Source organism: Ricinus communis, chromosome 2, assembly GCF_019578655.1.
Source record: "Ricinus communis isolate WT05 ecotype wild-type chromosome 2, ASM1957865v1, whole genome shotgun sequence".
Taxonomy (NCBI): Eukaryota; Viridiplantae; Streptophyta; class Magnoliopsida; order Malpighiales; family Euphorbiaceae; genus Ricinus; species Ricinus communis.
This window is the reverse complement of record NC_063257.1, coordinates 29,290,560-29,362,648: the sequence shown is the minus strand read 5'-3', so window position 1 is coordinate 29,362,648 and position 72,089 is coordinate 29,290,560. Positions and strand designations below refer to the sequence as shown.

The 72,089-nt window shown below is 34.5% G+C and overlaps 3 protein-coding genes across 4 annotated transcripts; 1 reads left to right on the top strand and 2 right to left on the bottom strand.

The window, feature by feature from the left end:
* Positions 1-17,100: 17,100 nt before the first annotated feature.
* On the bottom strand, positions 17,101-17,776 carry LOC125369315. Its single transcript, XM_048371335.1, has one exon. It carries the CDS (start codon positions 17,774-17,776, stop codon positions 17,117-17,119), a length of 660 nt encoding a protein of 219 aa, XP_048227292.1. The 3' UTR covers positions 17,101-17,116.
* An 11,571-nt stretch (positions 17,777-29,347) lies between these two features.
* Positions 29,348-38,626, top strand: LOC8277915 (methyl-CpG-binding domain-containing protein 2). Of its 2 annotated transcripts, none has more exons than XM_015723611.3 (6): positions 29,348-29,480; positions 30,107-30,168; positions 30,847-31,461; positions 33,294-33,347; positions 33,474-33,631; positions 38,143-38,626. In XM_015723611.3, the coding sequence occupies exons 2-6, from the start codon at positions 30,152-30,154 to the stop codon at positions 38,286-38,288; spliced, it is 990 nt and encodes a 329-aa protein (XP_015579097.1). In that variant the 5' UTR covers positions 29,348-29,480; positions 30,107-30,151; the 3' UTR covers positions 38,289-38,626. The 2 variants fall into 2 exon arrangements, with proteins under 2 accessions (XP_015579097.1, XP_002526239.2); XM_002526193.4 differs by having other exon boundaries at positions 29,449-29,582.
* A 239-nt stretch (positions 38,627-38,865) lies between these two features.
* Positions 38,866-41,897, bottom strand: LOC8277914 (arginine decarboxylase). Its single transcript, XM_015723609.3, has 4 exons — positions 41,719-41,897; positions 41,551-41,625; positions 40,459-41,016; positions 38,866-40,196 (listed from the first exon to the last, which is right to left on the bottom strand). Exons 1-4 carry the CDS (start codon positions 41,752-41,754, stop codon positions 39,174-39,176), a joined length of 1,692 nt encoding a protein of 563 aa, XP_015579095.2. The 5' UTR covers positions 41,755-41,897; the 3' UTR covers positions 38,866-39,173.
* Between the last annotated feature and the right edge of the window lie 30,192 nt (positions 41,898-72,089).

Here is a 72,089-nt window from a genome sequence, read left to right as displayed (position 1 = left end):
GGATGACGACGAACTCAGCAGTAGCAGCGACAATGGTAGACAACGACTGTAGACGACGAACAGAGAAGGTAAATTTTTGGTCACCAAAATTTTGAATCGTTGAATCTCCCTTCTTCGGCGATGTCAGCGACTGGAACCGATGGCAAATGATCCGTCTCAACATGGGCTTCAAACCTACAGTGGAGATGTTAAAAAAAGGTGATCAGAATTTATGTTTCTTAGTGGAGAGAGAAAATGTGCACCATTCGGATATGCAATTTTCCCACCACCTCTGACGATGTTGGGTTGATCAGAACACATGGATGAGTTCTACTCATCACAAGCTTTCAAATGACCAACTTCACAATGGTCAGACTTCCGTAAAAATTGAACAATCGAGATTGTTTGGATGCTTTATGAGTGATCAGCGACTTAAATGAAGAATCAGACATCAGATATGTGATCTACGTGTTTATACAAGTCTGTTGATGTTCTCTGATGGTTGATTAGACTCCGACCATCGAAGGCGAGTTGAGCGGCGCTATACGCATCTAGGTAGTATATTTAATCTTTTTAGTTTTCGAGATTGAATTCCTACAAACTTAGTTATGAATAAAAACTAGAAAATTGGTATTTGTTGCAGATATGATGGTTAGACTATTTGTTACGAAATTAAGATATTATTAATATTGTTAAATTAAGTAGATTCAGACTAGTAATTAGTTAAAGATATATAAGAAATAATGAGTTAAATGATTATAGCAGTTGACAATTAATTATTGCTCATGGAAAAATAAATTATTAAGAGTTATTATTATTAATATTAGTTATTAAATTGATTGAAAAACACGTGCTTATAAATAAATTACCTTGCTGGAGATTAAACTCGGAACCGGAATACAAACTATAGTTAGATTTTTGGATAGTGATTAAATTGAATTGAATTTTTTTTGGAGGCTCTATATTGCCAATATGTGCTGGGAGTCTTATTCGTAGGATTTGAACCCACTTTTATAAGGAGAATTAGTTTGATTTATAGAAGAGATGCTATTGAAAAAATTAATTAATTGGAATAGAAAGAGAATTAATAAGATTATATAAAAAGAAGTTTAGAAATTAGATAATAGATATTAAATATTAGACATTAGATAAGGATTATTAAAAAATAAGATTAAAATTGTTTCTAAATTATATTTGTTAACTTAAGTTATTCCATGAACTTAATAATCCTCAATTTTGATCTTAACAATCAAATTGAGTAGGCCTAATCATGTATTTCAAGTGTCTATTTTGTAGGTTTTTACTTAATGATCAAAAGCCTTGATTTCATCTCTGTTCTCTAAATAGCGACAACTACACAAGGATCGCGATCGCAAAACTCAAATATCTCATAGCCATTGCAGCAAAGGTCCAATTATGAATGCCATCATAGGATTGCAACTCCAATATGATTAAATTTCATTATAGAGAGTTTCACAATCTTAAGCGCAATTGCAACCTTAAAAGCAACAAAACTCTTTAGAAATCACTATTTTGTAGGTTTTTTTTACTTAATGATCAAAAGCCTTGATTTCATCTTTGTCCTCTAAATAGCGACAACTACACAACGATCGCGATCGTGAAACTCAAATATCTCATAGCCATTGCAGCAGAGGTCCAATTGCGAATGCCATCACAGGATTGTGATTGCAATATGATTAAATTTCATTCTAAAGAGTTTCACAACCCTAAGCACAATTGTAACCTTAAAAGCAATAAAGCTCTTTAGAAATCACTAAGATCATGACCGCTATATGGAATTCGTGACCGCGACACTCATAATCGTTAGGAAGCATCAACCGGTCATATTCATGAAGACCAATGAAGGAGTGCCATGTGAAAAAGAGTTGTTATAGATTTAAGAATCACGACCTCGATTCAGCAAGAGCGGCCGCGATAGAGCAAGTGAAACTATTATTCCTAGTTGCGACTGCAACAGCTCTACCAGTACATTTAATGCACTACGTAGAGATAAGAAAAAAGGGGATAGTGAGAGTTATGTGAGTAATGGTTTCTTGGTAATTTGGAACTATACCTCATCCAAGGACCATTTAATGATAATGAACAACCTCACATAATACAATTTATTGATCTTTCAATTCTCACCTTTGTGTATCACTTTTATCTTTGTAAAAAAGTTATTGTAAAGGTTAAGTGTAAGCCTTAAAAACTTGGTTGGGTATGAGAATTAGCCTAGTAAGATAAGATTCTTGTTAGGGTTTGAGTATAAGCCATAAAACACTTGGGAAAAAGGCTTGAGAGTTAGTCTATAAAGAATTAGCCTATGGAGAATAACTCTTGTGAGGTTTGATATGAACCTAAACACTAAGCTTGGGAGTGAGGTTAGGAAAACTCGTAGTGCATAAGTTTAAGTGTGAGCTTGTAAAACATTTAGTTTAATCTTGCACCTGTAAAATAATCATTGATAGTGAAATACACAATTGGATATTGGGGAGTGGATGTAGGGTTGGTTAATACTTGAACTATTATAACTCATTGTGTTGATTTCCTTCCTTCTCTATATGATCACTTGATCAAATTTTTAGTTTTTCATTAAACTTCCAAACACCAATTCACCCACCTCTCCTTCTTAGTGCATCTAGGTCTAACAATATTGAGTGCATGAATGACTGTCAAAGAAAAAAGTTAGCAATTAACTTAAAAGTATATTTTTGATTTAGATCCTGCATATTAGGCGAGTGGATAAACTTATAATATTGTATTTCTTTAATTATATTATTTATGTACTTACAGTTTCTTGAACTACTTTCTTAATAATTATTTATTTTTAAGGCAATTTAGAATGTTATTTTTTTATATAGAAATTGCTAACAAAGAATGATATTCTTATTTTTTTATATATAAATATGATTTTCTATAAGAGGATGAATGAGTATACACTCATTTATGTAACCTATGAGATTATACCTTAAAAGTTAGGTGATATATTAAATAATATTAATTTTTAATTTATTAGCTATGTAATTTTGATTTGATTTCAAGGGCATTGATTTTATTGATTTAAACATAAAAATGGAATGCGATCTTAGATATATAGAGAGATGATTAATTATTTAGTTTTATTTTATTTATCCATGTAAATTTATGATTAAGTATTTGTGTTTATAATTATAATAGTACAAGTTTTGCTTATTTACGTGCATAAATTATTATTATAAAATGTGTAATTTAAAAAATTAGTATATAATATAATATTTATAAAACATATTTAACTATTTATGAGCAGTTTCATTTGTCGTGCAGTAGAAACTCATATATTATTATATACTTTACAAATTTATAAATAAATTTTTAAACTGCAAATAATTTCATATAAAATAATTTAATATATTATTTTTAAATATATTTAATAAAAATATTAAAATAAAATCTTCATGTTGATGAAAGGAGAAAATATAAAAAAAAAGCTCAATATTTTAGTTTTAATAAGTTTTCTTAAAATTTTTAATTTTATAATATAATACTATTAATAGTAATATAATTATAATTAAATAAAAATAGAATTTTTACTCTTCAAAGAAAAAGTAGCAAGAGAAAAAATAAGAAGATATAAATTTTAAATTTCATGATAAAAGGAGCAATAAGGACTAACATAAAATATTAAATAATAAATAAAAATTATAAATATTAAATGATATTTTCTTTTACATTATTGAAATGTTGATGAATTCTTTAAATTTAAAATATCTCAAAGTTTTTAATTATATCATATACAATTTAAATTTACTATAAGATATAACAATTAAACTCAATTTCATATATATATATTGACTACTTAAAGTAATTCACTTGCAATAATCCTACCGATGAATTATTATAATAATAATAAACACATGAATTAATATATCAATAAAATAAAATTAATTAAAAGTATTTGACCTTTTCATTTCCTAACTTCTTATCTTTCATTTTTTGTGAAATTTTATTTTGAGTTATTTGAATGTAGAAATATATAGTGTGATAAAGTAATTCTCAATTTCTTATAAGATTATGAATGTATATAAAATTATGATAGAATTAGGATTGAATTAGATTAACCATTAATTAATTCTATTATAATTAGGAATATATTAAATTAAATTAATTACATATAGAATTAGGATAAGATTAGTAATTACTGATTAATTCTAAGATTTAATCAGTTTAAAAATTATTCTTCTCTATTTGGTTTATAATTATTTTATCTAATTATTTAATTAATTAATTTAAGTAATAATTAAAGGAAATGGTTAAAGGATTTAGCACATGGAAAAAAGGTAGAAGAAGTTATGCAGTGGTTATGTCCAAACTCACCAGGATTCTTATACTTCAACTCCCCAAGTAAATGAGATAATGGGGGTTTACATGTATAAAATACAAAAGTATATCTCCACGTAAAGTGGAACTTGGGGCTCCCTATAAAAAGTAAAAGTAGACATCAAGCAAGTGATCTCGAAATCAACAACCAACAACAAAAACTATAGTGCAATATTCAAAGACACAAGCACAACTTCTCTGTAAATATTTTAGTTTCCAGCAAACTATTTGTTTCATTTATTTCTTTGTATTTATTTTAAAATACTCAGTTGTTTATGCAAATCTCCACTTCCATCAATTTAAATATAAGTCTTTTAGTTGACTTATTTGCAATCTTTGACTGCTATTCAACTATAATTCTTGTGGTGTTTTTTGAGGATCTAAGCAAACTGTCAAGGAAGCTTAGAAATTTACATAAATCTGATTAAGAAGTCAATTTCAAGACGCATTAATTACAACAGTTCGTGTACCTACACAATTAGCACGCTCAATAAATTTCCACCAAACATTCTTTTTCGTGCTTTTATGTATATTATAGATATCTAACATTGTATATTTTCCCCTTTGTTGTATGTTTATCTTCTCATTAAGTTCATACTCATTCTTTTCCACTCCCATAATTATACAAGATACTTAAGAGTTAGATGGCGATAGAAGTCAGAGCAGATAAAGCTTTGGGCTGCTAGACACCATAATCCGAAAAAGAGATAAATAGATTAGGTAGATAGATCCAGTTGTGGAGGGCCGTTACGCAACCCCACTTTTTGTTGTTGGTCAATAATTCATACCAGCTCAGACTTACGGATGGTATCAGTGCAGCCTATTACTTTGAGTATTAAACTAAGTATTATGCATAATTAAATGCTACATCATGAAAGTCGATAAGAGCCACCTCTAGAATCTTTACAAGCCACACATGGTGAGCTATGGTTCTAGGCTATTAGGTATGATATGACTTTGAGGAGGATGTCAAAGCTTTGAGTGATGGAGTTTGTAACACTCCATCCCACATTGGAAAGTTTTGATGTGATATAAGAACCTAAATAAGTTACTACTAACAGTTAGGGTTGACTTTTGGGTCATATGGACAATGCCAACTCTGCCTCTAATTGTTGGGTCAATAATTCATGCAGGCTCGAGCTTTACAATGATATTTCCCTATTTATCAGTTTTTTCATGAAGTTCATCCAAAAAGATAGTTGTATTACTACCATGAATTGTGTTTATAATGGATTCGTAGCCATCATCTAAGCCACTAAGAATCTTCTCAATTAGGTCTTCATTAGTCATAGGTTTGCCAAATAATGCTAGTCAGTCTCTCGAGTTTTTATGTATAATATATATCAAAGATAGTTTGAGTTCCTTCTATTACATGTTTGAGTTTATCTTTGATTTGTTTAATGTGTCCATGATATGGTCATTGTCATAGGTGAAATTTTCTTCCTAAAAATCTCACAGGCCAACTAGGCACATTTCTTGCGAGGAGGGGCCGAATAGGCGTGGAGGCCAAGTTCCTCAGTGTTATAGGGTGGTCCGGTGAGAATTCAAGCTCGAGGTAGTTTGTGTCGAAAATAACCTATAGCAGCACGCAAGAGACCAGCAGGCTAGTTGGGGTGTCTCACAGGCAAGCATTAACGAGACTCATAGGTCAATGCACGAGCTAGCACGCAGGGGGGGCCGATGTAGGAGGGCCAAACAAGCTAGTAAGGGGTTGGACGCGTGAAGATTTTGGAGGTAGCTATAGAGCTCACTAGGCAAGTCTAATAGGCATGGGAAGCTTTTGGAGAGGGCTAAAGACTTCAGCAAGTTGGTGGGCATATGAGCCAATTTTGCCCAGCGCTTAGGCAGTAGTGGGAAGCTATGGGTCAAGTAACTAGAGTTACGCAGAAGGGTCTAAAAGGCTCCACATGAGGCTACACTTGGTAAGGTCGGTTAAAACATTATGGTGGCCTAATTTCCACTATTGGATTAAGTAAATCTCAACTGTAACGACCCAGAACCATATCACATGAGATATTGTCTACTTTGGCCCCCACTAGCCTCACGATTTTGTTCCTTTAGCGAATTCAAGAACTTCCTAAGAGGTCACCCATTCTGGAATTTCTCTAAACCAAGTATGTTTAACTTTAGAGTTCCTATAACTCCACAACCAAACAACCAAAAGATGCCTCATGTGATTAATTCTAACTCTTTACATATATGTTATCAACCATTCCCCACCCCGTTTCAATGTGCAATTTGATTCATTCATGTACTCCCGTACCTTAGAGTGCTGCAATCCTAGAAACCTGCAAGAAGCTGCTCCTTGTCCAGGCATCCTATCCTTGCTCTGACATCCACTTCTCGCCCTCATTGGTAACTTCTCTAAGCTAGGTTGTCATATGCCCACCAGCTTCCGCCTGGTTCATCCTCGAACCACACATCTACTAAAGAGGTCCTGCTCTGATACCATTTATAACAATCCGAAATTAAATCATATGAGATATTGTTTGCTTTGGCCCTCATTGGCATCACGGTTTTATCCCCTTGACGGAATCGAGAACTTCCTAGGAGGTCACCCATCTTGGAACTTCTTTGAACTAAGGAGTTCCTATAACTCCATAGCCAAACAACTAAAAGGTGCCTCATATGATTAGTTCCAACTCTTTACATATATATTATCAACCATTCCCCACCCCGTTTTGATGTGCAATTTGATTCATTAATGCACCTTATATCTTAGAGTCCTGTCATCCTAGAAGCCTGCTAGAAACTGCTTATTTTCCAGGCATCATATCCTTGCTCGGCATCCACTTCCTGCCCTCATCGGTCGCTTCTTTAGGCCAGACTGTCAGATCAACCATTGGTTAGGTTGGCTTATAGATTATATATAGGTCCTTTGAGGTATTGTATCATACACGTAGAGTGCTAGAAAGTGAGAAAATACTTATAGCTTGTATAGAGTGGGTTCTATCTAAGGTTGTCTAAGTCTTGTACACTTTGTAAAAGTGATCTTTGAGTAGTAAAAGGATTATTCTACTAAAATCCTTCTTTTGTGTTCCCTCTTTTCCTCATTGGTTCTTTTATATTTCACTTTCACTAACGCGTTACGCAAATTTGCATATGGAAAACTTAGTTATGTAGGAGTTAGCTAAGTGTCGCGCGGGTAGGGATAACAAAAGTCTACGCACATGACATCATGTATATGTATTTAACAAAATAATCCAAACTTATTAATAAGTTTTGATGAGTTGGAGAAGAGGAATAACAAAAGTATATAGGTATCATATAATGGTACTAAAGATAGAGAATAGCCCGTTAAACAATAAAATTAAGGACAAATATACATAAATAGGGAATTTGGCTTCCGGATCCATCTCTGGATTTGTGATGTAAGCTTCCTTATGGAATCGAGAAACATCACTCATTAGTAAAAGTATACTAGTTACCCGGGTGGCGACTCCCATTTTTGCGCTATTCTTTATCACTAGTTAGCATGTTCCTGATTAAGTTGAAAAACCTTACACTGCCGTAGTTGCTAAAAACACTTGTTTTGCAAGCCCGAAACCGCTGTCCAAAGTGACGACTCCGTAGGGCACAAGAGAAGTTGGTTCAAGTGTATGTTTGTCTTTAATTTTATTATTTAACGAGTGATTCTTGCATCGCTATACTTTCAAACATTATGCACATTGGTCCTTATAGCCCAAATGGTGTCGGTTAGTGGTTCTTTGATTCCACTTGAGCCATAGAATTACAACACTGGCTAACCGTCACTAACAAATAATGAGTGAATTTCCTTCATCACATGGACTCTTGAGTGGGGAGACGAGCCAAGAAAAATACTTTTATTTGTGGGAACCTTTTATCCTTACCCAAGACTCTACTAATGGTAATGACAGTAGCAATCTCTCTGAGGAACCCTATTGCTTGCTATTTGAAATGTTTTTCCTTATAAGTATTTAAAGCCCACATATTAAAAAGCCTTGGCTCAAGAATGTATGGAATCAAGCCCCAGGCCCAAAATATGCAGGCTTTATACTTATATTGGGAAACATCACCTTGCTTGTTTTATCTGCTTTGAGAGCTTATGGCATGCGCATCGGACCTACTATTCCCTGCTAATAGAAAACCTAGGCCCAAAATCCTAGGGAAGAAAGACTCACCATAAATCGTGTGCAGGAGTAATAGGGTTGGAAGGATAATTTGTATAGTAATGTGTGCACTAACCCTTTTCTTTTCTATTCTTGAGTATTGCACGTTGATATGCATTGTGTTACAAATGTTTTTATGCCTAATTACTTGCGTTTTTGTGCATATTTATCTTGTTTTATGCCAGAATCACCTGTGGTTTGGTTCCTTTCATGTTTCAGGTGATCATTGATGAACATTATCAGTATTTGAGGGTGATACGTGCAAAAACAGACTGGAATTCATCAAAATTGGACAAAGGCTCGCATTTTAAGGTTAAGCACGGCCTAAGTCAAGGCAGTGCTGATCAGCACGGCCTAGACTCTAGCCGTGTTGGACCATTAAACTTTGATCTTCAAATTTGGCTTTTTGGCACGGTTTCTGAGGCCATCACGACCTCTAACACGGCCCGTGGTGGCTCAGCACCAGCGAGGGCACATCCAGGGAGCAAGAGGTTGATTTTTGACTCGGAGGCTCAGCACGGCCTAGACTCTGCCCGTGCTGACTAGCACGAGCTTGACCACGGCCGTGCTGAATTAATTATATAGGTTTTTTCGCTTTGTTTTAAGGAGTTTCGCATTTCTTGACCTTGGAACTCATATACGCATGCGAGCCATCTCTTTCCAGACTTCGACGCTTGACTTTGGGAGACTATTTCACGCATTGAACGAACGGATTTCAGTGGTTCAAGCATCACATTGAAGATCAATAGTGGATTTTGAGGCATTCAAGAGGCAATTCGTGGTTCATTATTCAGACTTAGAGATTGAAGACTGTTCATCTGATTTGAAGAAGAAGGGTGTACATGTTTCCAATTTTTTCTTCTACATCTATTCTTTATTTTGTTTTATTCATTAGCATGAGTAGCTAGAGCTGTTGAACCCATTAGGGTTCCTTTGTTGGTTGGATTGTACTTCATGTTTATGAGATTTTGATTATCTATTCTTGTATTTCTTGCTTTCAGTATTAATAAGATATCGCATTATTCATGAGACATTGTGAATTGTGTTCTTTAGATTGCTTTCTGTAATTGAGAAATTCATTAAGTAATTAGAATTTTGAATAGTAAGAACCAGTTAATAATCACTTAGAGATAAGGGTAATTAACTAGTCGGATTAAGAATTAACAATTCTTAACAGCAATGGATTAATCTTAAGGCTAACCTAAAATCAATCATTAGGAAGAGATTTTGTTGTTTAGATTATTAGGCTTAGGAATTCGGTGTTCTTGAGAGGGAACTCAAGTTCAATTTAGAATCCGCTCACAGGTAATCATAATTGATAATCAATCTAATTTCTACCTTTGTTAAAATTCAACTAGCTTAGGTCCCTTTGGGTTTGCTTTCTTTCCTTGATTGTTTCATTAAACCTTTGTAGATTGCTTGGCATTTAGTTAATCATTTAGCTTGCACCTAATCATAGATTAGTAACTTCGTCACTATTAGTTAAGGTTAGATAACATAAGACATTGGAGTAGTTCTAGGCTCACCCTTTCCCAAGAATACGACCTTGATACTCGCCATTAGTGCTAATCTGCATCGATAGTTTCAACTGCCTTACCCAAGACTCTACTAATGGTAATGACAGTAGCAATCTCCCTTAGGAACCCTATTGCTTGCTATTTGAAATGTTTTTCCTTATAAGTATTTAAAGCCCACATATTAAAAAGCCCTGGCTCAAGAATGTATGGAATCAGGCCCCAGGCCCAAAATATGCAGGCTTTGTACTTATATTGGGAAACATCAACTTGCTTGTTTTATCTTCTTTGAGAGCTTATGGCATGCGCAGCGGACCTATTATTCCCTGCTAATAGAAAACCTAGGCCCAAAATCCTAGGAAAGAAAGACTCACCATGAACTATGTGAGGGAATAATAAGGTTGGAAGGATAATTTGTATATTAATATGTGTGCTAACCCTTTTCTTTTATATCCTTGTGTATAGCACGTGCATCATGCAACTCATGCATTAGACACATCATACTATCCTTTTTATTTTTAGCTATATAGACACTCTTTTGGATTTGAGGAGACAAGATAGTGGAAAGCTGGAGAGGATACCAATCTCACTGAGAATCCGGACTGTGTTAGAGCTCCTTGAAAAGCCAAGACATCAAGCTTCCATAAGTGAGGCTAAAGTTACATTTGAAATGGCCAACGAAAGAGCTAATGAGCAAGATGTTGCGATCCTTAAGAGTATAGTTATCAACGATCTAAGGGGAGTGATTCAGGAGGAACTCCAACAACTTTTATATTAGAGAACCTACAAGAATAGACCTTGAGAACCCTTTTTCAATTGTGGACCCTCAAAATACTAACTTGAAAACCCAAAAGACAATCCGGTTTCCAACCCTAAGAAAGCTAAAATCAAGTATCTTAAAATTAACGAGAGAATTAGAATCCTAAGAAAACTAAGTTCTTAAAACCCCAATCCTTCGAAACACTCCACAATGAAGTTGTTCAACCTTCTTTGAATGTTCGTTAAGCATATATTCTTTCAAGAACACAAAAATAAAGCATAGCAGGCTTTAAAGGTAAAATATCAATTATCATTTAAATTCAACTTAATTCACATCAAAATTCGTACTAGTCTTTTATAGGCCTTATGGGGCTGGCGTGCGAGGATTCTCGCCAACGGGCCCGACAAGAGGGGTGGCTCACCAGCGATGGCTAGCTAGCATGCAAGGATTCTCACCACTAGGCCCGACAAGCCCGTCGGCTCGCGGGAGCAGCTTGAGCAGTCTGTCGACAACCGACAAGTTTGGGACTGGGACTCCTAGGCCCGTCTTTGGCCTCAACACAAGCACGAGCCCATGCAAGAAATGTATCATCAACCAGATCCAAACTCCTCGCAATAACTAATAAGGATTTACATCTCATCTAGGGTAAAAATAACCTTCCTCATAAAAAGAGATAAGTAAAACAAAATCCTAACTAGGATAAATAACATGTGTAGCCACTCAACTTAAGTAAAGAAATCCTAATTTACTTAAGTCATGCATATGGTCCTTAAAACATAACCTAAGTTAGGCCCAAAGTCTCTATATGCTCCAAATTAGCAACTTTGGTCTTTTTGAGCTCAAATAAAAGATTAAGTAGGCCCAATAAATACTTGGACTTGTAATACATTAAGTTGAGTTGGACTTTCACTTGAACTAAAGCCTTGAACTCCTTATAATTCCTCTTAGGCCGAATACACAAGGCCTTGCATATGTCGAATTAAAGCTTGTTGATACTTCTTGGATCTTGATCTAGTTATTGGACCTTGAGGAAATTTTATTGGATCTTTGGCCTCAATAGCTTGACTTTGATCTTGGTCTTGAAGTTTTGGCCAAACTCCTCCATGCTCTTGCTCATCTTCATAAGGTCCATATTCATGAAATCCATGTGATGGTGGTTAGTCTATGTCGTTTTAGCTGGGATGGCTGCAGTCAAGCCCCATATGCGGCTCCGAATGCATCGGCTAATCTCCCTGCTGCTATTAACCCTGTGGCAGTCGTAATTGAAACTACTGCTGCAACCACTACCGCCATTGCTAATGCCGAAGACCTTACTAGAAGGGGAGTGCCTTAAAATTTATAGGATTTTGACGAGTATGTGTTGGACCAAGCCAAAAGGAGATAACCTTTGCCACTAATAAGTTGTAAGTGGCTTAAGCGTCAGGCTTGACAAGACGCAAGGCATGCTAGAAATCAAAGGGTTGGACCCGACTTAAGATTTTAAGGAATTAGTGTTGACGGGTGAGGACAAGCTACTTGCAAAATTCAGAATGCCTGAGATGAACAAGTTCAACGGGACTAGTGATCTGAAGTTTCATCTAAAGTAATATGTCACCATCATGGAAATTGCACAGTTGAGTAGGACCCAACTTGTCAAGCTATTCATATTGTCACTAGAAGGACTTGCTGGAAACTAGTATCATGGTCTGGAAAAATCTGCCAAAGTTGAACGGCGTGATCTATATAATTAATTTGTTAAGCATTATTACTATAACACTCAGTTGAAAGTCTCAAATAGAGATCTTGAGTCCACTAAACAAAAGCCAAATGAGTCCTTTTCTGACTTTTTGACCAGGTGGAGAAACAAGGCTAGATTGATGCATAATAAGCCTTCTAAAATGGACCAAGTCCGTATAGTTGTCCGAAATGTTCTTCTTAGTTGGGTCGAAAGGCTTCAGATGATGAATTCGAAGACTTTCATGAACTTATATGATCACAGGCTTCAGGTCGAGGAAATTGAGAATGACAAGAGGAAAACTGTGCGAATTGGTAGAAGGCCAAATTATCATGTTGGAGGGAGTAGAACTCTAGATGTGAATGCTATCCAACAACCGAGGAAGTTCTCCAACTTCATACAACATCTTTCAGAGATTTTTGAAAGGTTAGTGCAGAATGGCATGCTCTAACCAACCACCCTAAAAAACCCACATAACCCAAATGCACCTGGTTACAAGCCGAACACCTACTGCAAGTTCCACCAAGCACTCGGCCACCATAAAGATAACTGCATCCGGCTGAAATATGAAATTCAAGACCTTATTGATGCCGAAAAACTGATCGACCCAGACCAGCCTAGTACTGAAAGAAACCCTCTGCCAAACAACAACAACACACCACTAAACCAAGTATCCATGATCACCCCTAACTTCAGTGAAAATGAGGTCATGAATTCTTTCGAGGACATATCCCAACTTGAGCCAGAATCAGAAACCAAGCCAGATAGCCCATAAAGAACCTTCACCGAGCTGGGAACACCACTACTCATGGTGTTCAGTCACCTAAAATGGAGCGGAAAACTCAAGCTCGGTTGCCCAAGAATAATCTTAAACTCATGATGGTCAACATTGTGAGTATCACCGTGCTTTTGAACATCCGATGGACCAATGCAACTGTCTTAGGTACGAGATCCAAAACTTGATTGACTATAGAGAATTTAAAGTTGAGCAACTTCTCGGTATGAATGTGAAGATTTATTAGGACAGTCTTTGGGTAAATTTGATTTCAAGGTTTGCTGTAAAAGTAGAAAATAAATCTGAAATTGTTGTATTGTCTATTGATCATGGAAGTGTATATATATATATATATACAATTGGAGAAGTTTTTATTCTAGAATATTCTAATCTCTAGAATTATCTCTAATTAATTATACTCTATCTTCTATTAATTACTCCATATTCTATAATATTCTAGATTATTCTACAACACTCCCCCTCAAGCTTGAGCATAGATATCAATCATGCCCAACTTGTTACAGAAGTATTCCACTCTAACTCCATTCAAAGCTTTCGTAAATATATCCCCTATCTATTCTCCTGTCTTCACATAACTAGTAGTGATTAGACCCTGTTGTAGTTTTTCACGAATAAAGTGACAATCAATCTCGATGTGTTTTGTTCGTTCATGAAACACTAGATTAGCAGCATGTGAAGTGCAGCTTTATTATCACACTAAAGTCTTGCCGGCAAAGACATTTTTATACCAATTTCCATCAGAAGTTGGTATATCCATATAATTTCACATGTTGCTTTTGCCATAGCTTTGTATTCTGACTCTGCGCTTGATCGGGATACAACATTTTGCTTCTTGCTTTTCCATGAGACTAGATTCCCTCTAAGAAAAACACAATAGCCTGTAGTGGATCTTCTGTCCATTTCAGAACCTGCTCAATCTGCATTTGAGAAGCATTCGATTTGAGTGTGCCCATGATTTTGATAGAGAATTCCTCGTCCTGGAGCTCCTTTTAAATAACACAATATTTGTTCTAAGCCTGCCCAATGATGAACTGTTGGAGCTGCCATAAATTGACTAACAACACTAACTGAATAGGCAATATCAAGTCGAGTTATTGTAAGGTAATTTAACTTCCCAACTAGCCGTCTATATCTCTCAGGATGCTCAAATAATTCACCATCTTCTGTGAATTTCATATTAGGATGCATTGGTGCATTGCACAGTTTTGCCCCCAATTTTCTCGTTTCTTGCAGTAAATCAAGGGCATATTTTCGCTGGGATAGAAAAATACCTTTCTTGCTTCTCATTACCTCAACACCCAAAAAATATTTCAGATTTCCCATATCCTTCGTGTGAAACTGGGAATGAAAGAAGGACTTAAGTGATGAAATGCCTGTAGAATCACTCCCAGTGATTACAATATCATCCACATATACCACTAACAGAATGATGCCAGATTCCGAGTGTTTATAGAAAACTGAATGATCAGATTTGCATTTTCTCATCCCAAATGTCTCAACAGCTTCATTGAATTTTCCAAACCAAGCTCGCGGGCTTTGTTTCAACCTATATAATGATTTGTGAAGATGACATACTTTCCCAGACTCCCCCTGAGCAACAAATCCAGGTGGTTGCTCCATGTAAACTTCTTCCTTAAGATCATCATGAAGAAAGGCATTTTTGATGTCCAGTTGATGTAATGGCCAGTCATGTGTAGCAGCCAAAAAGATGAAAATCCAAACAGATGCCATTTTAGCAACAGGAGAGAAAGTATTAGAATAATCCACTCCATAAGTTTGAGCATAGCCTTTTGCTACTAAGCGGGCCTTGAGGCGAGCCACTGACCCATCTGAATTAACTTTGATGGTAAATACCCATTTACATCCGATCGCCTTTTTGCTTGTAGGTAAATCAACCAATTGCTAAGTACCATTTGCATCTAATGCATTCATCTCTTCTATCATGGCGTGGCACCAACCAGAGTGAGATAAAGCTTCATGCACTGTTTTGGGAATAGTGATGGAATCGATAGAGGCAATAAAAGAATAGGAAGAAGGTGACAAATGATCATAAGATACAAAGGAAGAAATGGGGTAAGTGCACTGACGCTTACCTTTCCGAATGGCAATAGGAAGGTCCAAGTCGGGAGAAGGATCTGATGATGAAGAAGCCATAGGTATAGGACATAAATCGCTAGAAACCAGCCTTCTGGAATAGACATGGTGAATAGGTGGTTGCTGAATTTATAGTGGATTGGAGTCCGCAGCTACTATGCTGGTAGTCGTATAAATCAACCAATCATCATCCTCAGCTTGTTCTAAAGAAGGAGATATAGAGAAAAATCGGGTGCTTTTGAAAAAAGTAACATCAGTATATACCAAGTATCGATTAAGATTAGGACAATAACAACGATATCCCTTCTGAAGACGAGAATAACCAAGAAAGACACACTTAAGAGACTTAGGATCTAATTTTGTAATATAAGGACAGACATCTCTGACAAAACATGTACACCCAAAGATTCTTGGTTCGATAGGAAATAAAGGTTTATTAGGAAACATAATACTATAAAGAGGCTTACCATGAAGGACAAAAGATGGCATACGATTGATTAAGAAACAAGCGGTTGAAACTGCATCAGCCTAGAATGACTTAGGAACTTGCATCTGAAATAGAAGAGCTCTAGCTATTTCAAGGAGGTGCCTATTTTTCCTTTCAACTACACCATTATGAGAAAGTGTATCAACACAAGAAATTTGATGAAGAATACCATTTTGAGTCATGTAAGTTTGAAAAGAGTGGGATAAGTATTCTTTTGCATTGTCACTTCTTAAGTTAAGCACAGAAAGATTAAATTATGTTTTAATTTCAGCACAAAAATTAGAAAAATGTGAAAATAACTCAGAATGATTTTTCATTAAATAAAGCCAAGTAACACGGGAATAATCATCTACAAAAGTGATAAAATAACGAAATCCAGTTTTAGACACTACAGAACAAGGACCCCAAATGTCAGAATGAACTAACTCAAAAGGACTACTAGCCCGTTTATTGACTCTTGGACCTGAAAACACACGATGATATTTGGCAAACTGATAAGACTCACAATTTAAAGTAGATATACTAGAAAACTGAGGATATAACTGTTTAAGTAGCGGAAGTGATGGATGACCCAATCGACAGTGAATATCGAATAGACTGAGGGCACTGGAACATGCAATGGGTTTAGGCACCTGAGTATCCAATATGTATAGTCCTCCTGACTCATGTCCTCTACCAATAGTCTTCTTCATCATAAGATCCTGAAAAAGACAGTAGTCAGGAAAAAATGAGATACAACAATTTAATGCTCAAGTAAGTTTGCTAACAGAGATTAAGTTGAAGGAAAATTGTGGAAGATGTAAGACAGATGATAAAGAAAGGGATGAAGTTGCATTAATAGTGCCTAAACCAATAACACGTGAAGGCGATCCATCTACTAAACTAACAGTGCTAGAAGAGGAATGTGGTTGAAAAGAGGAAAATAGATTGGGGTTACCTGTCATATGATCTGTAGCACCAGAATCAATGACCCATTTTGATGAAGAGGAAAGAAGACATTGACTTGGATTACCTGAGTCGGCAATAACAGTGATAGGCTGCGAGGGAGACCTTAATTTCTCTTGATATTGAGAGAATTTAGCATATTTATCTGCAGAAACCATGATTGTCTTATCAGTTGGTTGAGGAGGAGGAGTTGTAGTAGCTGCAATATGCGCAGACGGATTCCTTTGAAGCCTATCTTGCAATTTCTTGTAAGTTCGTTTTGTGTATCCGGGCTCATGACAATAGTAGCAGACAACTCCCCCTTTATTAATGTTCTTGTTGAATCGCCCAGAATCAGTATTTCAACTGATGAGGGCATTAGTCAGCTGAGATGGAGCAACTAATGGGGTTGATTCATTGCGGACAACCCTACTAAAAGTCTCCTGCAACATTGGAATTTGGGGACTGGAAAGATTTTGAGATTTTACCGACTCAAATTCAGGACGAAGACCAGCAAGAAAACTCATTACAGCTATTTGTTCTCGTTGAGCCTGTTGGACTGTCACGTCAGGACTAAAGGGCAATAAAACATTAAGCTCCTCATAAGTACGCTTAAAGTTCATAAAATAAGCAATGAGAGATTGATCTTGTTGTTCAATACAATGAAAGCTCTGGCACACATCATAAATACGAGAGATATTGCCTTTACCCGAATACATAAAATCCAGATAATCCATTAATTCCTTAACATACTCACAGTGATCAATGAGAGGAAGTATTTCACCGTCAATTGAGTTTCTCAGCTGTAAGAATATGCGGGCATCATTTGTTAACCAAGCTTCCTTGGTATTGTCATCCGGAGGATTATTTGTTAGGTGATAAGCCTTGTTGATGCTTCGTAAATACACACGTACAGTTTTGCTCCATCCATGAAAATTGGACCAATTTAATTTTTTACCCTTAATTTTCGTCATTGCCGGAATGATATCAGTAGTGACAGAAACTGATTTGGTACCACTCATGATTATAATAGTAGGCAGCAGAGAACAAAATGGATAATAGCAGTGTCCAAATAACAAAGACACAGGCAACAAAGAAAGAAACACCACAAGAATCTCACAAAGGTCGCCACTGTAAGGTGAAATTATTTTTAACAAATGATTGCTCACTTGGGCAATCTGAAGCAAAGGAGGATCAGATAATCAGATTAGGCTCTGATACCATGTAAAAGTATAAAATAAATATGAAATTGTTGTATTGTCTATTGATCATGGAAGTATATATATATATACAATTGGAGAAGTTTTTATTCTAGAATATTCTAATCTCTAGAATTATCTCTAATTAATTATACTCTATCTTCTATTAATTACTCCATATTCTAGATTATTCTACAACTATTCGAAGCCTCCTTCGGCTGACATCCCAGTAACTTTTGCACTGTCATTGGAGAGACCATGGTTCCATACCTTAGGAGGAGTTCCTTTCACTATGCATTAGAAGGTCAAGTTTCCTCATGAAGGCAAAATAGTGACCATTAATGTTGAATGTGGTAGGTTGTTTCGGCTATACAAAAAGCTGTGAAGGAGCTGGAAGGCCTACTGGATCCCAAGTTATTATTCTTTACGAAGACTACATGGATCCTAAAGTAGCCAGCATGTTCAAGACGATGGACTTCATGCCTGGAATAAGGTTAGAAAAGAACCAATAGGATATTGCAAAGCTGCTAGACTTCAAAGGTTAGAAGACTCGATATAGCTAGGTTACTATAAGAATAAATATAAGGGCAAACCAAAGGGTAAGATACTAAAAGACATATTTGACTAGGAGTATAAGACTTACTCTAGGGAGCCTGAACCTGTTATAATAGTTGGGACTGAGGTGCCAAGATTTGAAATATTCAAGAGTTTAATTATCAACAAGATGGCCGAGTTGAGCATTAAAGAAGTCTTTGAGAAGATCACCGACAAGGTTGAGGACCTGAAGCTAGAAGAATTTGTCGCTACACTTGAGAAGCTAAATCAACAAGAGCTAGTTGCCTTAATAGAGGCACAAATCTTTGATGTATTCTTTTGATGATGTAATAACATTCAATCTTTATAAGGACGATGTTTCTTTTATTTCAAAGATCAATGATATGAACAATAATTTTACTTACTCTTGTGATATTTTTCCTGATGGTAGTGTGCATTCTGGTAATCATGATATGTGCATGTTTGACATTAATTCCATATAAATTGATTCATTTAATTTAGACACAAATGAAAATCCAAGGAACATTGTGATAGCTCATGATATAACTCTTGAGGAAATGAGAGAATTAGAGAAAATAATAGAAAAAAAGAAAGAGGTATTTGTTTGGTCCTACGACTACATGCCAGGGTTAGATAGGAAGATAGTGGTGCACCATATCCCAACCTATCCGCACATCAAGCCAATCAAGCAGAAAATGAGAAGGCTAAGGCCGAAATGGGTAGAGAAGATTTGGGAAGAAGTTGCTAAGCAGGTGAAAGTTAATTTTCTCAATGTAGTCGACTATCCCGAATGGTTGGCAAATATTGTCTCAGTTTCGAAGAAAGAGAGTAAAGTAAGAATGTGTATGGATTATCGGAATCTAAATAAGGCATGCCCTAATAATGACTTTCCTCTTCCTGACATAGACATCATAGTTGACAATACAGTTTCAAGTGCCATGTACTCTTTCAATGATGGTTCCTTTGAATACAACCAGATCATGATGGCAGTAATAGACAAGTTGAAGACGTTATTCATCACTGAATGGGGGACATACTACTATAAAGTTATGCCTTTTGGACTAAAGAATGCAGGGCCAACTTAAAAGAGAGTAGCCACCACTTTGTTTCATGACATGATGCACAAGGAGGTAGAGATATATGTAGATGACATGAAGGTAAAGTCTGAGACAAGGGAAGGACATTTTCAAGCTCTTGATAAGTTCTTAGGATGAGTGGAAATGTATAACCTAAGGCTTAATCCAAGGAATAGTGTATATAAAGTAACATTAAGAAAGTTGATGGGGCATATAGTGAGTCAACGAGGAATAAAGATTGATTCGGACAAGGTAAAGGCTATTCAAGATGCTAGCACCGAAGATAAAAAAAGAATTCAAAGGATTTTTAAGACATCTACAATATGTCAGCAGGTTCATTTCCAAGCTTACAATAGTTTGTGATCCTATATTCAACTCTTGAGCAAACATCAACCCGTTGTATGGGATGAACACTGTCAGAAAGCATCAAAGAGTATCTAATGAAGCTGCCAGTAGTAAAGCTGTCGAAAGATGGAAAACCGTTGATTCTATACTTAGCTTTGAAAGAGGAAGTCATAGGAGCGATGGTGGCATAATGTGGGCCTAATGAAGTGGAGCATGCAGTCTATTATCTCAGTAATAAGTTGTTGCCTTATGAGCCAAACCTCGTAGTGAAGACGTGTCTAGCTATAATATAGGCTATAAGGAAGTTGAGGCATTATTTCCAATTTTATAGGGTGCAAGCAATCTCAAAAATAGACCTGCTAAAATACTTATTTGAAGTTCCATCTCTTATAGGAAAGTTAGCTAGATGGTTAGTACTCCTAACAGAATTCGATATCGAGTACGTGTAGTCAAGGGTAGGGCTGTAGCGGGGTTTTTAGATCAGAATGTGATTAAAGGAGATGACCCTTGGGATCTAGAGTTCCTTGGTGAGAATCTAGTGGCAATTAAAATTCGAGAGTGGAAGATGTACTTCGATGGAGCTGTAAACACAAGAGGTGCAAGGTTAAGGGTAGTTCTGATTATGCTAGAAGGAGAAATGCTACCGTTGGCTAAGAGATGAGATTTAAAGTAACTAATAACATAGCGGAGTACGAAGCATGTTTATTTGGATTAAAAGTGGTAGCGGTAGCAGGAGCAAAGTAGTTGATGGTCTTTGGGGATTCCATGCTAGTGATTTAATAAGCCATTAAGGAATGAGATATGAAAGAGGAAAAATTGAAACCATGTGTCAATTACCTCAGGACTTTGGTCTGTAATTTTTCTAAATGTTTATTCATACACTTGCCACGAGATGAGGATCAGATGGTGGATGCACTAGCTACCTTATCATCAATGTAGGATAACCCCTTGCAACTTCTAATGAAACCGTTAGTGATCGTGAAGTTGGTTGCACCTTGTTTTCGAGGAAATCGGGTAATGCAAATTCAAATGGGACTAGAAGAGAAGCCATGGTTCTATGATTTAAAGAGGTTTATAGAAGATAGGTTGTATCCAAAGGAAGTAACTACAAAGGAAAGGTACGCGCTGCGGATACAAGCTAGAAATTACCTCAGCCATGAAGGAGTGTTGTATAGAAGAATGACTTCAGGTGTCCAGCTCTAATGTGTTACTAAATTAAAAGCGCTGGAAGTGATGGAAGAGATGCACAAAGGAGTGTGTGAGCCTCATATGAACAATGTAGTATTAACTAGAAAGATTATGTGTCAAGGTTATTGCTAGTTAACAATGGAAAAAGATTATATAGCTCTAGTAAGAAAATGTCGTGAGTGCTAGCTTTACAATGACCTGAGTTATGTACCTCCGACTGAGTTATATAACCTAACATCTCCATGGCCACTTGCAACTTGGGAAATCAATATCATCGAAGAAATAAAACATCTTTCGAATGGTCACAAGTACATTGTAGTGGCGATCGACTATTTCTCTATATAGGTTGAAGCTAAGACATTCACTACTGTGGGGGCAAGATAAATGGCTAGGTTTATATAAAGGAATATGATATACAGATATAGAGTCCCATATCATGTAACTAATAATGGCGTGCAGTTTATGGGCGAAACATCAGATTTACTAGCAGAATACAAGATCGAGCATCATAGGTCTTCTCCGTACAAACCTCAGGCAAATGGAATGGTGGAAGCAGCCAATAAGAATTTAAAGAAAATTCTCTCGAAGATGGTATGGAATCATAAAGATTGGTCATTTCAATTACCCTTTGCATTTTGGGGGTATTGAAAAACTGAACGAACGTCGATTGGACAAACTCCATACTCTTTGGTTTATGGGGCTAAAGCAGTCTTATCAGTTGAGTTAGAACTGAAATCTTTAAGAGTAATATTGGAGGGAGAAATACCAGAATACCAATAGGCTTAGTAGAGGTACCAATAGTTGGCTTTGGTTAATGAAAAGATGATGAAAGCCTTATACCACATGCAGTTGTACTAGAAACGGATAGCTAGAGAATTCAATAAGAAAGTAAAGCCAGAGAAGATCAGAGTTGGAAATTTAGTGTTGAAATACACAAGACCTACTGTGTTTGACCCAAGAAGGAAATTTAAGCCTAATTAGGAAGGCCCGTACTTGGTAAAGAAGATCATGCCTAAAGGTGTCGTTAAGTTCTCGGATCTATAAGGAAACGAGTTCTTCGAGCTAATCAATATAGACTGTCTTAAGAAATACCATGTATAGAAAAAATAGCCTACTGATAGAAAAATCCAAAGGGCTGGTCAGACAAAAATCAAGGCAATGAGAGAAAATAATCAGTTAGAAAATCTGAAAAGCCTAGCTGATGACAAGAGTTGTATCATGAGAAATCAAAATGTACCAATTTGGGCCTCTATTAAATGAATAAATTGTTTAGAATTCTTATCAAACGTACATATGTCTGTTTATTACTTTACGCACTCACTGAAAAGAAAAACTAAGCTAAAGTACTAAGCAAAATGAATTAGATCTAAAAAAAAATATATTTTTCATTTTCTTCTCTTTGTGTTTATGTCTGCATCTTTAGAATCAACAGCTAGCTTTCGAGTCCTCTTGAACCTTGCAAATCCATGAGAAGTGGTAATCTGAAGCTCAATCTAAGCTTTGTACTTATCGTCTATGATTGAATCACCTTCGAACTCAAGGTTGCGCTCTATGTCCTAGCGAGGCTAAAGTCTCTCCATCTTGTCTAGGAAACCTTGTTTGAGTGGGAAGCCTTTAAATTTAGGAGGCAATTCCAAAATTTGTTGCTTCTGGCTATACTGGCGGTAAAGTCTTGAAGGTGTGTAGAAAGTGAATGCCTGCAATCTAGGTAAAGGCACACAATCGTCATATATCTTAAGTGTGACATGCCTGATTCTCCATCAGGGATAAGACCATCAAATAAGTATATCTGGGATACCCTTCATCCAAGAAATCTAACCATCATGGTCCCGCAGAGTAACAACTCATTGAACTTGCACGTGTTTCAGCTTGTATTTATCAATGTTCCTTAAGATGGTCAGTATTTAGAGCTTTTCGTACAATTAAATTTGCGAAAGGAAATGAAAAAGAAAAGAAAAAAGAAAAAAAATGCTAAGTTGAAAACCCGAAAGAGCAACTTAGGCAAAAATTAAGACGATAGCCTGCTAAGTTGAAAACCTGAATAGCGTCTTAGACAAAAGTTAAGGCAAAAATAATAAAGAAAAGAAGAGATTTGGTTGTATACTTGTAAGAGAATGAGGCTGCCTCCAAACCATTGGTAGGTTTTGTACATGTCTAACCCAGTGATGGTTTCAGCAAGGATGATGGGTATAGAATCTACTCCATGCTCTACTTGATTAATGATACCAGTGATCATGATATCTCCCCTTCCATATGGAGAAATTAGCAGAAATTGGGCATAAAGGCAAAAGCCAAGTATCTGAATCCAAGTAGGTGTTCTTCTTTCTTTCTTCTCACAATAAGAGATTAGAGAAGTAAGGGTAATGTGCTCATCAACAAAATGGGGAAGTACTTTAGTTGGGGGCATGTCAAACAATTCCACCATTTTCCTAAGAAAAAAATCATCAAGCCTTGGCAAAGCAATCAGATGAGAAAAATCCATAAGGCCTCCAAGAATGGGAGAGAATTTTGCAATCATGGGACACAGTTCTTGCCTATTGAATCTAAGAACATGGTCTCTTAGACACCAAAAGTTGACAGCAGAATGAAGAAACCCACAATCAAGATTGTTATGTTGCATGGCTTTGAAAGATGAAAGATGAAATTTTCTAAGTTTGATCCAATCATCGCTAGTTAGAGTTTTGTAGGCTTTTAACTTTTTTGGGACATGTTTTTTGACTTTAGAAGAAGGAAATTGCGTATGGGGAAGTGTGAGGGGTGCTGTATATTTAAAGGCCTAAAATCATAGTTAAATTTAGACTTTGCAACTGCATAACCGAATCGGGTGAAACACAGCCGATCGGTTGTGTGATATCATCATGTATTTTTTGGTTTTTTAAGGGCTTTTCAGGCATGTTCTCAGACCTCGGTCGTGTGTAAGTCCAAAATGTGGAGTATAGAGGAGAAATTAAGAGCAAAAAATGGATTTTAACACTAAAAGCCCGAAATATTTATGCATCTTTTGAAGATTCAAAGTTTACATAAGGAAAAACAACGAAAAGAAAAGTACAAGAAATGATAAGAAAAAATCAAAGGCTGGGGTTCTCTCCCAAATCTCCCATCCCATCGTCAGAATCGGTGTCCATCCCTTGAGTCCACAAGATAGACAACTGAAGCGTCAGATTGTTGATCCTCCGTCGTTAAGCATCAATCCGATGCTGCCGGTCGTCCACCTACTGATGCAAGCTCTCATGATCTCTTTGAGGAAAATCCAAAAAGGAGATTAGTCAATATGTCTTATACATGCATACAAGCATACATATTGCATTTCATAAAATATTTTTGTTCTTACCCGCTAGTCCTCGCCCAGGACAAAGAATTGCCTCCTCGTAGCACTTACCGATCAGTGTACATGCTCAAATTGGTCTATTTAAACCTGTGTGATTACTTTTTATGTGTTACTAACCTTTTAGGAAAAAGAGACGTGAAAATGCAAAGGAGAGTATTACTCACATGTGTATAGGTACTCGAAGTAAACTTCGGCGAGAGGTAGTGCTCCATCGCAAGTCGGTGCTCTATCGCATCATTGGGACTTCTGTATGAGACCATCGAGTCAGGGAGGAATAGGATGCTCCCTAGAATCACATATGATGTGGCTATAGGACCGAGATATGGGAGGGCCTGGAGCGTCGGGCAGATCGCCCCTCGGTCAGCTCTGGAGCAATAGGGTACGACGAATGAACTGCAGACAAAATGGTTGGATAAATAAGCAGAATAAAGAAAAATAAAAGATTCAACAAAGTAAGTCAGAATAGGTACTTTGAGCCATAGTGTCATCGTCGAACGGCGCAACCCTTAGCAGCTAAGGGATGAAGGAAGCATAGTTCGTCCTCCGGGATCGGATAGTTAGATCCTCGGGCTCATCATATCCTGCTAAACATGTCGCTAGCTCCTTCCCGGCGAGATCCGCTGTATAGAACATAGAGAGATGTGAAGGCAAGGGGACCCGATATTTGTTAAGGCTTCGCTCCTATCCATAAATCCTCTCACCCAAATACTACGCCGGACAGGCATGTCTAGCTAACAGAATCCTCCTATGCTCGAAGTCAGCGAATAGTGATATCCATCTGATGATACGATACAGGTAAGCAAGAGCTGCAGAGCCCAATTATAGGAGGAGACCTAGTCTAGGTCTCGCGGAGGGGCCATATAATTAAAATTCAGTGAATTTTCTGAGTCACTAAACAAGGTGGTCCCAAAAAGATATATCAGGAAGGCCCGAGCTATCTGATCCACCTCTCGAGCATTCTAAGGCAGAAAACCTTATAATAAAGAGGAATGCTCTAGTAAGAAATACAATGGGTGTTTTTGCACGTCAGCAAGAACCCAAGCAAGTTCATGATATAGCGCTCTCGAACATCGGAACGCTAATTTAGACCATATAGGCCTTGTATATAATTGATTAGAAAATTAGGTTAATAACTTTGAGCATGAGCTGGGCTAATTCAATAAAATAGGCTAGATTTAGGTGGATCTGACATGCTGTAGTGCTTGATGTGTAGAAATATTTATGTTGCATTTATAGGGAATAACCCATTAAATAATAAAATTAAAGACAAATATACACAAATAGGGAAGTTGGCTTCCAGATCCATATCTGGATTTGTGACGTAAGCTTCCTTATGGAATCGAGAAATGTCACTCATTACCAGTTACTCAAGTGGCGACTCTTATCTTTAAGCTAGTCTTTATGATTAGTTGGCGTGTTCCCGATTAGGTTGAAAAGCCTTGCACTGCCGTACTCACTAAAGACACTTGGATGTGTGCCCAAAACTGCCACCCACACCAACCATCTCACTCGCCTAATCCTACCTGACAGTTCCCAGCTCACCCACTGAAGCAACAACGATAGTAATAGCAACAGCAACAACAACGCCTACTACTCACACACCAGCCTTCTTCCTTGTTGCAATAGCTTATTATCCCTTTCTTCACACATAGAAGAACAATTTTGATTCAACAATCATAATAATTATTACCCATTATGATTCAACACCTATTTCTTAAAATCAAAGGCAATTTTACAGGTTATTACCCTCTTTGGCTCAAAACTCACTATATAAAAAAAATCAAAAATGTTTTTAAGAGGTTTTTGACACATTTCTCTTGCTTTTGTTGATAAATCAAAATTTCTTATTGTCTATCAAAGAAGGAGAAGGAAAAAGGGTACCCACTTTACCTCCTCAAATTACTTTTTTTTTTATATACATTTTATGGATTTGTTGCACTATTGAAATTAAATACGTATAAATCTTTATTTCTGGAGCAATGAAAGATTGGCCTTTATTAATCTTAGAATTTTCAACACTGATGTGTCTTTGAGATTGCAAACACTTGAACCATATGTATTGGTGACTTATGAAGTGAATTTAAGCCCCTAAAAAGACTTAAATGTGTTGTTATCTTTAAAATCTTGCTAAGTGAGAACCTTAATTTTGTGATAATTTTAAAGTTATGCCCATATAGAGAATCAAATACTTATGAATCTAAGGCTCTGAAGCATCAAATTTTGATAAATTCGAGGCCTTAGAGCCTCAAATTTTGTTGAATTCGAGGCGCTAGATCCTCAAATTTCAAAGAATTTAAGGCTCTAAAGCCTCGAATTTTTATTGAATTTGAGGCTATAAATTCTATTGAATTCGAGGCGTTGGAGCCTCAAATTTTGTTGAGTCTAAGGTTCTAGAGCCTCAAATTTTGATGAATTTCGAGGCTCCAGAGTCTAAAATTGGAAATAATTTTAAGGATCTGTTCGCCTCAAAATTTGCAACCTCAATCTAAAACTATTATTTTATAGCTCCATATGTTAAAGGCCTATTCCAATTAATGAAAACACATGTAAATATATTTTTTATGCACCATTTCATAAATTTACATGCATGTATTAATTATGCTAAATTGAAATAAAATATCAATGGACTTATTTTGCCATATTTGTATTTTATCCTTGATCTATTATTCTTTTTTTATTTTTATGCATAAAATTTATAAAAATAGAAATGAACATGTGCATATTTTAACTTGCTTGATTTGGATGTAGATATTTTTATAACTTTACAAGGATTTCTCTCGAGCCAACTTGCCATTAATGTAGTTGCTACACATGTATCTTTTACTGAAGTCCTCTAATTATATCTCATGGTTGTTTTTGTTGTAACTTCACTAAGAGCTACACTAGACACCAACTTTATTCTAGATATGATGTGGCTTTGATATACTATGTTTGGCTATTACTTTGACTTTATAATATGACCATGCTTTCTGTGTAGTTAGATTTGATATGGTCAACTTCGAATGATTAAATGAGATGTGGCTATAAAGCCTACATGCACCATACCACTTTACAATATCACACTCATGCACCACAACCATATTATAACTCATGCAACCATGCATTACAACCACTCCACTCAATACTTTGCACACTACTCACTCTAGCCATTTTACATCGTGCAATCATATATCTATTTGCACTTATCTGCATTTTACTTTAAGAATTTATGCTTTTGTCCATATGGTATTTGCTAGAAATAAGAAACAAAAACAATACAGATTACCCAAGCTTCAAAAGTGGTCGTGAGGTCTACTTTTATTAAAACCAAACTTTCTTTTCAAAATAAAAGAAAAACATAGTACTAACCATATATTTATCTTTACATAAAATAAAACAATATCCTAACAAACACATATAACATAAAAATACAAAAAACAATACATAAAACACATAAATCCTACCAACTATTAGTGGCCACTTCATTAGCCCTAAACTTTTATTTCTTGTTTCTTAATCATTTTCCCACATGGTGGGATAATATTTCTCAAGTATTTATCATTAATCTTTTTTAGCCCAGCCTTAAATAATTTAGTATGGATCTGCCTCTTTGTCTCCTGCCATGTGCATATGGAATTTCTTGACAAAATAGCTACTATGCAAAAGTTGATCCTATTAAATGACTAGGAAAAAGCCTCAACTTAAAATTAATGAGATTTTCTAAATTGGCCAATTCATTATATTGAATAGTAAATTTAGCAGTATGCTCTAGAACGGAATGACCATCAAAGAAAATGGTGAAATCAGTAACTCTATATTCTCTAGGGTAAGGATTATCAACATCAACAATAATATGATATGGTTTATAAAACTTTAGTTAGCCTATCTATCTTATCTCAGGCCAGGACTATACAATATTATATCTATTATAATCTTTATATCTACTAGTAGTTGCCGTTGGTATTGGTTCAATGGATTTCTATACTGGTTAACTACTGGAAGATTGCCCCCGAGGCCTCCTTCCACATCATACACAGTAATAGGTTAGTTAACATTCAAATAAATCTAATGAGGCAAATATGGCATTGCTAGTATTGTAGCCATTTGCATTTGCACCCTAACATCCCCCTTTTTATATGAAGGCATATATATGTCCTCAGCCTGGAAGGCCTGAGGTTCAACCACACTAGTAATTTTCACCTCTTTCTTAGGAGTTTTATAAATGTTAGCAGAAGATTACCCCCGAGTCCCCCTGGGTTTCTTTCTCCCTAGCATTAATATTTAAATAATCACTTCTACGATTAGTAGGATGATTACGAGTTAACGTTTCACTTATTTTTTATAGAATATTAAGATGCATATTCTGGATTTCTTCATAATGTATTAAAATTTTTAATAAAGGATTATAAAAAAGATCAGACACATTAATACCTAAACCTTTAAGTACATTGGCAGTAGGTAGTCCGCCAATAACTCTTTTAATAGGTGGTAGCACCACTCAATGCTAAGATATGCCTTAAAGCACCGTGTTCTTTTCTAGTTGCTCCACCATGTGAGGAACAAAAACTTCAATTTCATGTTTCACTTTATCAACAACAATCCTAATGTCTTGAGACTCCATTGGTTCTTTTTCATTATTATTGCTTATTCAAAGAGCCACTGTAGAATAAATGTTCCACTAGGCATGTCAAATTATATTAGTCTGAATTAGATTTGTGGACATGTCACAAGTGTGCGGTACGCGAACAGTGATTGAATGCACTGCTTGATTTCTAATCAATACAATTGTGGATTTTCAACGCCGTACAAACTTCTAATGTATGGTAAAAAAATACTCAGAAAATAGTTAAATATATTTAATAAATAATATATAATTTATTAAATATATTAATATTATGATTTTTGTTGTAGTTCACGCGTGTAGTATATAGACACGATGATTGACTCGCGGTTCGCTTGTGTTGTCAAACATCTCATTCTCAAACCAAACCAACCAGACCGAACCTCTTTAACAACTCTCTGGCCGTTAGTTACCATCCAACGCCTATTTCCTCAAGTATCCTCTCTCTCTCTCTCTGTACTTCTCTTTTAACATCTCCCCTCTAATTTCTGTTCTAATTTCTGTTCTTTTTAATAAAAGGATTTTCTTCCGGATCAGGTTGCGTATTTGTTTCTGATGACCCTCTCGTTGAATCGCTTCCAAAAATTGAAAAATATGAGCTGATTATTTTGATGTATCAGTGATCAGATAGTATTGTAATGCGTGCATTGTTTTATTTATCTTTTTTTTTCTCATTTTCATTCATTTTTCAATTTTTAAGTTTAATCATAATAAATGTCAATTTAAGTTTTCCAAGTTGTTAATATTTTTTTTTTGAAACGTTATTGATTTAATGATTTGTATTTTTTTTTTCTGATAATTCATGCACTTCTTAGATCTTAAATGTATAACCTTTATTAACTTTCTTCTCTAGATTCTAGCGTCTGATAATCAAACTAACTATGGCGTTTTGTGTTTAGTAAAGAGAAGCAAAAGGTTTTAATTAATCAAAATGCAATTAATCTTTTGAGTATACAGCTGATGGGGTGTTGTTTGATTCTATCATTGATGTGAATTCATAATTTATATTTTAATTATTAGTTTCTTTGGCTGAGTATTGAATTTCATTCGTCTTTTTTCAGATTGTGAGGCCACTTATGGGAATGTAGATTAACTCTCAAGTGGTGATGGATTCAAGTGAAGGGTTAGCTTTTATTCCTTGTGGAAACACATTTAGAAACGTTTTCTTGTTACTTTTTCTTTTTCTATTGTATCATGTTGGTTTCTAAGTTTTGCTTGCTTTAAGCTGAAACTGACATGTCTTGCTTTCATATGTTAATATTATGTAGTTCTCGTAGCTAACAACATATGTCCATCTTTCCTCGGTTGTATAAGATAAGCAACTTGTACTTGTTGATTATCCAAAATTCTGTTATATTTTAAGCTTTTGATTGATTGAGAAAATGTCAATTACCTACATTAGCACACCCCTTTGTGTCTTATGAGAAAATGAATTTATTTATAGTAGTGTGGAACTAACCTTGGTTGGTTAAGGAGAATGCTTACTTCTGAATTTTGAGTGCTATCCTCCTGGTTAAAGTATCAAAAATTTGTATATATAAATATTACTTTTTCTTTGTCATATTGGACGGCTTTATTCCATAGCTCATTAAAAGCTAGTGAGAATTTGTTAATTGTAAAAGTTTCGCAACGTTTGCAATTTGCTTTTCTTTTTTAATGTAAGGCATATTTAGTTTCTAAATATTGCATTCTTTTAAATTTTTTTTTCCTTTTAATTTCTTAATAATCATTTCTTGAAGGTTACATGTTTTATGATTTGTTTTGATGTGTGCTTGCTCAGTGACTTTTGCTATGTTATTAGGCAGTCAAGATCTATCCAGATGCAGTCACCTCCTGGAGAGGCTTCCCTTAGTATCAAAAAGGAAGCAATTGACTATAGTAGTTCAAGTTTTGCTGCTCATAGCAATCTTCAGAGCCCTGTAGAAGTTTCCTCTTCATCTGAGGAAGACAACTCACATGAAACAGAGGATGCAAATGAACAGTCCACTGAAAATGCCTCGAAGCAGATAGTACTGTATGACCCTGTAGCTAATGGCTCTGGTCAAATTGAAATAGTTCCTCAACCACTCCAGTGCCGGCCTCATCCATCTGCTAGGCGCCCAGGTTTTCTTATGCATTCTAGAGTTTTGCCGTCTGTAGGGGCTTTCACAGTCCAGTGCGCCAAGTGTTTTAAATGGAGGCTTATTCCAACAAAGGAAAAGTATGAAGAAATACGTGAGCATATTCTAGAGCAGCCATTTTATTGTGAAACAGCCCGTGAATGGCGGCCTGATATATCATGTAATGATCCAGCAGACATTTCTCAAGATGGCAGCAGGCTTTGGGCAATTGATAAGCCTAACATTGCACAGCCCCCTCGTGGGTGGCAACGACTGTTACGAATTAGAGGTGAAGGAAGTAGCAAATTTGCAGACGTGTATGTTGTCTATTCCATAAACTCTTCCATTTCTGTTATTGAGAATTCTTTTTGTTTCTTTTTTTTTTTCTCAGATAATTAATAGCTTTTTTACCTCCTGTAGCCTGATATTTGACACTTTTATTTTCTAGCATTTTTTATAAGTTAAACAAGGACAAATCCTTACGCTAATTTATAAGATCTTTTCAGCTCTTTTACTAGACAAGGACCGTCAAAGCTTTCCCAAGGACAAGCCTTGTATGTTGGTTTTTAACATGTTGGAGAATATAGTATAGGAGAACTGCCCTCCTTTTTGGGTCTATACCAGAATCTTTTCAATAACCATCATTATGGTTCTTATTCTGCTTCTGATGCATAAATTCTTTCTGCTTCACATGTACTTGTGATTAAAATCAGGTTAAAAGCTTGAGCTTTCAATCTTTACAAAACTGTAACTTGAACTTTAAATGTTCTTTTTGTTGTTGTTGTTGTTGGTGTTCTTACTCGATTACCTGCTTGTTCTGGTTTTCTTTGCTGGGGTTCTGGGTGAGGTGCTGGGAATTGTGGAAAGACATGGATGCCACTTGGAAAAATCATCTGGAATATCTTCCCATGTATTTTGTTCAATGAAGTAATGATGGGAAAAGTAATCCATGGAAGATCTTGTATTATCTGTGTGCTCTTGACTGTTCTAATCTCGCAATGCTCATCTAATAGATGAGTGAATTCTTTGCTGTAAAAATGACCTACCATTTTTCAGTTGATAATGCTCTGTGTTCTTTTCCCCTTTAGCCTAATTTTATAAATTTATACATCTTTATTTTTCTGTTTTACCCTCTTATCAGTTGATACCTTATTTCCAAAACTCTGCTTTCCTACTAAATTTATATACATTCATAATTATCAATGATAAAAGGAAGAGGCCAAATATAGAATCATCTCTACTATTACTTTCCAATACGGTTTCTATCTTTAGTAGGAGCTCATAAAGTTATGGTCAAGTTAGGATCAATAGTTCACTGCTCAGCTAATTCTTCTTGATGCAACTTTCTTGGTACAAATGTAAACATGCCAAACCTCCAAGCAAGCATGTCTGGACTTTTTTGGGTCTGTAGTTACTTTTCCATTTTTAATTTTTTTTACATTTTCTCTTTCCTTTCTAATTTATTACCTATTTTTAATCAGTTCATTGAAAATTGTGAATTCTTCTTCTGACTACTTTTGACTGCTAATTCTTAATTCTTTTCTTAAAAGTGTATCAACTTTTACAACTTCTTTCCTTCTTTTTTTTCCTGACATGTCTTCATCTTTAGTTCATCTCATTAACGTTGATGTCACAATTTTAAGATTTTGAATGCTGTTCAGACATTCTCTTCCTTAGTGTAACTGGTGATTGTATGCTTTAATTTTTTATAAGTTAAACTTAATTTAATTACTAGACACTGACCAATTTAGTGCTCCAGATTATGTGGAAAAAGGAGCTAGAACTTTCTCATTTTACACATACATTAAAAAGCAACTGCAAAAGAAAATAATACAAAGAGGAGCTAATGTCTGAATCTAACTAACATGACCATTCCATATGAAGTTTTCTTCATTTTCTTTTTCCTGTTTAGCATGTTTTAGTTTTAGTTCCTTTGTAGTGTTCTTACTCTTTCAATTTCAAGTCATTAATCAAGGACGTTCTAAATGGCTTCGGTTGGAGCTTATGTGATCTACTTTATGATACGTTCTCGTGTGAGGCTGTATCACGTTCTAGACTTCTTTCTGCTTGACCTTCTACCTACTAGTCCATAATAAAGATATTACGTCACACCATCATCAATTTCCTTGCATGTTCTAAATTTGTTCAGGTACTATCAAGCACCATCAGGCAAGAGACTTCGCTCAATGGTAGAGATTGAAAGGTGTGCTATGCTATTCGTATTTCATGACACTTTTCATGAGTTTAATTCACCACAGTTCGTCTTCTTGCTACATGTTTCAGATATTATGTGGGTGATCTTTTTAGGTGTCAAATTCTGATTTTATAGGTACTTAATGGCAAATCCGGAGTATGTGCAAAATGGGGTAAAACTCTCACAATTTTCTTTCCAAATCCCAAGGCCTTTGCAAGAAAACTATGTAAGAAAGCGTCCTGCTCGTCTAACAGCTTCCTGTGATAATATTAGACCTCTTGAGCCTAGTGAAGGTATGTAGAAAAATCTTATTGACTTATTGGCATAATTTAAAGAGTTATCTGCTGATCTGATATGAGTTTAGATGACGTAATGTTCAACCAATTCTTACATTACCCTTTTCTAGGCTGGAGTGCTTTGGTATCAGTGAACACTTGTTATGTTGCTTTCATTGTAGGTCCATTATATATTTCATTCATAAGGCCCAAAAAGGTCAAACTCAATGACCCACTAAACACATGTTTGATTAGTAGGATCATAATTGATTATGATTTAAAATTTTTCTGTTAAGAGGCTTTAGAAGGGGCAATTTGATTTCTCTTGTTACAGTTTCTGAGATTTAGAAATAAGCAACAAGATTTCGTTTTCCTTTGAATTTAAAAACGAAGCATTGTCTTTTGAAATTTTATAGTTTTACAAGATTTTTGAAACCTCTTAAAATTTTTTTCCTCTGTTGTTTTTTTTACACAAGAAATAATTAAATCTTTTTCTCATTTTTAGTTCTAAATTTTATCAAAAGTAAAGTCTTGAGATAGGTTTATTTGTGCAATCTTCCCACAATTTTCTTGCACAAATATTGGAATTATGTTTATGCTAGACTGTAATTCCTTTCTTTAGTCTGAAATCACGTTAGATTATATGGATACGATGTAATCTTAACAAGTTTGTTGTACTATAATTGGGCTAAGAGCTGTGAAATTTTTATAATTATTTCATTGTTTAGTATTAAGGACTCAAATTTTAGTAGTACCTTTCTAAATAAATTAATCCCCAACATGTGGAGCACTGTGATTTAGTAAGGGAAAATGAATATAAAACGTTTGTAAAATGGTTTATTTTTGTAATGTTCCCAAATCCCCATCCATATCCTCATCTCTACCAAAAAAATAGGAGAGAGACAGAAAGGCAGGTATACAAAGTGCTAGGGTTGATTAGAAACATTTTTAATTAACAAATGTTCCATTTAAAGTCGTATTGTCTTGTAGGCTTTCTGTTAAAGCTTTTATTTGTTTTCAGTTACTAGTATGGCAAAGGAACCCCTAGAGGGGTCAGAATTTGGTAAGCAATACAAGAAACTCTAGTCCTAACCTGGCTCAGCAACATCGGCTAGTATTTTGTTCAGCCTGGGCCACTTATATTAAATAAAAGGGTAAATTTCAAAAAACTATCTTGTGGTTTGACGCTTTTTCACTTAAGGGATAAAGGTATATTTTGTATCAAATAAGTACTATGTGTTTTATTTTCTTAGCAATTTTTAGGTACAAAATTATTTTTTTATTATTTTTTACATAGTTTTACATGTATTTAACTTGAACCATCACTAAATTATGATTTTATAAGTAATATTGTATCTATCAGTGCATCATAGAATTCATAAATATATTAAAATTTTATTTAGAAAATTATTTTTTAAATTTGATTAAAATAAAAAAAATATCTCAACAATTTGTTATGATCACAAAATATCTATTCCGATGCTAAATTATTTAAAAATACTTATTTTATCAAAAAATTATGTTTTTGTTAATATTTGTAATTTAAAAAATGAGAAAAACATTGAATGTATCTAAAAAATGCTAAAAAAGTTAAAACACATGTTACTCATTTGATACAAAAAATACCTCTGTCACTTAAGTGCAAAAGCATCAAACCACATGGTAGTTTTTTGAACTTTACCCTAAATAAAATCCAGGCCATAGCTTGATTAACCATATTATGGCAACCATTCAAATATTGTAATATGAGTGCTTCTTGCATATAAAGTTATTTTTACCGCTGTCGGTTTTCTCTACTGTTATTTCATCTAACATAAAGTTTTAATTGGGGTGAGCAGGAATCGGTTGAAACTGAAAAACCGAACAGAACTTGAACTGATGTGCCTTTTTGGTTCAGTTTTTGAAATTTTTTAGTTCAGTTTCTGTTTCAATTTTACATAACTTAGGTTCTTTTGGTTCAATTTGTTTTCATGATCAAAAAAGCAAACTGACCAAATAATTTATATGTATGATATTTAGTGAAAAATATATCATATTCCATTGTAGTCTGGTGAAGCCATGTTGATATCCTTGCAAATGTCCCAGGTTAATTTCATGCCACCTGCATATTTTTCTTTTTACTTTTCCTTTGTTAGAAATAAGAAAAAATAAAAGCATAACAAAGGGGAGAGAGGTTGGAAATTGGACCAAGGTTGCCTGGTCAAAGTGACAAGATCGCATCCACCAAACCACAACTGCAGTTTTGATTTTAAACAGAATTAAGGCTACAGTAAATATAGCCAAATTACCAAAATTTTTGGTTGGGTTCAGTTGGCTTTCTTAGACATTTTGGTTTGGTTCAGTACAGTTTGTAATTTTAGGAATAGTTCACTTCGGCGAATGCTCACCCCAAGTTATAACAGCTCTAATAAACTGATTTCAGAGAAGATGATCTAGTGGCTCTACATCTTTATGAAGATGTAGCTCAATATCATTTGGAGTAAATATAGAAAATCCTATATAGTGACCCAAACTAACTTGAGATTGAGGCTTAGTTGAGTTGAGTAGTGATTTCACACCTCTCCTATTTTTTTGGTATAATGGAAAGTATGTCATGCTTGATTAGTTCTGACATTTGTTCTGCTATTAGTAGAAATAGTCATTAGACAAAACTTTCGTGAATCCACAGGCCTAGCTTGATAATAGTTGCATAGACCAACTTGAGCAAAGAAAAAGTTTGAGCCTCCCTCTCTCCTAAAAGATCAATAATAAGTAAAATAATATAAAATAAATAGGGAAATGGCTCTTTTTCATTTCTTGCCTTGTTTCCTTGAAGTCAACAGAATGTGCAGTAAGACAAATGGTTTTCTCAGTGCACTATATGGGGTTGCCCATGCTATTCTTACTATCCTCTTCTTGTCTCTCAAAAAGATACCTAGGGTTTTGGCTTCTTGCCTGTAAAATATGTCTTCAAGTTAATGAGATATTTATATAAATTTCCCCTTCCCATGTAAGCTGAAAACTGAGCTAGTTTGTCCACTATAAATATTTGTCCAATTGTTCTATATTACTTCAAGACAACATTGTTTTGTTACTAGCTGTACAGAGTGAAGCTGGGATGGATATCTCCTCTCCGTCTGACTAAAATGGATTGAGACTTCGAACCTAGAATTGTTATTGCAGATTGAGATGACAGAACCCATTTCAAATCTTTATTACTTTAGTATTAAGGATCATTTCTTGTTGTTTTGATTGTTACATAATCATAAATTAAAATTTATTGATTGATACCCCATTATGTGCATGAATTTTAGTTGTAAGAGTTATTATAGGAACTCTGTCAAAGTTTTTCAATTTGTCGTTCTTGTATTGTGATCCAAATGTAGTGATTGTTAAGTTTTGCTCCCAAACTTGGAAAATGTGCTTAGTCTTTGAAACTCTATTTCCTATGCAGTTAAGTCCTTGAAGCAGTATCTTTTATCCATTTAAGTTCCTTCCAGTAGGATTTTCATCTAATTAGACTGATTGAACTAAGTGGTGTCATCTTGCTGCGATATGGGCCCCACATTTTTTCCATGATATGGTAATTACAAACACATGCGGATTTAGACTAAACCCTACTTGGGTTTATTTCATAGGAGAAATAAGGCATTTGTGCAGCCCTGATGCTTTTCCCATACAAGTCTTTTGATGGATTTACATGCATACAATTGCTATCATGTGCAAATGAGCCACGAGCTCAATGCGATTGAATTCAGACTAATATTGAAGGAGTAATTTGATTGCAGAGTAATGCAGCTACAAGTACTTGTTGATTATTGATATTCTTTTTTTGCGTTAAATTAAGTTGGACTTAAGGTGATTTTGTTTCGGAGAAAATAAATAAAAAAAAGCAAAATTCATTACTGAGCTCCTGAATTTTTCAGTTTTATTCTTGAACTCTTGAATTTTTATTTTGTGTTATTGAGTCCTTGTACTTCTATTTTTGGTTTTGTTGAGACTTGTTACACATTTGATGAGATTTGTTTTTGTAATATTGAGCCCTTTTACTTTTTTTTTTTTGCTTTGATTAAGGACTATTAGATCCTCAATAAAAGCAAAAATAAAACAAAAATTAAAGAGCTCAATAAAATAAAACTGAAATGTTTAAGGGCTTGAAAATGTTTTTTCCACAAATAAATAAAAACAAGTTACTATGATAAATAAACAAAACTCACCCAAGTTCTTCATGGGATTTGTTAGTTATAGTGATTTATGGATTGGTTTTGAATTAGAATTTAAGAACTGGCTGTACTCAACGTGGTTTAGTTTGAGACCTAGGCAAACCAATCCTGTCTGACTTGCATCTTTACATTTTAGCCCTTAATTTAGCGAAAGGGAATGGGATTAGATAATTTCTTGCACTTTTTTATTTTAGTTTTTGGTTGATTTTTTTTTTTTTTTTCCTGCATAGACGAACTGAATTGTTATGCTGCTGATTGGCTTGTTTTTCTGCATGATGAAAAGCATGCAACAAAATACTAACTAACAATCTGGTTGTTTGGCTGCAGCAAATCCCATTGCATGGGTTCCTGGTGATGATTTTACAGATCTGAAGCTTGGTAGGCCAGCATTCCCACCTCCAACATCCTTTCAAACCCCTATCTCTGATCCATTTGATCGGCCAGTAAAGCAGGCTAGGAGAACACCTTTGTAACATATGTACAGAAGGTTATTTTGGAATACAACCAGTGAAAATAGCAGTTCAGACTCTGAGGTTTAACAGAGATATATTTTGGTGACAGTTTGCATTTGCCCTCATATTTTGCTTTATGATGCTAAATTATGTATATACTTTTCTTCTTTTTTTTTTTTCCTTTTTGAACAAAGGCCTTGGATGAGCCTTTGTTGCATAGTAGGGGAGGAAAGCTGTTGGAGGGAATGCAGATGTGTTTGTTTGAGCATATGGAATGTGGAAAAAATCAAACTGTGTACAAGAAGATTGTGATATATTTGCTAATATCAGATCCTTGAACAGGCAACCTTACCAACCAACATGGCACACAAGGAAATCATTCCTTATCCTTGGTCTCATGTCTAGCATTTTTGAACCTAAATGAGTTCATCTGTTATCATCCTAGTGCCTTAATTTTCTTTTTTCTTTTTTTTCTTTTTTTAATACCTATCAAATTTACCTATTAATGATATTCTGCATATTCCTGTATTCTTTTGGTATATGTCATTTTTGCTACAAATATTGAAACATATGGCACTGTTTTCTTTTCAGTTATACATTAGTCGAATTTAAGATTTTATTCAAGTATATCGCAAGGCTAAGCCCTGTGGGTGTTAATATCACAAGTAACTGTTGTGAAACTGCAACTGTGCTTTTTTGGTATGTGGGTGTGATGCAAGTGTGGTTTTAACGATACTATCAGAAAATTGACTAACACATCCTAATCTATTGGCCTTTGCCATGTAATAAAATCCTCCAATTGCCTATTTCACAGTCTTCAATGCATTTGCCTTTACCATTCCATTTTATAGCACTCTTGGAACTGCATGAAGCCAAAACAAGAAGTGCATATATCTCTGCATTTTGTCACATATCACAGATGACAATGGAAGAGAGTAGAGGATCGGAAGCCCCGCTGACCACCGCGCCCTTCCGTTTAACATCAAGCAAATAATCCAAAGCTCCTTCTGTAATAATCTCACCAGGAATCATCACAGGGATCCCTGGTGGATATGGACAAATAAGCTCGCCGCAGACCTCCCCAAGGCTCTCTCTGATATCCACTCTCCTTTTATTTGCAAAAAATGCATCTCTTGGGTTCAATCTCATGCTAACATCAGCAAATGATAGATATCCTCCTTCCTTCAGCCTTTCTTCTGTGGTACCACTCTGTAAGGAGCATGCTGCTAATTCCTTCAGTCCTGACACTAGCCTCTGAACATGTTCTTTACAAGTTCCAAGATTAAATGCAAATGTAATAGACTGGGTTCCAACAAGCTCAGCTACCACTTGATGATTCCTATATAAATAATCATCTGCTTCATAACCAGATAAACCAAGCTGCCAAAAACCAATGGTAAGGCGCAAGGGATCAATGGCTGAAAATTCAGCAAGGCTTGGTCGCTCTAGCAAAGTAATACCTGGAATCCTTTTAATGAGATCTTTCGCTTCAATGGCCAGCTCCATTGCTTTGTTAAAAATAGTTTCTGGGTTCTCATCAATTTGAGCTCTAGCTGCATCTAATGATGCTAAAAGTAGATAACTAGGACTTGTGCTTTGAAGGGTCTGAAGGCACCGGCAAATTCTGTCCCTATTCACAATTTTTCCTGACATGTGTAACATTGATGACTGAGTGAGAGAGCATAGAACTTTGTGAGTAGATTGGACCACCAAATCAGCTTCCTGCTTGAGAGCTGAACGAGGCATCTGGGGATGAAATCCTAAGTGCGCTCCATGAGCCTCATCAACAATTAGAGGAACTCCACGAGAATGACAGACCTGTGAAATTTCACTCAAGTTGCTGCATATACCATGGTAAGTAGGGGAAGTGACAAAAACTGCAGCTGGTTTCTGACCTTCCATCTCTAATTCTTTCATAGCTTTGTTCACCTGAAACAACATCCTATTAAAATGAATAAAAGATTTTTGCAATTAAAAGTGGAAAGAAATTCTGACAGTCTTTCCCTTGGCTTTTCAAAATTCTGAATCAATCAAAAAGCTTATTGCTTTGACTCATCCCACTTCATTTAGGGGAGAGGGAGGCTGTTAGTCACCTGGGCTATGGATTTCTCGAAATGTTGAAAGATTCTAATATATGTTTGATTGACAACCAATTCTATAACCAAAACTATAAAGAAATTAACAGACTCACCTGTGAGGGAGTGACTGCACCTGCAATGTCCCAATTATAATCATACTCAGGTATGATGTACTTAGGTATAGCTCCAGATAATACTAAAGCTGATATGGCTGATAAGTGGGAATTGCGAGGGAGAATAATATGTTCTCCAGGGGAACAAGTTGTCATTATTGCTGCTTGTATCCCACATGTAGTACCTCCAACAAGGAACCATGTTTCCTGCGACCCAAACAATTTAGAAGCTAGCATTTGCGCCTCTAATATGGATCCCTCAGGTGAGAAAAGGTTGTCGAGCTCCGGAAGCTCAGGTAAGTCGTGAATAAATGGTTTCAATCCAATAAGCTGCGTTAACGAAGTTGGTGCAGCATACCCTCTATTATGTCCAGGGAAGTGAAAACTGGCTGCATTTTGTGCAGCTGATGCCTTCAATGCACTAACCAATGGTGGTGGCTTATCCAGCTGAGTTGCATGAGATCTGGAAATGAAGGATTCTTCTCTTGTATCCAATCCGGCTTCTCGTAAATTGCTGCTTCTCTGCTGTTTCTTTCCTGTTTCTAAGGTGCTCCTCTCCTGGAAGACACTTCAAGAATAATAAAAGCATACTTGAGGAAATTTGAATTCCCTAAACAGAATTTACACAATACAGCAACTTATTTGAAAAAGAAACTGATGAACTTTTTTATCTGATTATAAAATAAAGCGCTCTATAGTGGCTGAACCTAACTGTGATATGATTAAAAAGAAAAGCTGTCAAACACACACTTTATGGCCAATATACTAGAGCATTCATAAAACTTTAAGCCATAGAAGCCCAAGTTTGTTTTTCATTGGAGCATTACTCTGATAGTGTGATATAATTATTGAAAGAACTATCTCTATTCCAATTCACTGAATCTTGTAAACTGCCCAAGACTTTCTCACCAGAAAATCAAAGGTCAATTATATATTAAAAAAACAACTTTAAAAAAAAATCATGCTTTCTTATTATACTTGTTTAAATTTCACTTTGATGGACCCAAAGAGAAACAAAAACAAAATATTTTCCAACTTTAAAAATTCTAAAACTTCATATAATGTGAATGGGTTTTGTTATGCTTATCTCACCTGAGAAATAGAAATGCAAAACCCACTTCTTGTTCTTCTCATATTGCAGTTGTTGGCAAAACCCAAATGAAGATTCTGCAAAAGCATGAAGAGGAAATCAATAATAATAATAATTCAAAGTAAACCCACTATTTATCATTTATAAGGAAGAGAGAGAGAGAGAGTTACAATAAGGTGAAGAGAGGGTGAAGAGACACAACTCATTGCTATTTTGTTATCCACTTCTTATTCAAAACTTCCATTCTGCAACATATTATATATATATATATTGTATTATATATTGCAATCCCATTTTCAGGCACAATCCAATTAACCTTCACTTTTAAGCTTTTATTTCTACTGAGCGAATCATAAGTTTAAAGTACCTATTTTAATTCGGATTTTTCTTCTTCATGTTTCAGTTTTTTCTTTTTTTCAAAATTTTCTATTTCAGTTCAAGACTCACATTTTTAAATATAAATAAATAATTACTATATATCATTTCTACTATCTCATGATATTTAACTATTATCTTTTCTTTTATTATTTTATATGTCTATTCCTCACGGTCATTAAATGGTAAAATGAGAATAATATTTTTAAATGTTATAAGTCAAATTTTTTTATTTTATTTTTGCTAAAGTATTATTATTAAAGTATATATTAATGAGAAAATAAATATTAATTAAAATAAAAAAAATTAATATTTATTGTTATATATAAATTTTAAAAAAATTTATGATTAGTGTTATTAAGATTCGTCAATATTATTATTACTAATTAAAATATAATTTAATAAAAAAATAACAAATAAGATATAATTTGTATAAAAATAAAATTCTAAAATATTATAAACAAAAAATTACAATAAATAGAACTCTGATAAAATTAAAATTTTAAATTAACAACAATTTTATTACAATAAATAGTAATTATATTTTAATACTATATTAATAGAATTAAAATTTTAAATAATTATCATCTTATTCTAAAAGATAGTAATTATATTTTAATATTATAATAATTAATAATATTATATTAACTGATAAATTATTTTTTTAATTAATTTATAATATATTTATTTTAAAAAATTAACGTTTTAACTATATTATAATAACTGTGACATATAGGATATAGTATATAAGATCTCCTGCACCGGCTATGATAAGATTAAAATCTCATTTTCCTATACTTTTATTTGTATATAACTAGCTGTCAGATAGTATGATTATACATAGTTAGATACTATCATATATTTAATCTTCATATTTGTGAGATGGAAATTTATTATCATTTTATTTTGATATAAGTAAAAATTATTATTTAGATACATGTATATATTAAAATTCAAAATCTATTTACTTTTGTTATTTATGAATCTAACTTTAAAAAATATAGTAATAATATTTAATAATTTTTTAAGAAATTATAAAAAAAACTAGTAGAAAGATATTTTTATATCTACTTAGGAGAAAATAATAATCATAAAAAATTAGTTATTTTTATTAATTATTATTTTAATTTTAAAATATTTTATCATGTGAGTAGATAAATAATTATTACTATATAATAAAAAAGTATTCAGTGGAAATTAAAATTGAATTTAAATAGTAAATGCATGAATCTATTTTATAAAAAATAATTAAGATTTAAATAAATATTTTATTTGTTAAAATATTTTATCAATTTGTCACACTATAAATATTTATTTTTATTTTACATTAGTAGTTGTTTTTAATTTTTAATTTTTTATTTTATATGATAATACATAGATAACACGCATACTAATATAATACTAAGGGAGGCTCACCCTCTTTTCAGCTGTGGTTGCACTAAAAATTAGTAAAAGTATAACACCTATAGGGAGAAGTTAGAATTTAAAATACAGAATTTATATAAAATATATCAGTATAATATAGAGCTCAAGCAACTGAAAAAGACAGGCCAGACATCAACTAAAAAAGACATCAAAAAACTGATTCATGAATCATAAATCTCTCTTTTTTAATTCTATAAAAATTAGATGGAGAGGCATACCATCTTACACGTCCTAGGCCGACTATCTTAACGGGCGACTCGGTATACCCTCTTGCATAGCCTGACACAACTTCAGTTCACCTGATGCCATCAGATGGAAGGTTTCGCTGGACTCACATTATATATCATAGAAATATAATAAATAAATAAACAAACCAACCAACCATTGAAATGAAATAATCATATTAGAAATCATCAACCAAAGCACGACATCAAAGGCTGCAAATCTCCATACCTGAATTTAGAGGCCAGGAAGCTGATTCTAGCCTTAGATTGATTGGAAAACACTAACAAGTGTTCTGGCTATGACAGTGAGAGAAAAAAAAAGTTCTCCTCGCTTTGCCATTACTCAGCCGTTTGTGGTGAAACATAGGAGTAAGCAAAATCGAACCCAAACTAAAAACAAAAATTTCGGTGTGATTTAGTGGTTAACTTTAAAATTCGATTAAAGGATTAGCGTGTACTCAAGTGTCTCTAGCGATTACGATATTGCATAGCTTTTCAACTTAATTAGAAACATATTAACTAGTCGTGGAAACTAGTGCAAAAAAAGAGTCGCCACCTAAGTAATTCTCTAGAATACTTTTACTAATTGAGTGGCGTACTAGATTCCATAAGGAAGTTTTGCTACATTTAGATATGGATCCGGAAGTCAACTTTCTTATTTGTGTATCCTTATTTCTATTTAATAGCCCATTCTCTATAAATACAACATGAATATTTTTACACACCAAGCACTAAAACATGTGAGGTCCACTTAAGTCCAATCCATTTTAATTAGGCCCAATTCCCATTTACATTGTTAGCGTAGATTAATTACTCAATTATGTACAAAGAAACCCACCCAGCCTAGCCCAATTACAAGTGATGCTTTGATTATCAAGTTCTTACCCTAATGGACTACCATTTGCATGCCAATGCCCAATTCAGTTATCCTATTCTAAGTGAGTTGATTAATTAACTTAACATGGCAAAGTCTACTAAATCTAAATGGATTTTAACTTAAGCCCAATTGTTGTCCCTTGGAACTAAGAATGAGGGTTGAATTGATGAACTTAAATCGCAATAAATATTTGAAGTATGAAAAACACAAAAATCTTAGAAGAAAGATTGAGAGGTTTGGAAGAGAGTTAGGGTTAGAGAGATTGACACAAAGGTTTATAATGGTTCAAAAATAATCCCCCATGTATCCGCTCCTCAAGATCACACTTGAATATTCCACTGTAATCAACTTGATTACAATCTTTGGGTTCTAGTAAGCTCACCCAATAACTTGGTGTTTTCAAAAGGCTAACATTAAACCTCTTCCTTTAGTGAACTAATTCCTCACTAAATCCCTTTATTCTTAAGTATTAGTGGTTACTCAACTATCAATTTCTTGTGTTTTTAATACCTAGGCTCACATGTTAATCCTTTGTTTTAGTTGAATAAAGAGATTCAACTCAACATTAAACAAAGAAAGAATTTAAGTGGAGAAAGTTGAGAAATAAATTTGCAAGAGTTTGGGCACTAATAAATGTGGGGGGGGGGGGAGGGGAGATGGTGTATTTATACTCATACCAACCCTCAAAAAGTCGTTACAAATAGCTCATAGCTCATTTAATACAAACTTTGATGATTTGACAAAAGTTATTTTTTGGCTGAAAAGTGCCCTCACATTTTCTTAAAAGAGTCATTGAGACTCTAACGGCTCCAGACACGTGGCTCTGCAGAAGCGGTTGTCTGTGTAACGGTCATTAACTAAATATTAAATGTAAAAACTGCCCCCACGCTATAGGGGTGTCTCGCGCATGCCTTAGGAGCGCTCAGAAGTGCCCTCATGCTTCTCGTCACGTAATCTACTGGACCTCCGTGTTCCACATATGTTGACTTCTTCCAAGCCATGCCCTAGCTGGTACTGAGCCACCACGAGCCGTGGTGGCTTCGGAAACCGTGTAAAAATGGCACTCTTGAAAGGCAACTATTTGATGGTTCAGCATGGCCGAAGTCCAGGCCGTGCTCAATCTTGGATTGCTAGTCCTTGCTTAATTTGATTGATTCTGGTCCGTAATTGTTCGTATTTCTCTTGATTATTGATAATGTCCCTCGATAATGACCTGAAACATGAAAGGAACTAAAAGACAGGTGAATCTGGCATAAAACGAGATAACTATGCACAAAAATGTAAACAATTGGGCATGTAAATATGTATAATATGATGCATATCAATATTCACATAGCATCTATTGGAATCAAAAGTGACTTTTTACCTTTATCACATGATCAACTTATACTTAATAAATTATACCTTAACTTATCAACTAAAAAAACATCATCAATAAAATATTGATTATCCTTATCGATAGAACCGATGTCAATTACCTTACCTTTGTCATCATTACCAAATGTGACTTTGCCTCCATTATAACTTTTGAAATTCACAAAGAGGCTCTTATCTCTGGTTATGTGCCTTGAACATCCACTATCAACATGCCAAAGATTTGTTTTTATGGACTTAAGACACACCTACAAGAGATAATCAATTCACTTGGTTTTATATACCTAAACAAGGTTGGGTCCTTTTGAGTTAGCCTTATAAGTGCCATCCATGAAGAGACACATCTTTCTTATTTTGCATTTAACATTATGTGTTTTTCTCTCATGCAATAGTGGCAAGTGACCCTTGAAGGAGAAGAATAAGAGTTGGTCTTCTTTGCCACTTTTGCTTGAGGTTTGGACCTCACATAATTCACATCATTATACATGCATGAGCAAAACTTATTGGCCTTTGATTTCTTATATAAGAATGCATGTTTTGTTCCTTTAGGCTTATCCTTTGGAACTTCTGATAGCATCCTTTTTTTCTTTTGAGTGGGAGGCTTACTGTGTGATTTGCCCTTTGAAACTTCTTTAGAGTTTATTTTAACACTTGGAGGTTAAATGACCTTAACAAAGATTGTAGAATGAGATGTTAGAGATGTGGATGAGGAAGCACTATTAAATCCAAGTCCATGTCTTACAAGTGGAGGTCTTTGAGATACTAGTATATCAAGAGACTCATTCCCTTTATGAAATTTAAAAATTGAATTCCTAAGCTCTTCAACTTCATTTTTCAAAACAATATTTTTTTAAGAAGCTTTTCATTTGAAATCTCATCCAATAATTTCCTTAAGTTCTCATTCGAAATTTTTAAAGAAGTAGTTTCTTCCTTTAAAGCCTTAAATTCTTTTTAAAGTTGGAACATTCATTTTTATAAAAGTTTAATTTTGAAAGCATGTTTTATAAAAGTTCATCCTTATTGTCTAACAATTCATCACCAAAAGAATGAAAAGATGAACAAGAAGAAGATGAATTGCATGAATGACAAGTAGAGCATACCTTATGAGAGTCCTCTAAGTTCCATGAAACAAAGATTGGCCTCTTCATCTCTTTCAATCTTATTGTTAGAGGATGAGGATGCATCAATCCAAGTAGTCTTCAAGTCCTTTTTCTCTTTTTTGTCTCCCTTCTTCCTCTTCAAGTATTTGGGATAATCCAGCTTGATGTGTCCTTGCTTTCCACATTCATAGCAAGTAACATCATCCTTCTTATCCTTTCTAGGTCTTAATTTGGAGGACTTTTTATTTGTGAAGGGCTTATTACTTCTTCTTCTTTTGACCTATAGAATCCTCTTGACATGTTTGCTTATGAGGACCACATCACTCTCACTTTGAGCTTTCACTTGGTCTTCATCATCACTTGGGTGCTAGCCTTGAGTGCTAGTGCCTTCTTCTTCCTATAATCTTTATCAAATACATCATTGACAAGAGACATCTTATAAGTTAGAAGCTTACCTATAAGAACATCTGTTGGAATTTTCCCAAGGTCTATATTTAGCACTATACTTATCTAAAGGAAGACTTCTAAGGATTTTGTTGTTGATATCTATAAGCTCATAATGCTTCATAAGCTTTCTCATATTGTTGGTGATGGTTCAGAGTCTATTAGTAATCTCGGTGACGGATTTGTTAGGGTTCATCTTAAGCATTTCATACTTGGTAACATACATTTGGATCTTTATTGACTTGACTTGCTTGGTACCTTCATGAAAGTTCTCCAAGATTTTCTAAATTTGATGAGTCGTGGTGCAATGGTGCACTTTCTCACATTTTTCTTTAGATAGACAACTCACAACAATGGCTATTGCCTGCTTGTTTTTATGATTTTGCTTCTTGTGAGCATCTACCAATTCTTCTCTAGGAAGAATTCTTTCTTCACTGTTCTTGATTTCAATGGGAGCTTTCCATTCCTTTACAACATAATCCCACACCTCAATGTCATATGAATCTAAATAGATTTTCACACTAAATTCCAAAATGCATAGTCGGATCCATCAAAATATGGCTTGAGATATTGAACTCCTTTATTGGTTGCCATGATCTTTACACTTGTAATTAAGCTTATAAATCAATGATTAAACTTTAATACCACTTATTGTCTCTTGAAACCAAGAAGGATTATTGAATTAGTGACCTAAAATCGTAGAAAATATTTAAAGTATGAAAAACACAATAATCTTAAAGAAATATTAAGAGGTTTAGAAGAGAACTAGGGTTAGAGAGATTGACACAAAGGTTTATAGTGGTTCAGAAACAATCCTCTTATATCCACTCCTCAAGATCACACTTGAGTATTCTACTATAATTAACTTAATTAAAACATTTAGGTTTTAGCAAGCTCACCGAACAACTTGGTGTTTTCAAAAGGCTAACATTAAACCTCTTTCCTTGGTGAACTAATCCCTTACTAAGTCCCTTAACTCTTGAGTATTAATGGTTACTCAACTACCAACTCCTTGTATTTTTAATACCTAGGCTCACACAACAACCTTTTGTTTTACTGGAATAAAAAGATTCAACTCAATACACTATTCAAAGAAAGAATTTAAGTGTAGAAGTTTGAGAAATAAATTTGCAAGAGTTTAGACACTAATAAATTCACACACTTATATCTAAAGTCTTTATGAGGGGTATTTATACTCATACCAACACTCAAAGAGTCGTTAAAATAGCCCATAGCTCATTTAATACAAACCTTGATAATTTGGCAAAAGTTACTTTCTACCTAAAAAGCGCCCTTGCACTTTTTGAAAAGAGTCGTTGAGACTCCAACAGCTCCGGAAACATGGCTCCGCAGAAGCGCTTGTTTGTGTAATAGTCACTGACTCAGTATTAACTATAAAAGATCACCACCGCGCCTTGGGAGCACTCTCGCGCCTACCTCGGGTGCGCTCAAATGCGCCCTCGCGCTTCTCATTGCGTAATCTACTGCCATTCAGTGTTTTTGCCTCGAATTAGACCGCCCTCTCGCTTTAGGAGCAGCGTCGCGCTTCTAGAAATGAGGACTTGTTGATTGCCAGGTATCTTCAAGTTCTTGGCATTCTGTCAAGGGTTCCTTTATACATGGATGGTCAACTTGACCACATGAAAAGCACCCTTGCGCTTTACTAGAATTTTTATAATCCTTACTTGAAAGCTTAAGGCACTTTTGCCTAATGTTGAACCCTTAATGTACTATCATATAGACACTAAAATGTAAAGTTAGCAATACTCAATTTAGATATTAAGATCAAACTATAGGTTAATTAGCCCTTAGGTCAACACCAATTTATCAATATGTTAACCTAATGGGCTATAAATTGCATGTCAAAGCCAAGTTTTAAAGCTTATGTCGAGATGTCCCATTTTAGTTAACATTCATATAGCAAGTGTTTGTCATTCATTCATAAAATATAAAGCAAAATAAAAGAAAATAAAGTAGTAAATCTAAATTATTACAACCCTTTCCTACAACTAATAAACTTAAGAAATGACTAAAAGGAATCAAAATTGGCAAAAATTAGCAAAGGATCTCGAAATTCGTAAAAAAGAAAGATTTAAGACGAACAGCTAGTTGGCACATCACATAGTTGGGTCGGCTCTACTCATAGCCGATCGCCTGTACATAGAGCCGATTGACTGTACACAGAATCGATGGGCTCAAGAACTAAAAAGTTTTTGACTTTTTTACACTTTGGTCCCTAAACTTCTAAAATTTACAGTTTGTGTAGAGCCGATTGGCTCTACACAGTCCCGTTTGGTCCCGAAATCGAAACCCAGCGTCATTTTGCATAATTTTTTAATTTAAAATGCCAAAATAGTGAAAATACGTCTTCTAGAATATTTTATTTATAAATATTTGATTCTTTTTATAATTTTTCATTATTTATTTAGTATTTATCAATAAACACTCTTTATAAGTCCAAAGTTAGTTTTTTCAACTATGGATATTTATCAAAAGTTAAGAACGTATATTAAATTGCTTTTAGGATTTCCTTAAGACTTTTCTTGTAAATATAATAGGAAACTCTAGGTTTAAGGCTTGGCAACTCTCAACAGAACGACAGTAAGTTTTCAAGATGCAATACATATTCTCAAACATCAAATAAAAGAACCTTTTAACACTCTAAGTTTCTATCCTATTTTTGATTCAACCTCTTTTTCATCACCTAAGACTCGAGGATCTGCACAATACGACGACAACCTCAGGGTTCCAAAGCATTCATATAATCATCTTTCTCCTCTTTTTTTATTTTCTTTGTGCTTTTCTTATTATCTTTGTTATTAAAAACATGTTAAAAATAATGTGATTGCCTTTTCATGATCATTCTTTATGCCATATATGCTTAGAATTAGGTTCTAGCATGAATTTATGTGTTTCTACCTCATGCATATTTTTTGGATTTTGAATCAAATAACTTCTATTCTTAGATTTTGAGCCTTATAACGATCAACATGCTAAATTGATGATGATCTGTTAAAATTATTTAGAGTTTGCATGATTAGAAGTTGCCATATTAGGAGATTCATTAACTGTAATTTATTTGATATGCCTATAGTCTTAAAGTTGGTAAATTATACATTTCTTTTACCTATTTTACATTGCTAAATAATTATTTATGTGTTTTGTGCTTGTACATTGAATTTTGAGTCAGAGTGCATTAAAAACAACCAAAATCGGCCTACTGCGGAAGTGTAGAGCTGATTGGCTAGTACACAGTCGATCGGCTATGTGTTGAGCCGACTGGCTCTATGAGGTCACCCAACTAATTGTTCATTTAAACTCGTCCTGTTTTGAGATTTTTAAGCCGTGCTGTCATCTTTTTGCCCTTTTTGGACTTAAGACTAATCACTTTTTTAAGCTTATTAGTTATAGGAAAGGTTGTAATAATTTAGGTTTTCTGCTTTCCTTTATTTTTATTTTACTTTATCTTGGTGAATGAATGGCAAATAACTGATGTTTGATTATAAATTAAAATTGACCACCTAGACATAGGTTAAATATTGGTAATTTGGGCCTAAATTAAAACCCATATAGACTTAGTGGGCTCTTACCAAGTTTAAGATTAATTAATGGACTCACTTAAAATAGGAGGACCTAATTAGGCATTGGCATGCAAATGGTAGCCTTCTTGGGTTAAGAACTTGGTAATCAAAGCATAACATGTAATTAGGATAGACTAGGTGAGCCTTATGCATATTGAATAGTAAACCTAGGCTAACAATACAAATGGGAATTGGGCCTAATTAAAAAATGGGCTAGACTTAAGTGGACCTGAAATGCTGTAGTGCTTGATGTGTAGGGTTAAAAATATTATGCTTATATGAAATATCTTGTTAAATAATAAAATTAAAAGTAGAGATATACAAATAAGGAAGTTGGCTTTCGGGTCCATCTTTAAATATGGTGAAGCTTCCTTATGAAAACTAGAAATGACACTCAATTAGTAAAAGAGAAGTACCCAGGTTGCATCTCCCTTTCTCCGCAATATTTTCTATGACTAGTTAGCATGTTCTTGATTAGGTTGAAAAGCCTTTGAATGCACGCCCAAAAACGCCGCCCACATACTCCAACTCAAAAACTCCAATATACATGTATAAAACACATGAATATGATTAATATACATGTAATACACTAAGTATCATGTAAATAACTAATTTTTAAGGCAAGAAAATTCACAATAATTTTAAAAATAAACTTGCAATAAAAAAAAACTCCATATGCATGATAATTTCCTAAAAACATAAATATGAAGCAAATCATGCAAATCTAATGAAACCTAAATTTACTCATGCCAATAAACATAAATTATCATAAAAGAAAAATAGACCTAGCATGTTGATCTATTCGCATGATTATTAGATTCAAAACCCAAGAATTAAAAGTTATCTGTTTCAAAACCGAGAAAACATACATATTATAGAAACATGTAAATCATGCTAAAACCTAATTCTAACATATATAACATAGAAAAAAATAATCATTTAAAGAAACTATAAAATCCTAACATATTTCTCATAACAGAATAATAAAACAAAGTAGCAAAGAAATCAGAACAGAAGAGAAGGATTATGATATAGATGCTTTAAAACCTTCAAATTGTCACCGTATTTTGCAATTTCTCGAGTCTCAGGTGATGAGGGGGAGGTTGAATTGAAAATAAAGTAGGAATCTAGAGTATTTAAGGGTTTTTGTATTTAATTTTTGAGAATGTACTGTTAAGAATTTATTGTCGTTTTCTAAAAATTGCCAACCCTAAAGTCTAGGATGCTCCTTTCTATTTATAAGGAGAGGTTAAGGAAACTCTAGAGCCTTTAGATACACATTCTAATTTTTTTGTTAAATATCCATAATTAAAAAAATATATTTGGACTTATCAAAAGTTTTTAATGATAATTTATCGTTAAATATTGAATAAATCATAAAAATTATTAAAAATATGAATAATTATGAATAAAGATTTTAGAAGATGTACTTTTATTTATTTTAATGTTTTAAAGTGAGAAGTACTCAAAATAGCATCAGATTTCGAGTTTGGAGCTAATTGGAACTGTATAGAGCCAATCAACTCTAGGTATAGTCAATATCGGCTATAGTAGAGCCAATTGGCTTTGGATTGGACAACTTTGAGAAATTTTATAATTTAGCCTCTGAACTTTCAAAATTTATAATTTCACCGGTAGACTTAATTTTTTGTATTAATTTAAGTCCAAATTGATTTTAGAAAATGATATTTGGTTTAGTTATTCACAATAATAATCAGAATTTGACCGTCCTCAACCCCTCGAGACTCAAGAAAAGTATTTACTCTTGTCATCAGGTTTTCCTTAATTCCCTCGATATCTAGATTTGAAAAACAGGTGCTGACAATTTGCCCCTAATTTGTCAAGATTTATAAGCATGAATATGATTAAATAAATCGAGACGAATCATAAAATTCAAAGATATGATAAAAAAGATATGATTGTGAGCTGTAGAAACTATGCTTTGTAGGCCCGAGTTGGTTCAAATTTTTTATCTGGCTTTAATTTAGAAGCCACGCCCATTTGACTTTAGGGATCACACTCGTCTAACTTAGGGACCACATTTGTTTTATTGAAAGACCACACCTGTTTGATTGAAGGACCACGCATGTTAAATTTTGGGACCACGTTCGTCTGATTTTAGGATCACGCCTGTTTGATTGAAGGACCACGCCTGTTTAATTTATGGACCATGCCCAAGGATAAACATTTTTAGGGACTTTCCTCTAGCTTTTTTATCATTTTCCATTTTGGAAACCAATAAAGTTATAATTTTTACTCCAGGTTAATCTAAATTCAAGAATTTGCTTCACCTTGGATTGATAGATTCCACTTCGGGATGTCTTTCGACTATTTTTGTGCTCTAGGGAGTAAACTGGTAATTTGCCCGTTTAGGGACTAAAGCACAGCTTTGAAGGTTAGGGACCAGAATGGCACCTTTTGCCTTGCTTAGGCTATATATATATATATATTTGTCAAGTTCTTCAATTCTTAGCCAAATCTCCTCAAACTTGTTTTGAAATGGCAAGTTCTTCATCAAAATCTATGAGTCGTACCCTAGTTGCACCAGATTGGGACTTTTCACTGCTCATTTCACGCCAAAATGACCTACGGCCTGTAAAAGGGGAGGAAATTCCCATTTTGGCCAAATTAAGTACGCATCGGGTTTTTTGGCCATTGATGAGGTATTTTCTTCCCCTAAACTTGATTATTTTTCATATTTTTTACTCAATCAACGCATAATTTGTAGAAAAATTATACAAAATCAAAAACATTGGGCTGCCTTAACATGAAAAGCCAATAGACTCTACCGAGTCTAATTTGGACGCGCACGAGCCGAAATGACTATTTGCACACCCATTTGCTTGAAAGACTTAGTATACTTAACTATTTCTTGACTCGGATAAGCATATGTGTGTATCTATACCTTTTTTCATGCTTTTCACAGTGACACCATGACTATTGAACTTGCAAGGAACTTTTACGGTGCTCGGTAGTGGTTTGACGAGTAGCCGAGCTCCATCCAAGCTCACATTGGTGACACTAGGTTCCGTTTAGTTTGTGGTGATGCTACCTTCTATCACTAGGAGGACTGACCATATTTCACTTTACATGCTACATGAGAGGGGGATGGATACTACCCATACCTTTCACACTGCCGTCGGAGAGCTGACCCTGTCCCCTCTTTCCTTTGTTACTATCATAAGGATCGATTTTCAAGTTGCTTGTGCCTTTTGACGATGCTATTCACGACTAGAGGTTCGAGGCTCCAGACCAGGTTGTCATGGATCTCTTAGGGGTTCTTACCTATGTAGAAGAACACTCGGTTCTTGACCTACCAAAGCATCCCTCTCCATTATAGAGGGTTCACCCCATAGTCCACATGGGAGGTTGACCAGATGGCCTATTATTTTATGGTTTACTTGTTCGAGGCCACCTTATTCTACGATTCAAGGAACTCACTGAACCTACAATACTTGGCCCCTTTGAGAGACTTGGGCCAGGTCTTTTCCTATAACCGGGGGTCTGCTGCACTTGTATATTTGTACCAACAAATGGATATTATAGTCCTTGGGAGCAAGAGGATTTGTGGTTTTTAGCATGCCATTCATAGAAGTCTTCCCTTTTATTGTGCATTCTCATTCCCTTTATTGTATTTGTTTTCTAATTGCTTGAATGCAGGTGTGGGCCTTGGAGCTCGGTCTTCTTGTAGGTTCTCAGCTTATCAGCACTTCTAGGGGATGGATGACACAAGAGAGGGTGCCAACGACTTTTGATTAGATTAGCCTCCTTTTACGCTTCTTCTTTTTAGACTCTGTTTTGTACTGAGACTCACTATATTCCATTTTGGTTGTACAACTTCGAACTTTTGGATTTTATAAACATCCTGAGAACTTTGAATATATTGTTAAATGCCATATATACAGTTTATATAAGTGTCAAAATTCAAAAATGCTAAAAAAAGCTTCAAAAGTTGGATTTCGGGCCGGGTGACATCACACAACCGATTGGTTGTAGAGTTTAGCCAATCGCCTCTACGTATAGCCAATCCACTATTCGTAGTTCTGATCGGCTCTACAGTTGCAGAGTCTGAATCCACTGATGTGTGCTATCACACACGGCAAAGTGCACCTATCATATCAAGTAGTACAATGATGAATAAGAGTATCATTCCACTAGGGATCTAATTGTGAGTACTACCTTCAATTATATACTAAAGATTAGCAATCAAAATGTTGTTTAGGTGTAATAATGTCTAAAAGTAAAATAATCATGAAAATAAAGATTAAAATAATTGGTAAACTTATCAAGGATAAAGCCTATTAGGTAGTGAATTCCCCTAATAAATTAAATATTTCATGAAACAAACAACAATTAATTCCAATCAAGAGTTGAGTTGGCATTCCACCAAATTAGTTTTAAACCTTTCTCAAGTGATTAAACCCTTAATACCTAAGAGGGGGAAGAGGAATCTTTTCTCAAACCTACTCATTTAGGTCATGCAATAAGATTAAGAAACTATTAAACCAAAGGATCTTATAGTTCTATCTCTAGTATCCCAATTAATCCTCAATCTCTAAGATATGATCAGTTCATAAAAAGTTATTTCTAATCAGTTTATGAAAATAAAAATCCCAATCAATACATCAGCTTATCAATTAAAATGGATAATCAAGCAATCAAAGTGACAAAAAACAACTCATAGAAAAGATCAATTGCATTAACTATGAATTAATGCATGCAAAACAAATTAGGGTTTATCAAAATTCAAATAGCAAAAAAATTAGTTCTTAAACATTACAATAAAGAAATAAAGATTATGGAAAGAAGATCTCAAACTATTCATGGAAGAGTAGAGATGAAAATCTTCAATCTTGAAAATAATGAAGAATTTGATGTTCTTCATTAAGAAATGACCAATCAAAACCTTAAAAATGAAAGGAAAATGAAGTTTCTAGAAATGAACAAAATGATGGTACTCCTTTCAAAAGACTCTAAAAGTTCCTTTAAATAGTGTCTTTTTTATGTTCCATATGGGACCACATGGGCATTATACAGGCGTGTCATGTCTTATGATCAATGCGCACTTGAAGCCATTCTCCAGGTCACACGTAAAGATCAAACGAGCATATGTCCTCTTCCTATGTCATTGTCTTAAACAATTTGCTAATTTTCTCAACTCACACAGGAAGTCCACACAGGCGTGTGCTTCTTGTGTCACATCTTCCTTCAATCTGCCACTTTTTGAACTTCACACGGGACTGATTTCCATGTATTTTAATGCTAAAATTCTTCTTGTCATGTAATCTTTTTGAAGTACCTAAAAAAATATTGAAAACAAGTTCTAACAAACTATTAAACTCAATTAAAGGTAAAATCAAGACAAACAAGGGCTAAAATAAGTGCTTCTAGCATTTATCACCCGTTGGTACTTTTGAGCCCTTATATATACGCGTGCACCCTTCACACTTCTCCCAACGCTATTTATACCTTTCTAGTGTAAAAATCATGACTCAAAGAAGCGCAAAAGCCCTCAAAATTCTAACTGGCAATAAGTGGATCAAACTAGGATTTTTTTTTCTTTCTTCCTACAAGGAATTGCAACCAAGCTTGATGAAGGTTTATCCATTCGGTTGCTAACTTTTGGTACCCAAAAGATCATGTCTTTCACTTTAATAGGTAAGAGATAACTTCTATCGGTAATCTACAAGGGACATGTCCCTCACTTGTCGCTTCTATTAGCGACAAATTATGTATCCATCGCTAATTTTTTTCTATCGCTAATCTGTTGCTAAATTGCTAGTTTTTTATATAAAATATTATTTATTAATTTATTATTAGTGTTAATAAAATACATATTATAGAGAAATTAAATGGAAAAATGAGAGAAACTATATATAAATAAATAAATAAATTTGAATATAAAATATAATATCTTAAAGTATATAGAATGTATAAAACTATGAAAAAAAATACATAAAAATAGTCAAAATCCATAAGTTAATGATCAGGATAAGAGGTGAACGAAGGAGGATCCTATGGAGGTGCAAGCTGCCCGAATGTGGCATCTCTGCAATGAGGCATAGCATGTCCTCCATTTTCTGCATCTACCGCTCCATTGTGACCCATTGTACCTCCATGGCCACCTGCTGCTCCTCTAGTGTCGCTGCCCGCTGCTCCACCATCTGTTGTTGCAGCTCCTGCTACAACTTCTAGGGATTAGCGTCTCGCATACGCTGGACATCAAAATCTAGAGATGCAGCAGTGGAGGAGGAGGAAATGTTGTAGAAGTCTAGATCTTTGTCACCCATGTCGTACACTCGACGTTTCTTCTCTCCACCAGACACCTGTAAGAATAAGTACTTAGCTTTCGGCTCTTGCGTCTCCGTTGAACTGTCCTATGTCTTACTAGCTTTCTCCTTCAGCTCATGATAGCGATCTTGCAATTAGTTTAAGAAAATATTAATAGACATTATTAAAAATTAATTAGGAAAATTAACCTTAAATATTAATTGTTAATAAAATTATAACTGTTTCCTTAAACCTTTTGTCAATCTAGTCTTTATTCTTCTCTCTCGTGTGCGTAGTCTCGAAAAGCTCGATGTAGTTTGGCTCTCGACCTAATTCTTCAGCTTGCCAAAGAAAATATTATACATTAAATAAATAAACTTAAATAAATACAAAAAATACAATTTAAGATATGATTCTCATTATATGGCTACTATGCTCTACCGTAGAGATAGAACCTTTAGTATGGCGTGAAGGACTAGATCCAGGGTTGCCTGTCTCACTCGGTCAATTCTTTAATGTTGTAGTACACTTGGCTTTGAACTCAGGCTTGGACCATTCTTGCTGCCAACTGTCCTAAACATTCCACGGCACAGTAAATGGTCTCTTGCTAGATCTCCTCCACCTCGACAAATTACTGGTGTATCAGATATCTGCCTGTGATTCCCACCTCATATGAATCTAGGTCTTGAAATGTGGTTGCCACGTAAAGTGTTTCTGATAAGAAAAAATAAAAAGAGCATATTATTCGAAAGTTACTTGAAAGTCTAGAAACAATTAGTAATAAACTAAACTTATTAAAATTCGATAGAATAATATATACCCTCCGTAGAACGGGTCCATGTCCTATTAATAAAATTAATAAACACAATAATAATACAAGTATTAGTTAAAAAATTTAAACCTACAACTCCTTCGAATAATACTCTCTAGTATCAAAGAGAAAAAATTCTTTAACGCCTTCAATTGCAATAGAATGAGTCTCAATGTCATCTTCTTAGAAGGCCGGTACGACTCGAGACAGTTGTGTTGTTTCAGATGATTCTGGAATTTTGACTACAACCCTTGGTTTAATTTTGCAAATAGCCTACCATTCGCTTTTGTCATGCCTTAGGCTAGGGTAAGGGCAAAAATACACTTGATAAGCTTAAGCAACTAATATAAATGGCTCATACTTATTAAATATGCACTTATGGTTGACCTCGACAAGCTATATTGAGGATGTAACTTTAATCCCTAGGTTCGGTGTCAGATCAAACCATTCATACTTAAATAGTATGGTTCTCTTAATTAGTAATGTAGGATACTTTAACTATATAACTTCAATCAATCGCCCATAGTAGTCACTCTCATTACTGCTATAATTGGATCCTTTTATGCATACACCATTGTTCATGGTAGCTCTGCTAGAACAATAGAATTTAGTATAAAATTTATACCCATTCATGTAATATTTCGAGTACAATGTGACAGTTCACAAAGGACCTTTAGCTAAATCATTTATAAATTGGTTTGAAATATTGCTTGATGGATTGTGTGCCTAAAGGAATAATCACTGAATGAACAAAAGATGCTAATTAAAATAAAAATTCAAATTAACAATTTAATTCAAACACAAATATTTACATAGTTGTCAAACCAATATCAAAATTCATGTTCAAGTTTAGCATCAACCTCGTGTCTTTTAATGTTTGGTTGTTGTTGCTTTAACTCGTTAACAAAAATTCTACAAGATAAAAAAATAAATTATTCAGTTTGCTTTATGAAATTGAAATATAAAATATGAATACTTACTCAATGAATAGTTCAACTTCTAAGCAATTGAGTAAAATATAGCATTGAGCATCATTACATTCTTCTGCTATCATAAATCTTGATTTCTCCTTTCCAACTGCTCGAGTGAGATATTTAAATATTAAAAGGTTACCTTCGTGCTCTTCTGCCACTATTGAACAACCCCCATCATTACGTTGCACTTTTCAATCCCTCATACTTATGTGATCCTCAAAGTAGTGCGAACAAAACAATAATGCTTCTTCAACCACATATGCATTGTATATTGATCCTTTGACCTTCGCTTTAATTCTTACATTGTTTTTCAATCTCCGAAGGTACCTACAACATCGGAACATAATAAATACATAATGCATATTGGACATGATATAATTCTTTAGCCCAATGTAACTTCAATTCTTTACCTCTCAAACGGATATATCCATCGATATTGCACATGACTGGCTATTCTTACTTCATAAGCCAAGTGGATCGGAAGATCTTCCTCTGCTTGGAGGAAAAATATGCTCCAACTTACAAAGAATAATATGAATTTCTTTTCTCTTTTTGCAAATTTGGTTGCACAAGAAGCTTCAGATATTAACTATCCCAAGGGACATTGACAAGTATAAGCAGAAGCACGTGCAAATTCGCTCCATCAAGCATGGCCGCACCGTATAGAGCGCAACATCAATGCTGAAGGTGACCTAACCATGGATGACAACTTCAAGGCTTGCGTTCAGCTTCACACAACCACTACACTTGGATTTGCAAGGTTTAAGAGGACTCGAGAGCTAGCTGTGGAATTTAGGAATGCCATTGCAAATAGGAGAAAATGAAGATTTTACTTAGGATTTAGTTTTGCATTTTCTTTTAGTAATGCATAAAGTAATAAACAGACATATGCATGTTTGATAAAAATACTAAAGAATATTTTTCATATTGTAAAGGCCTAAATGGATACATTCTTATTTCTCATTATACAAGTCATGTTATCAGTCAGTCTATTCGAATTTTCAAGCTGAACACTTTCTCTCCTTATTGCCTTAATTTTTGCCTAACCAACCTTTTTAGGTTCTCTGATCAACAAGTTATTTTTTATTATTTTCTCTGTTTTTATTATTTTTTATACATAGTATTTCTTGAGACGATCCAGGTTAATGGGCTCAGACAATTCATTCCCTTCTAGGTCTAAAATCTTAGCAGCACCTTTAGACAAGATTTTCTTCACAAGTTACATTCTCTTCCAGTTAGGCCTGAACTTCCCTCTCAGATCAAACACTGTAGGCCTTGTGATCTTTAATATCAAATCACCAACTTTAATCTTTTCCTGTTTCACCCTCTTATTGAATGGCCTGGCTATCCTTTTATGATACAATTGCAAGTGGCACAAAACTTTCATCCACTTCTCATTGATCAAAGCTAGTTATTGATAACTTTGCTCGACCTACTGAAACTTTGGTATTTTAACTTCCAGCACAACCCTTAGAGACTTTAATTCTAGCTCAATTGGTAGAACTGCTTTAGTCCCTTAAACTATAAAGTATGGAGTTTGCACTGTTGATGTTCGCTTAGTCACTTGATATCCTCAAAGCGCAAAGGGTAATCGAAATAACCAATCCTTGTGATTCTATACTATCTTCGAGAGTATTTTCTTCATGTTCTTATTAGCCATTTCAACTGCACCATTCGCTTAAGGCCTGTATGGAGAAGATTTATGATGTTTGATTTTGTATTCTTCCAACAAATTCATTGTTTCCCCCATAAATTGCATGCTATTATCAGTCACAATGTGATGCAGGACCCCATATTTATAGATCAGATTCCTCTCTATAAATCGGGCCATCTGTTTTGCCCCCATAGTAGTGAACGACTCAGCCTCAACCCATTTAGCGAAATAGTTAATCGCCATGACTATGAACCTATGCCCATTTGAAGGAGGTGTTATCTCCCCGATGATGTCAATTCTCCAAGCTGTAAAAGGCCAAGGAGATGTTAGATTATGAAGTTCGATCGAAGGCAAATGACTCAAATTACTGTAAAATTGGCACTCAGCACTTCCTTACCAAGGCTGTGCAATCCTTCTCTATTGTCAACCAATAATAGCCTTGACACATGATTTTTCTAGTCAAAACAATGTCATTCATATGAAGCCCACACATCCCTTTGTGCATTTCTTCCATCACCACTTGAGCTTCTCCCTTAGTCAGACATCTAAGCTGAAGACCTGAAGTTGTTCCTTTATACAGTATTCCATCATAACTGATGTAGTTCTTGGCTTGAACCCGCAATGCATACATGTATCTCGTAGATGCCTCTTCCAGATACTCTTTGCTTTCTACAAATTTTTGTAGATCGTAAAACCAGGGTTTTTCTTATGGGCCAATCTGAATATCCATTATCCACTCCCCATAGTGACAAGGCACTCTAGATTTTATAATCACCAATGGCTTCATCAAGAGCTCCACAGGATTGTCCCACAGAGACAAAAGAGTGGCCGATGCATTTGGCATCTAGTTCTCATCTCTGCACAAGTGTATAAACGAACACTTAGAGAAGTTGCAAACTAAAGTTCTGAGATAATTAACATATGGTTTCAATCTCTCTTCCTTCACTCCCTATTCTTTAATAGCTTTCTGGATCACTAGCATAGACCTATATAGACCATCAGCTGCCTCAGTCCTACCACTATGGATGCTTCTAATCCATATAAATACGCTTCATACTCTGCCATATTGTTTGTTACCTTAAATTCCAATCGCTTGGCCATTGGCAGTATCTTTAATTCTAGCGTGATTAAGACTACTCCTAACCTTGCACCTGTGCATTTACCGCTCCATCGAAGTACATTCTCAATTCTTGGATCTCAATTGCCTCTAGATTCTCATTAAGAAAGTCTAGATCCCATGGGCCATCTCCCTCAATTGCGTTATGTACTAAGAACTATGCTACAGCTCTTCCCTTGACTACCTTCTTGGTAACCATTTAGCCAACTTTCCCGTAAGTGGTGGAGCCTCAAATAAATAACTTCAATGATCTGTTTTTGAAATTGCTTGAACCTATAAGATCAGAAATAATGTCTCAACTTTTTTTATAGCCCGTATCATAGCCAAGCTAGTTTTCTCTACGAGATTGTACTTTGACTCATAGGGTAGCAACTTCTTACTCAAGTAATAAACCGCATGTTGCACGTCATTGGGCCCATACTATGCCACCATCTCTCTTATCGTTTCCCCTTCTAGAGCTAAGTAAAGGATCAGCAGCTTCCCATCCTTTGGTAGTTTCAGTACTAGCGGCTTCATCAAGTACTTCTTAATCTTGTCAAATGCTTCCTGACATTCCACACAATGCGTTGGTGTTTCCTCAGAAGTTTAAAAATAAGATCATGAACCATTGTAAGCTTGGAGATGAACCTACTAATATATTGTAACCTTCTTTATCTTTGGTGCTGGCATTTCCTAAATTGTCTTAACCTTATCCGGATCAATCTCTATGCCTCGTCAACTCACTATGTGACCCAATAACTTCCTTGACGTCACTCCAAACACGCTCTTCTTTGGGTTAAGCCTTAGGTTATACCTTTTCACTCCTCCTACGAACCTATCAAGAGCCTGGAATTGCTCTTCCCTTGTATCAAATTCGACTATCATCCAGGTACACCTTCATCTCATTATGTATCACATCATGAAAGAAGGTAGTGGCTGGTCTCTAATAAGTTGCTCTTGTATTCTATAGTCCAAAAGGCACAACCTTGTAATAGTACGTGCCTCGGTGATGAACATCGTCTTCAGCTTGTCCATGACTGCCATCATGATCTAATTATATCTAAGAATCCATTCGTAAAAGAATACATTACGCTCAAAGCTGCACTATCGACTATCACATCTATATAAGAAAGGGAAAATCGCCTTTAGGGCAAGCCTTGTTAGATCCCGGTAATCTACACGCATTCTAACTTTTCCATCCTTCTTAGGACCAAGACGATATTTGCCAACCATTCAAGGTAGTCAACTACTTCAAGGAAATTGGCTTTTACATGTTTGGCAACATTCTCATGGATCTTCTCTACCCATTTTGGCCTCAGTCTTCTCATCTTCTGCTTGATAGGCTTGATGTGCGGTTAGGTTGGGATATAGTGCTCTACTATCTTCTTATCTAGTCTTGACATATCATCATACGACCAAATAAGTATCGATTTATTTCAATATTCTTTCAAGTTCTCTCCTTTCATCAGGAATTACATCATGAACAATTGAAATATTCCTAGGGTTTTCATTTGTACCTAAATTAAGTGAATCAATTTCAGTAGAATTAATGTCAAATATGCACATATGATGATCATCAAAATGCAAACTACCATCAGAAAAGATATCAGACAAGTAAGCAAAATTGTTGTTCATATCATTGATCTTAGAAGCCAAGAAGTCATCATCCTCATAAAGATCAGACGTTATTATTTCATTTTCTTCATAAAATACATTAATGATATTTTCCTTTACTAATGCACCAAAACCCTGCGGACTCAAGTCTTTAGGTAGGCAGATGAATTCCTCTAGCTTCAGCTCCTCGACCTTGCCAGTGACCTTTCGAACATCTCTGACGCTCAGCTCCACCATCATATTGATAATTAAACTCTTAAAGATCTCAAATCCCAGCACTACATCCCAGCTACAGTAAGGGGCTCGGATTCCCCAAAACATGGCTTGTACTCCTTGATAAAAATGTCTGTTAAAGTCTTACTCTTTGGTTTGCCCTCATCTTCATACCCCAGGTCATATGTCGGATCTTCTGTCCTTTTAAAATCCGGCAGCTCTGCAATTCTCTGTTGATTCTTCCCTAGTCCCATTCCAAGCATTAAGTCCATCTTCTTGAACATGCTAACCACCTTCGGATCCATATAATCCTCACAGAGGATAACAACCTGAAATCCAGTTGAGGCATCAAGCTCCTTAGTAGCTTCTTGAATAGCCGAGACAACTTTGCTACCTTCGACATTGATAGAGACTATCTCTCCTTCATGATGGAATTTGGCCTTCTAATGTACTCTTTCTAGGGCATGAAACCACGGCCTTCCCAATAACAAGAAAAAAGTTACTAGGATATCGAAGACAGTGAACTCAACCTAGGATTTTATGGGACCTATCTTTACTAGTACTAGAAATGTCCTTTTCACGTCCTTTTCCATCTCATTATAGGCTATTATGACCATATTATATGGCTACAGATCTTTCACAATCATTCTCAGTTTAGGAAGTATACGAGAAGGATAAATATTGATAGCTGACCCATCATCTACCATCACATAGTGAGTCCTTTTCCCTTTCACTTTTGCAGTATTATAAAGAGCCTTATTATGGTCCTTTCCCTCTAATGGCAAATTTTCATTTGAGAAAGTGATCAATCTGGTAGTCTTGTTAGTTACCGTTCTGATAATTTCCTCAGAGGTGGATGTCGTGCTTATAGTGATGTTAGACAAGGCTTGAATCAGAGCCTTCCTATGACCTTACGAGTACATTAGCAGCTCATAGATATCAGTTGTCTTCTTATTCTTCTTCAATTCTTTTAACAGCCCTTTATCCTCCTCTAATCCTTTATCAAATTGTTTCGGCTTTTATGCCTTTGTCACTACTCCTAGCCTCTAGCTCAGCTTCCTTATCAAAATCGTTGTCTGCCTAGATGTCTTTGGCACCAATGTCTTGGACTTTATATTCATCCCCGGAACTGTACCAGATGTCAATGCCCATGACCGACTTCTTTTCTCCCTCTTTCCACACTTCTAAGAGGCAAGTGTCACCAATTATTTGCTCTTCACTATCTAATCCCCAACCACTCGGCACAATATCTTCTAACTGAATGTCAGCCGATGGAGGCTTCGAATAATGGACCTTAAAATTGTACTTTCCTGAAGGCTATTCTAAGAGATGCTCATATTCATCTTAAGGAGGTTGCTCCACTTACCAATCCTCACGGTCTATCGGGTCCTGGGTCTCGTGCCTCAAATGATTGCACTAATCTGTCGTATGCCTGAAGGTCTGTTGGTACTCATAATATTGGCCATTATGAGGGTTCATACAATTTCTCAATGTTAGGGGCTTAAGCTTCCTGCTCCTTACTAGGTGATGGAAACCACAGTGATGGTGCCCTGAGGTCGATGAAAGTTTTTTGTGGGCTTTTAGGCTCAAACTCTGGCTTTGTCTCAATTTTAGGTATGACTACGTCTTGGAAGGAATTCATGACCTCCTATTCACTGAAGTCAGGGCTGATCATGGATACTTAGTTTGAGGGTAGTGTGTTATTGTAGTTTGGTAGTGGGTTTCGTTTGTATTGGGCTGGTCAGGTTCAGTTAGTTTTCTGGCATCGATCAGGTCTTAGATTTCGTGTTTCAGGCGGATGCAATTATTGGTGTGGTGTTCAGGTGCTTGGTTTGAATTTTGCAATAGGCGTTTGGCTTGTATTCAAGTGCGTTGGGGTTTGGTGGATTTTTGAAGGTAGTGGGTTGAAGCATACCATTTTGCACCAGCCTTTTGAAGATTTGTGAGGGAGGCTGCTTGAAATTGGAGAACCTCCTTGGTTGCAGAATAGCATTCACATCAAATGTTCTGCTCCCTCCAGCCTGATAGTTTGTTCTTCCACCAGTTCGGGCATTCTTCCTTTTGTCGTTTTCAATCTCTTCAACCTGAAGCCTATCATCATACAAGTCCATGAACATCTTCAGAGACATCATCTGAAGCCTCTCAACCCAAGCCAAAAGAACATTTTGGACCACTTTACGAACTTGGTCCTTCTCAGATGGCTTGTTCTTCATCAGCCCAGCCTTATTCCCCAATTGGTTAAGAAATCAGAGAAGGACTTGTTTGGTTTTTACTTAGTGAACTCAAGATCTCTAATCGAAACTTCAAGATGAGTGTTATAATCATATTGCTTAATAAAAGAATTACACAAATCTCGCCACTCAACTTTAGCAGATCTTTCTAAGCCATGATACCAGTTCACGATAGGTCCCTCTAAGGACAGTACAAATAACTTGACAATTTGGATCTTACTCAGTTGAGTAATCCCCATGATTGCAATATATTGCTTCAGAAGGGCCTTCGAATCAGCAGTCCCATTGAACTTATTCATCTCAGTCATTCTGAACTTGGTAGGCAGCTTATCTTCACGAGTCAGGACCAACTCATCAAAGTCATAAGTTGGGTCCAAACCCTTGATTTCCAGCATCCCTTGCATTTTGTCAAGTCTTGCACTCGAGCCACTCATAGCCTCATTCGTAGCAAGAGCAGTATCTTTCTTAGCCTGGTCCAGCACAAACTCGTCAAAATTTCAAAAACTTTGGGACACTCCTCTTCTAGTAGGGTCTTCAGCATTAGTAGTGGCAACATCAATGGCAGTCACGGTAGCACCAGCAGTTTTAGCAGCGATAGCAACTGGATCAACTGCAGCAGGGGGATTAGCTATCGTGGGGCAGTCGGAGCAACCAGAGCCAGTGGGGCTTGGTTTGCAGCTAGTTCGGCCAAAAGTTGTTGGAGCTCTTCCCAAATCATACCCCTTAGGTCATCGATGACAGCGTTCTTGAGGATCTCGACGTCTTGTTTCTTGGCTCTTTTGTTGACGATTTCAGTCGTAGCTTCAGTCTCAGTCATGGAAGGTTGACGCCTTGGTCTTTTGAGATATTCCAACACGGATTAGATCTTCAGTGAAATTGGTAGCCTCTTCAGTACTGCTCTCTTGTCTTAAGGAGAATCTATATGGCTTCAAAATAAAGAGTTAGAGTGATGCATGGTATGCACGTGCAATACACAAGATTAGAGGTTAGCAATCACAATCAAAGAGAACTTATAAAGTACTATACAATTATCCTTCCAACCTTATTATTTCCGCACACGGTTCAAGGTGAGTTTCTTTTTCCTAAGATTTTAGGTTTGGACTTATCATCAATATGAAATAATAAATTTCGACGCATATGTCAGACAATGTGATATTTTCAATATAAAAATAAAGCCCATATAACTTTAGGCTTAAAGCTTTACATCACATATTTTGAGTCAAAACCTTTTAAGATGCAGACTTACACTTTTATAAGAGAAAATCAATTTTATTTATAGTATTAATTTTTATAATATTAAAAAATAAATTAATATATATTATTAAATATTTTTTATATTAGTGCATTGATAAAATTTTAAAATATTAATCTTTTCTTAAAAAGAAAAAGACATTTAGCGGTGGCCATTACCACTGAGAAATGCAAACATAAACCAAGGATCCATCTTTCACACACTTGAGGCAATAACACACCCCACCTTACAAATTAACGTGATTGCTATACCTCAAATCTCTTTATACAATTTTCAAATTGGCCAATACGCAAAGAATAAATAATTTTGCACCATGCTTTTAAGTATGGTCATTGCTTGTAAATTTCGGTCAAGCAAACTTAAAAGTACAAGCAAAAGACGATTTGTCTTTTAGTATTATTTTGCTGCATAAGCTGAAGCCTCTAAACTGGACATTGGAGATTCTTATTAGGACTAATTTTAATATATTAAATTTGGCGATTTATTTAATATTTAAATTTGTGCTTATACTTTTGAGGATTATTTACACAAATTTCCTATTTTAGTAAATTAATAACATTTTTACTTCAAGAAAAAAATCTTTATAAAAAATCCCCTTTAAGCTAGTTTTGTTTACAAAAATATGCTCTTAGTTTTCAACTCCATTTCCCGTAAAGCTAATATTTCCATTTTAAATGCTTTTGTTCGTACCATATAAATTGTTTTAGAAAAAATAATATTTTGATATTTTTTTCTCATATTTCTTTGTTTACTTATTTATGTTTAAATTTTAGAAATTATAACTTATATTATCAATGTAATTACATTTCTTTTTAATTAGCTGATATTTTTAGTTAATTAAAAGATACATTTGATATCTTGAAGCTCTAAAGTTGCCATGGTAATATGTTTTAACCACTATTTTGGGATAATAATATAAATGGTTACAGAATTTTGCATTTAGTTTTATTCTAGTCACAAAATTTTAATTTGTTTCATTTCAATCATTCAACTTTTATTTTAGTTACAATTAGTCACTTTATCAATAAAAGATTAACATGTTATGTTTCTATTTCTTAATTACTATTTTCCTATTAGTTGTTTTTATCACATGTCAATATTTTATTTACAATGTGACTAAATTGAAATAAAATGAAAGTTAGATGACTAAAATGAAATAAATTAAATATTTATGACTAAAATGAAACTAAATCAAAACTGAGTAACTATATATATCATTATCCCCCACTATTTATTTTGAAATACTTTTTATAACTTACTTATTTATTAAATTAAAATTTTAAATAAATGTCTTTCTAAATTAAACATTATATTTGAAGCAATTGGAACACATACTTTTGAATTTTCAAAAAATATGACAGTCTTTGGAGTAACTAAGATTTCTCTTTTCCTTATAAATTTAATTATTTATCACATTTTACTTTATGAATTATTTTACACTCATTTACCTTCATAATTTGAATTAAATAAGAATTACATTTACCATAAATTGTTATGAGAATTTCATATTTTTCTAAAGATAAAATATGAAATTAACATAAAAATAATATATCGGTATCTGATTTTATAAGTAATACAATTAAAATTTAAAATTCTTTAGATAATTTTTAAAATTATTTTAACTTCAATATTAATTAAAAATACTTAATTTGTTAATATTTTATAATAATATTAGTTTATGAGAGTGTCTTTAAATGGTTACAAGAGTATTTTTAGTATAAAAAAATTAAATGAGATTATAATTTAATAAGTGGTACTAAGCTTCTCTTAAAAGAGAGATATTTTCAAGTCACTCAAATAATATTAAAGTAGTATCAAATCAAATTATATCATTTTAAATTAAATCTATAATAAATAATAAAAATATTAGAAAATATATATACATATATTTTAATGCGTTATTTTCAATTAATTATATTATTTTGTAATTTGTCTATAGCAAACATCAATTAAATATCAACTATACTCACTTAAAATCAACCAAACATCAACGAAAATCAATAAATTATTACACATCACAAAAAAGAATCATCATAAAATAAGTATTCTTAGCCATGTCTCTTTGCTAATTTCATGATAAGCCAGCCTCCAAAGTATTCATAATCAGTCCATGACTTTAGGCATCTTTCGGATAATTCAAATCGAAGCAATTGGATGTCCGACTCGGGCCTATATGACATGACCGATCAATAGAAATACTCCAACACTCTACCTTTGTCATATATTCCATACATCAGTCTTTTTTCTTCTTTAATCATTTTTTTACATCAACAAAATAAATAAATAAATCATAATTAAACACAAAATAAGGTAAATCTAAATATCAAAATATAATTTTTTAACAAAAAGAATTAATTTCTAATAACTTGGATCTTATTCAATAGGTAAATAACAGTTTAAGTAAAAAAATCAAAGACACTTCTTCATATATCCGAAAATCAACTAAATATCAATAAAATCATTTAATTACTAAAAAAGAAACCTAAAACAAATAAAAAAATATTAATTGACATAAAAGAACTATAATGAAACCGTAAATATAGGTCAAAAACTAAAAGACTTCAACCATAAATATATATATATATATATATATATATATATATATATATATATATATATATATATATATATATATGGTTGAAGTCTTTTAGGTTTTGACATATATATATATATGTTAATAAAAAACCAAAATAATTTTTCTTACTAAATAAAGTTTGAAAAAAAACTGAATTTTTTACAGAGAGAAAAATCCAACAAATTCGAAATGATAATATTGTAAAATTACAGTTGTTCAACTTTTACTAATGTGTGTGTCTAAGAGAAAGATAAAGAGAGAAAGAATGAGAAGAATAAAAGAGATTCACATTGTTCCACAAACAATGCAACTTTCTAAAAAAATTCACTATCACTAGGACTGTAAATGAACCAAACATCTCGTAAGCTATTCGGAGCTCGACTCGATAAAAGTTCCTTCGAAATAATTCATTAAGTTAATGGAGCCGAGCTCGAGTTTAATTACGATCTCGATAACTTTATTAAGCTAAACTCGAGCTTGATAGAGTTTGGTTTTTTAACTTGCGAGTCTGCTTGTTTATTGGCTCACGAGCCTACTCAGGAGCTCAAGCTCGAGCTCGGTCATTTAAGAAGCTCATAAATAGGCTCATGAGCAGACTTGTTTATGAGCTTGTCTTAGGCTTGTTTAATAACTCGAGCTCAAGTTCGAATTAGTTTTATTTTTAAATTTAAAATTTTGCATATAAATATATTATAATATTAATATTAATATATATTATAAATATATTATTTATAAAACCTATATAATATATCAAAATCCAGTAGTGTTTATATATATTTTTATATAATTGGATCTATTTGGATACTTTCAAATAAATTCAAGTTAAGAGATGACCCATTAATTGAATGATTTAAAGAAATAGGTGTGCAAGAAGCCATAGAGGATTAACAATTTTTGTGTGTAATATTTCAGTAATATTTGCGGTGAAAGAGAAATAGAGGCAAACATTTAGCATGAAAGAGAGAAGAAATTTGACAGCTAGCATATAAATCAAGGTTACTCAATTGCCTTGATAAAAGAGCGTATAAATATAAAGAAAAAAAGTAAAATTGCAAAGATAAAAAAGTAGAGGTAAAAACATAATAATTTTAAAAATTAACATACTCAGTCTTTTTTTAATTGATATAACTAGGTATTTGGTCGATATCTCGGTCCTTTCATGTGCGATTGATTGTTGAGTGTGCTAGAGGCTGATTTCTTCAAATAATTGTGATTGACGAAATAAATATAAAATGCACGATAATTTGATTGCTAATATAGATAATAGTATAGGTAATAAATGGATTTAAACTACCTTAGGATCCTAGCTAACCTGATGCAGTTTTACCAAATCAACACACAACTTATTAATTAGCTAAAGATTAAGCTAATAATGAGCTAAGGATGTAAATATGAGTTGTTAGCATGCGATTATGAGCTAAGGATGTGACATTAAGCTTAAGAAAAAAAGTAAGAGCTAAATTACTATAAGCTAAATGCGATGATGTAATTAAGTAAGACTAAGGAATAAGATGCAATAAATATAAAGCTAAAATAGTAACTCTAAAGCTTTAGAAATTGATGGCATAAAGTAATCGACTTACAAATATAATTGAATGCTGAGGAACACTTGAAAGGTTTGAAAGTACTATAAACTAAAGCTAAAGATTGCTTAACTATACTAAGGATTACTTTTCTAATCTAAGGATTACTTTTCTACTCTAAGGATAACTTTCTAATCTAAGGATAAATGTAAAAATAAAGTTTATAGGCTCTGAGTTTGTTTTTATATTTGATTGGTTGGAGTTTACTCACTAGAGGTTCTTGCCTATTTATAGAACTCCATGGTCTGAAAGATGCTCTGGCATATTCTTTATCCTTGGCTTGGTTCTCAATGAACTTCTCACCTTTAGATGACGTACTATTGCTTTTCACATTTTGCACATATTAATAAGGATGTAAACTACCTTGCTCACTTTCTTACTTTTCTCAAATTTCTATCCACATTTCACTCTATTTCTTGCTTTTGCTCAACTTCCTTCCTCACATAGCATAAACATGTGTTATCATAAAAATTTAGAATCTAGAGTCATATAAAGCTTGATAATGAGAATGCTTAATTAGATAGCAGTTAAATAGAGAAAAGGGACAATTTGGTTCCTAAAGCCTAAAAAGAATTTCCCAAAAACTAAGAGAAAAAGAGTCAAAAGTTTCTATCATGGACTAAACTTGCGCAGGTCCAGGCTGACCACGCACAAGCTCATATTAGCCCCATACAAGTCCACCTAGACCCCCATGTGGTTGGAGCTCGATCCTGAGGCAAGGGCTTTTGGCCCATACCTCAAGCAAGTTTAACCTGATTGTGCTTGAGTCCAACCTTATCTCGTACGAGGACAGGGCGAGGCATGCTCTAGCCCCATGCGTGTTCAGTTTAGGCAGAAGTACTTTCTTAATGATGTGTCGCCCGTTTAT

Excerpts from the sequence above, each read along its gene's own strand:
- LOC125369315 (XM_048371335.1), bottom strand. The coding sequence starts at position 17,776 with ATGAGTGGTACCAAATCAGTTTCTGTCACTACTGATATCATTCCGGCA.
- LOC8277915 (XM_015723611.3), top strand. Across the intron at positions 31,462-33,293 it reads AGTAGCAAATTTGCAGACGT|GTACTATCAAGCACCATCAG; the intron begins GTATGTTGTCTA and ends AAATTTGTTCAG. Across the intron at positions 33,632-38,142 it reads ACCTCTTGAGCCTAGTGAAG|CAAATCCCATTGCATGGGTT; the intron begins GTATGTAGAAAA and ends GTTTGGCTGCAG.
- LOC8277914 (XM_015723609.3), bottom strand. The coding sequence starts at position 41,754 with ATGAGTTGTGTCTCTTCACCCTCTCTTCACCTTATT. Across the intron at positions 41,626-41,718 it reads CACCCTCTCTTCACCTTATT|AATCTTCATTTGGGTTTTGC; the intron begins GTAACTCTCTCT and ends ATGCTTTTGCAG. Across the intron at positions 41,017-41,550 it reads TTTGCATTTCTATTTCTCAG|GAGAGGAGCACCTTAGAAAC; the intron begins GTGAGATAAGCA and ends AGTGTCTTCCAG.